Here is a 71,609-nt window from a genome sequence, read left to right on the forward strand (position 1 = left end):
ACAAACCCTGACATCAAACCATGCCACTGTGGCCTTCAAACTCTTCATCATGTCAAACCACATTCACTTCGAGGGTGGGGTGGGGAGGGGAGAGGGGGGGTGGAGGTCCCTGAGGCATATCAGGTGACTGTCTTCTAATCTTAACTGTTATTCATTACTTTCCTCTCACACAGTTATTATAAAAACTTGTGGTCTGTGAGATGAGCCGTGCAGGCATAATTTTATATGTGCTAATTTTTACCTGACATAAACAGTATTTGGAAATTTGATGGCAAGTGTATCTGCATATGAGTGACTGAAAAACAAGCCATTCAGCAGAATACACCAGAAATTGCACCTGACATCCATCAACTGTACTGCTATGCTTAAATGATGTCCCAAAATCTCCTATTTTGTTTTGTTTTTTGCATATTTTCCCAACATGAATGACATGAAGCACCTGGGCGTTTAGGAGCTTGGTGTCAGGTATATGACATATAACATGAGAATGTTATAGATGCATGTTTAGCACACGTTGCAAGACACTCAGGAATTTACCCTTTCACAGCTGGTGGGTGTATCATACAAAGTCAAGGCTCATCTTCCACGTCTAACAACCTCTCATACGTTTGGAAAGGGACAGTGGATTCAGTGCTACGACCACAAGTTTACTCCATGCTGTTAAACACTCTAACACTGCTCATGATTTGTATGTCTGACTGTCTGTATCGTGCATGGGATCATTTTCCAAGCGTCCAGAAATAGACACAAGCACACAAGCAGATGATCGAGTGGAACTGAAAACAATGCCAAGAGCCAGACTGTGTGCGTGAGCTTTCACTCACACGGGTTTGTGCCCTGGCATCCCCGGCTTTGGCCTTCTCCTCCAACTGCTCCAGGGTCAAATCTTCCTCTGGTTCTTCATCTGCAGAGGTGAGGAGAGGAGAGGAGAGGAGAGGAGAGGAGAGGAGAGGAGAGGAGAGGAAAGGAGAGGAGGGGAGGGGAGGGGAGAGGAGTCCTTTTGACATACTGTATATATTGTAACATGAGTCTAACAAGAGGTCAAGGGTTAAGCTGCTATGAGTGTCTGTGCATTCGTCTTTATATGAACTGTATGTCTCCCATGACAACACCTTAGAGCTCAGTCAGCACATAATGCTATGATACACTCATAATTGTCAATTGCATACATTTCACCACACTTGATCTCAGTGTCCTCACACACAACGCAAGGGGGCTTAAAGAGTTACACAGTGCAGAAGTTTGAAGAACTTTCTTACATGTTCTATTAATTTCATGCCTCTGCTTTAGGTTTCCAGTAATGTCTACTAATTGGCTAAATGTGACGAAAATTGAGCAGGGTTACTCCACACTTGGCAAGGTGCTGTCATAGTAAAAGTGTCATGACTTAGCACCGGGCTGGATATGTTCACTTTGGCTCTGGCCTCAGCTCCCAGTGTGATGTATCAATGTCTCATCCAACGTGTCATTTAATCTCTAAATATCTAAATGAAGGCACTCTTACCATCTTCTTCAGCATCGGCATCCTCCTCTGCTTTTCTGATTCTCTCCTGGATTATCACCCGCTTGGCCATGGCAGCAAACGTGCGTTTCATGGGGGTGGCGGAGGGAACCGTAGGGTCAGGAGAAGGGGGAGTATTGTTCAGTTCAGAAGATGTGGGAGTGAGAGAAACAGCAGCAGATACAGGTTGTGACCTGTCAGGTGGGAGTGCGTTTGTCTGATTAAACGATGGAGAGGAAGATGATAACTTCGTAGGATCTGTACTGTTTTGTGTGAAGGTTTCAGGGGGCTGAGCGGATGGGGCACAGGGGATGTTACTTGAAGCTGGAATCTGGGACAGAACGGGGGAGGGAAGTGAGGGCCCATCCAGGACTGGGCATGACCCCTCGGTGTTGACTGAGGTGTCCATCTCCATCTGTCCTGGAAGGGATGAGAGGATTTCATCATGTGACCAATAAGGAACCAAATAATGAATACAAATGACTTGTGATTAAATAATTAATCAAAGGCATGGAAACAGAGTGGAGGCAGTCTGTGAACTTGGAAATTTGTGGACCCGCGTCTCAAATATGACACCTTCCCCTTGGAAGGACAGGAGAATGAGTTCAGACAGGGAAGGAAGCATCAATAACCCCCCCTTGCTCTACATGGAGTATGTAGGTCAGCATCTTAAAGAGGTAATGTGGTGGTAATTGATGCAAAAACAGATGGAGAAACTGTTATTAAAGCCAAATACACCTCCAAATTCTCAGACAGAGTGCAGCTGATTAACACCTTAACATTTTAAGTTTAAAAAGGAGCGATGTTACATTAAATCACATTGTCAGTTTCCCCTTGAGTTTTAAGCGTGAATCAGCCGTGCATGTGAACTCTCTTGCACTTGCTTCGCCCTGCAGACGTTGAGTGCGCAAATCCACACGGATCTCTTTTCTCACGCCAAGTCTGCGCACACGCTCAACGCTGAACTCACGCACAGTCAACACTGAACACCCACAACATGCAGAAACCTTACTTAGATAAGACGTTTGGCAAAGTATAACTCCCTTCTTAAGTCAAAAGTTCGGACTGTTCCCCGTGTTCGGCTCCATTTCTCTCCCGTGAAACCAGAGACTCATAATGAGCTCCAGTCCATAAACAAACCCACAGCGTTACGCCCCGCCCCCTGAAGCACACGCTCACCCAATAGGCTAAGCTTAACGCCAATCAGATAATTGCCTTCTCTGATTGGTTGTGAGAGGATACGCGCGTGGTGAACCTGTGAAGTTTGATCACAGCCAGTGTCTAAGTGACGTAAAGCAGAGTAAAAGTGTTGAAAAGGAAATTAATGAATGGTTGAGCCGTGTTTATGTCAGCTTTTGATAAATAAATACAATTGATAAATGTGTCAAAAAGCTACATTCCAGTGCATAATCACGATGTGGTTGGAAGTTTGTCTCAATATGTCATCGACCAGAGTGTGATGTGTTCAAGAACCTAAGAACGTCAAGAATCACAACATGATCTCCTCTCATTTTACTCTCTGAAGTGTGTGTAATTTCAGTGATGAATGTACAATATCTATATAAACGAATAGATACAACATTCAATCATTCATCTATCCGAAAAGTGAAAGCCTAATCAACTTTAAAGATGCAAATACAATAAAAAATGTAAGTTAATTATTTGGTATTGTTGCCTTGGATGTCGGGTGTTTCTGTGTGTGTTTCAGAAGGTGTCTTTGTTCCCTGGGAGCTGTCCATTTGCACAGGTTCTGAAAGGATCTCTCTCTCTCTCTCTCTCTCTCTCCCCCCCCCCCCCCCCCCCCCCCCCCCCACCTCTAATCCGCCGATGCATTCAGGGATCACGCCATATTCCCCCATCACTATCACTTCATGCGTGGAGAGAGAGAGAGAGAGAGAGAGAGAGAGAGAGGGAGAGAGAGAGAGAGAGAGAGAAGGAGGGGGTAGAGAGGCAATGAAGAATAAAGAAAGGCAAAAACATAAACATAAACTGTCCATCCCTTTATACATCAAATCATCGATTGTTCACCGTCTTGCCAAAGCTTCACATTCAAAGTTAACTCATGACACACTCCTCCTCCTCCCGCTCACACGAATCTGGAGCACCGCATCACTGAATCGTCGTGTGTGTGTGTGTGTGTGAGGAGGCAGCATTCTGATCACAGCATCCGAGCGAGGCGAGACTGGCACACACAAGCGAGGCTGTCTCCGTTATTTTATTTCTGTCTGGAGGAAGTCTGTGGTGACCGGTGGACGTTACAATGTCCGACTGTAGAAGACAATGGAACCGGGAGGATGAGCTGCCGGTCTACCTGGCGGGGCCGATAACAACCGGAGCGAACCAGAGGAAATCCTACGGGATGTTCAGCTCCGTAGAGGGAGCGTTTGAGAGCAAGACCATTGACTTCGACAACTACGCGGTGGGGAGGAGAGGGAGTCGCACCCCGAGGAGCGGCAGCCGGGAGAGGGTGCTGGATGCTGCTGGGGAAGACAACAGCGCCAAGAACTCCGACGAGGCCCGGGGCGGATCGCAGACTGACTCGCCCGGCGGGAGGGATGATGGACGGGCTAGTGTGGAGGTCAAATATCCATCAGGGCAGGCGAGCCCGAAAGAGAAGGTATACGGTGTGGGTGTGTGTGTGGGTGTGTGTGTGTGTGTGCCTGAGCTTTCTCTCACTGCGCGTGGAGGCAGTAGCTCAGTTGGTAGAGCTTCTGTTTGGGAATAGGAGGGTCGCCGGTTCGAGTACCTGCCGAGGTGCCCCCGAGCAAGGCACCGAACCCCCAATTGCTCCCCCCTCTGCGAAGGGTGGTGATGTAATGTAAATCGCTTTGGATAAAAGCGTCTGCCAAATGATCGTAGTGTGTTTCTGAATGGCTGAGTCACAAGTGGATCATATCTCAACAGAACTATTGGAAAATTACTTGAAATCGGAATAACAAGATATGCGTACATGATGAACTCTTGTAGGCGCGTGCTGCATTGCAATTTGACCATCGAGCGGTTAACCTATATGCAAAACCCGAGACGGTTTACGGTGCTGAAGTGGACAGCGACAGACATTGTTTAGATCCCTGTACGTGACATGCGTGTGCACGTGCACGTGCGTTCTGTTTGTATCAGTGTATGTAAGTATGTGCGCGCGTGCGCGAGCGTGCGTGTGTGTCGCGCCTAGTCGTGTCCAGTCGACGCCATTGGGAAAACCTCTTGCTCACGCGCGCGCACAGTCTCGTCGTCAGCTTGTCACCCCGCGCGCTCCAAGCAGCCGTCGCGTGCTCCTGATAACACGCGGGGACAATAACACACAAACACACACACACAAACACACACGCACATACACCGAGGAGACAAAGAGCGCAGCGCGAGTCGCCGGTGGCATCACAAGCCGTTTTCTGAGTTGCCCGCCCCGGGGGAACAGAGCCGCGGAGAGAGAGAGAGAGAGAGAGAGAGGATGTGTGAGAGGAGCAGCATCCCCCATCTGACGGTAAGACACCCGGCCTGGCGTGCCGTGCTGGCCGGGGAGGCGCTCCGGTTATAGCCTGCAAATCCCTGCTGCCACAGCCCGGCAGAGGGGATTAAATTCTTAGTGAGGCTGCAGAGAGCCGTGAAGGCCCGAGACAGCAAACACACACCGCGAACAGCACGAACACCACTTTCATAGTTACACAGCGTGGAGTAAACAAACCGCCGATCGAGCGATTGACGCGTGTGAAGCGAGGATCGAATGTTGATTGGCCCAGCGGCACAAGAGCCACAGGAGACTTTAGCAAAGGGAAGCATCTCTTCTCAGTTCCATGCATTATGCAGAAGAATCTGTTTGAGTGACACATTAAAGGCAAAAGGCAACAAAATCACAACAAAATAAAAACTGCCTCCTCCAGCAAGTCAGCTACCTATCATCTCCAACCATGAATGATTTCTGGTTACCATGGAGACATAACATCTTCCTCTTGCTGTTACCAGGCACCCTCCACGGTGGTAGGGTGTGGATGAAGGGTGGTCTGCTAAAATGTGCTTATTCATTTGATCAGGAAGAGGTTTTAACCTTAGCTTGCTCTCTCTCCTCATCTCTCTCCACCCCTCTCTTCCTCACCCCTGCAGGTTGACAAGCTGTTGATCAAAGGAGGGCGAGTGGTCAACGATGACCACTCTCAGTATGCGGACGTCTTCATCGAGGACGGGCTCATCAAGTACGTATAAGACAAGACGCTCTCTCAGCAATTACAATTTGAAATATTCAGTCCCTGTCCTCGTCCCCTTTTATCTCAATATAAATCTCCTCCTTGGTAGGCAGGTGGGGGAGAATCTGTGTGTTCCAGAGGGTGTGAAGGTGATCCAGGCTGACGGCCATATGGTGATACCAGGGGGCATAGATGTCAACACCTCCCTGATGAAGCCCCACCTGGGCGCACAGCCAGTGGATGATTTCCTCCAGGGCACCAAGGCTGCGCTGGCCGGGGGAACCACCATGATCAGTGAGTGCGGACGCCTTAATTAATGTGTGCGGAACATGTCAACACAGCCAAACACACGCACGGACATATTGCAAGCGCCGCAAAGTCATAGCCATAATCTGCCCGTCTTACACTTTGACCCTTTGCTTTTGGCAGTTGATCACGTGACTCCGCAGCCTGAGGAGAGCCTGCTGGAAACGTTTGAGCGCTGGCAGGAGGCTGCAGATAAGAAAGCCTGCTGCGACTACTCCCTGCATGTAGACATCCCTCAGTGGAACGAAGCTGTGAAAGATGAGCTGGAGCTGCTCGTGCAAGACAAAGGTACCAGCAAGTCACAAGCTCAAATATGTTTCACAGCCCCGATGAAGATTGAAGTCAAGTTTAAACTATACTACTACTACATCTTGCCTTCAGAAGCTGACATAAACATGATCTCCATCTCAATTTACTCTCTAATCTGTGCTTGCATGCAGGTATCAACTCCTTCCAAGTGTACATGGCTTACAAGGATGTGTTCCAGATGTCAGATACTCAGGTTTGTGTCACATCATCACAGATCTTCTTCTATCCTATGCATCTCACATACATCACTCTCCCACTCTTGCCACTCTTCCCACAGTTGTATGAGGCGTTCTCCTTCCTGAAGGAGCTTGGTGCTGTGGCCCTGGTTCACGCAGAGAATGGAGACCTGATTGCCCAAGTAGGTGCCATCTAACATCCTGACTTTATAATGTGGCTGTTTGCTCTGCCATAAAGATATTAGTGTGACATAAAAGCCCGTCTGAGCCTTAGTGATGCTGCTGCTGCTGACAGATTGATTAGAGGCCATCATGGCTGCTGGCTATTATCATACTAATGAGGAAGATGATGTAATAATGATAAAGATGGCGAGGGTGACGGTGCTGATAGCAGTGACAGTAAAGATGACAGCTGTTATGGAGGTCATGGGTGTAATAAAGATAGAACTATCTATCATGAATGATAACGACAGAGGTGAAAGAGAAGAATGATAGTGAGCCTGTTAACCTTACAGAGGTAACAGCAACAAGAAGGGTCCGGAGGAAATGATGTAACCCATATCTGCCTTGCCAAGGGAATGGAAAGGTTTTCAAATGTGAGCTGTGATCAAGTTTGGAGACCTCTGCAATGGAGATCATCTGGATTGTTTTCATTTGTGATGTAGGAACAAAGAAATATCCTCAGCATGGGAATCACCGGACCTGAAGGTCATCCTCTGAGTCGCCCCGAAGAGGTGATGTGTTCCATCCATCAATCCATCCATCCATCCATCCATCCATCCATCCATCCATCCATCCATCCATCACAGAGGTTTTGACACTTTGACCTCACTGTTTCTGCACAGGTGGAGGCTGAGGCTGTGTTTCGGGCCATCACCATTGGCAACCAGGTGAACTGTCCCGTCTACATCACCAAGGTGATGAGCAAGAGTGCAGCCGACACCATCACCCAGGCCAGGAGGAAAGGTCAGACCTTCCTATGTCCTCTAGAAGGGTTCCTGTCAGTGTACAGAGGGATGAACTTCACTGTGCTTCTGTCTCTTTCCAGGTTGTGTCGTTTTTGGGGAGCCGATCACGGCGAGCCTGGTCACTGACGGTTCTCACTACTGGAGCAAGAACTGGGCCAAGGCAGCTGCTCACGTGACCTCTCCTCCTTTGAGTCCAGACCCCACAACCCCAGATCATCTCCACACACTGCTGGCCTGGTATGACTTCTATACTTTCAGCAAAGATGAAGATCTAATGAGAGCTTTGTTTCAGGCATGCAGGACATCTCATGGTTGAGTTAAGATAGCTGTGACCTCAGCACCGTGTTAAATGTTCCGCTGGGTGACAGCAAAGGAGAAACCTGCAAGGATGGCATTGTCACTGTGGGCACTAAATTCATAATTTGGTATTCATGCCACAAACACCTGCTTGTGTTGTGTTTAACATGCAGGCTAAAGCCACCTTCAGGCAGAGAGAGAGACAGAGGTGAAGAGAGGAGAAGGTGTGTGTGTGTGTGTGTGTGTGAGGAAGCTGGGGGTGGAAAGAGGGAGGCAGAGTAACACAAAAGAGCTGAGTCAGAAATGAAAAAGGGACACTTAAACCTTTCTGTGGTGACTTTAAATGTTTGCGAGGAGTCAGGTTGTAATTTATGAGCATCTTACTGCAGGAAGCAACGGATAAAGTACAACCAGAACTCACTTTCTCCTGACACACACACACACACACACACACACACACACACACACACACACACACACACACACACACACACACACACACACACACACACACACACACACACGCCCTGCTGTGCACCTCTGACTGTCCTGAATTCCATAAATAGCACAGGAACTAGAATAACTCATCATCTGTTGCCTTGGATACCAAGTGCTCCCCTGCACCTCCTCCTCCTCTTCACTCCTCCTCCAGCGTCTAAAGGCGTGTCGGCGACGTCATGCTGGCAGTGTGACACGGCTGTTTTCTTTGAGTCTGGGCCAAAGTGACAGGGTGCATTTTAAGGTTGCGTTCAGACAGGAACACACAAACACGAGTGGATCTTTGCAGCAAAGCCCATTATTTCCTTAATTGACTCTCTGGTGGCTCCGTGTCAAAGGTCCCACAGTGCAGAGTGACACAGCAATCACTGTGATTAACAAATGAATCAAAGAGCTTGGAGGAGAAATTATGTTAATGACACATCATTATCGATCAAATACAGTGTATTAGATAATGTGAGGTAATTGAGTGTATGTGTGTATGTGCAGCTTACTGAATGTGCAGTGTATCAGTGTGTGTGTGTGTGTGTGTGTGTGTGTGTGTGGCCCAGTTAAAGCTGGAGGACCCCTGTCACTGCAGCTGTGTCGCAGCACTCAGACCGGGTCAGCTGGCTTCTACTCCTGCCCTACAGGCCCTCACATGTCTGCAACTTTAACTCCCATTGTGCTGCTCAGTGGGGACACCTGGTGGTTAACTGCAGGAATGTATTTGTGTGCAGTATTATAGCTTAGGTGAAGACACTCAGGATCAAGTCTATAGATAAATAAATGTTGGATAAATGTCATGTTTAACAGCTGAATAATGAAAACATGTTGTTCCTTTGATGCAGTGGGGACCTCCATGTTGTGGGCAGCGCTCACTGTGCGTACAGCATTTCCCAGAAGGCAATTGGTAAAGATGACTTCACCATGATTCCAGAGGGAACCAATGGAGTGGAGGAGAGGATGGGCTTCGTCTGGGACAAGGCTGTGGTGAGTTTGAGTGTGTGTGTGTGTGTGTGTGTGTGTGTGTGTGTGTATGTGCGTGCGTGCGTGTGTGTGTGTCTGAGTAGCAGTGGGATATGTTAATATTTTTGATGGACCAGCCTTAATATCAACTTCTCTCTCTCTAAGGCCATGGGGAAGATGGATGAGAGCCAGTTTGTGGCAGTCACATCAACCAATGCTGCCAAAATCTTCAACTTATACCCACGTAAGGGCCGGATAGCTGTGGGCTCCGACGCCGACATCGTTATCTGGGACCCTGACAGAGTCAAAACCATCACTGCCAAACTCCAGCAGTCGGTGAGGACACACACATATGTTCTGCAGAAGGAGGTGGAGGTACAGAGAGGGTTGTGCAGGCAGGAGGGGGAGGGTCTAGTATGGATATAGGATATAGAGTGAGAAAGTGAAGGGTCAGTGAAGGGGGAGAGACATTTGGGTGATATTCAGTCAACCCTGTGATTACTGGGAACAGTTTGATACCAAACTACAGTAAAGGCAGCGAGTCAGACCTGAGCTCCACCTCCAATCCATCGGCTGTGAAGGTTATGCTTCACATGCATTATTGGAAAGGTAACTGATCTTTTTTTTAAATGTAAATGCAAAATGACTAAAGTGAAAATGAGCCTTTGGCCAAGTGTTTCACATATTCAGTCATAAAGCCTTGGATCCAGATGGGTTTTGGCTCTGGGTCACATCCCCCCTCCAGCCCTCTATCAGTCTGTGTTGCCATCAGAGGTGCAATTTAGCTTTGAGCAACGTGAGGCTATATGGAGAAGATGTAAGACAGTGGTTAATGTATTCAGTCTGCGCCTCCACTCTCAAAGGCCTTAATCCAGACGGGTTCTATAATCCCCCCCCCCCCCCCCCCCCCCCTTCCTCGCCCATCTCCATACCATCCCCCCGTGTTCAGACTGCCATTTCCTCCACAGCCCCGAGCCATTCTCCTACTTATTAATCCCCCATTTCTCAACTGCCTCAATTTTACTGCATGCAGTAATTCTTCTATCTACTTCTCTCCCCTCTCCTGCTGATACAAAGCTTGCTGAAATTGCACTTTTAGCCTATAAATTACATGAAATCACTGCTACCAAAACGGTTTGGAGAAAATGAAAGAACTGTCCTTTGCTCCTCTGCGCAATTCCCTTTTACTCACTCATTGTTTCTTTGTCTTGTGTCTCCTATCGTCTATCTCACCCCACACAGAATTTGGACTACAACATCTTTGAGGGCCTGGAGTGCCGCGGGGGTCCGGTCCTGGTGTTGAGCCAGGGTCAGGTGGTGTATGAGGAAGGCAAGGTGCTGGCTCGACAGGGAACCGGGCGCTTCATCCCCCGCAAGCCTTTCCCAGACTACGCCTACCAGCGTGTCAAGTTCAGGAACCAGGTAGAGTAGATAAACTGTAGACGGCTCCTGGGGTCTCCAACCTGAGCTCCAGAGAGCCTCGGCCCAGCAAGGACTTATATCCTGACATTTAAATAATTGCCTTTGCTTGATATTTCACATTGGCTGTCTAGAATCTGGGGGTGCAGGGTGAGTGGAACTAGTTAAAGGAGCAGGATAGAGACGCTGCTGGACTGGAGCTCTCAGAGAAGCGGGTTGGGAGAGCCTCGCTTTAAAGACCCACATTTTTAAGGTGGTAATAGAAATGTCAGGTTTAAAAATAGTTGGACTAAAAATAATTCGGTGGGCAGAGGCTTTCAAACATTTGCTGACGCTGACGTTACTGCCGTCAGAGAGACATAAAGAGCCAGACTCCAACGTCACACAGACAATATATGTAGATAATAATTATTAGATTGTGTGGAGATCAAATTTGGCCAGAACACATTAAGCGTGTTGATGGTGATTGATCAAGATTGAACAGTGAATCTTGTATTATGGCTTTAGATCATTTTGTTTCTGGAGAATGACTGGCAGGTTTGTGTGTGTGTGTGTGTGTGTGTGTGTGTGTGTGTGTGTGTGTGTGTGTGTGTGTGTGTGTGTGTGTTCTCCAGATGAAGGCCCAGCAGGGTGTAACTCGTGGGATGTACGATGGCCCCGTTCAGGATGTGGTTCCAACCCCCTCCAAGTACATCACTCCTTCACCCTCAGCCAGATCATCACCCACTTCTCACCAACCACCACCCATACGCAACCTTCACCAATCCAACTTCAGCCTGTCAGGTAACAGCAATAAGAATATATGCGATCTGTCAAAGTACAAGGCAGAACAAATATAAGGAAGAACAAATCTCAGTAGAATCAATTAACTAAATCATTTATTAACTGTTCATCGACCCAATGAAACATCTTGTCACCCGTTTCTCAGGGGCTCAGACTGATGACTACATCCCACGCCGCTCGGGACACCGCATTGTAGCCCCCCCTGGTGGTCGCTCCAACATCAACAACCTCCTTGGTTGAGCACCCAGATGCGCAGTGTGTGGCTGGAGCGTCACCCGATGAGTGTGTGTGTGTGTGTGTATGACTAAAATGTGAGCACATGGATGAATATCTTTGTATTTTTTGGTACGAGTTTCACTGCAAGGCCACCAAATGACACCAAACTCCTTTAGATCGTTCTGATTTCTTTTTAAAGTTTGCCTTGACACCAACAAGCATCAGCAGCACTATTATCCTTACAGTATGCGGAGAAGCTCACGGTCGGAGCGCTCAGATACTTAAAGAACCTTTCAGCGACCCTGGTGTTGCATAATGTTATTTCCTTTTCCATGAGCATGACTTCCTCCTCCTCCTCCTCCTCTCTCACTCGGCACATCTCACGGGTCTGCTCACACACGGTGCTCCCATCCACCCATCCAGTGGACGGCTGAAGCTTTCTACGCGTTTGCAGTATCTGTTTTCAGTGTGGCTCAAGTGGATTGTGTTGCATGGACGTTTATGATTCTCTACCTGCTTATGGTTACGACTGAAGGCACATTCCACACTGTATTCAAAGGCACAACAAATAAGACTTATCTGTGAACACTCGCCGTTGCCGTTCGGAGGCACAGTTAAGCAATGCGACCATCACATATCACACACTGCACTGTATATGCAAACGTATTAACAATCCTAGAAAATGTGAATCCAAATGTAGATGAGTAGATGAAGCAAATGCAAAAAACTGTGACCTGCACGTTGAATTTCTACTTGAGTAGTTTGCTGTGCTTAACTTACAAAGCTCGACAGTGAAGAATTGATAATGTGTGTGTTGTAGTTATGTTGTCTGCCAATCATGCCAGAAGTAGATCTTTGCCATGATGATGTTCACTAAACCTCCATGGCGACTCCATTGAAGCCGTTTCCACTTGATGCGATGAAGTCTTGGTGTTTTTTTTCCTTGATGGTGCATTTAGTGTTTTTATGCCGCTCTGTTGGTTAGTCTATTGCTGTTGTCCGGTCCAATGCAAGCACTGATGATCAATAAAGACTTGACTGTTGTGAAATATGATCAAATATGCGTTCTTTTGTAGAATTCATACAATAGAGAAGACAATAAGTTGACGAATGCAAACCTTATCTGTCCTGTGTCCAGTCCAACGCCTTATGAAATACCAGTCTGAGTGAGATACTACTCTAATTTAAATGACACAATCTGTAAAAACCAAAAAAAAAGCTTCAGCAGCATCAGAAACCGCTTAATCCGCAAAATTTCCCATCTGAAAAAAAGAGCAGAGGAATAATTTACAGCCTGAAGAGACTTCCGAATAGATCCACTGTAAATAGACTCCCCGAGGTGTGAATGTGAGTTGTGAGCTCTCCAGAGACGCTGCAAATTGCCCCCAGGTGTGAGGAAACCCACAAACCCACTCCAGGGCGCTTTGATGCAAACCCACAACCTTTAGCTGAGGTAAACCACAGTAAGCTGCTAAATTGGCACTGACGCTGAAGTGTGATTGCAGACAGTGGGAGAGACAAAACACTACAAATCAAGTACTGCAGGTTTTGCAGAGAGAAACTGCCTACAGCATCAAACTCCATCTTGTACACGAGCAAGAGTCCATGTTGGCAACTGCAGGCTGGCAAAGTGACACAGAGGTAAATGGATGGACCTGAGTTTATCCATTTAAACCTGTTAAAGTAGTAATGTTAGAGCTTGGCTGTATTTTCCGCTTGTTTTTTCTGCTTATAACTCTTCATAAACACATGATAGAAACACAGCAAAGCTCACAATTATTGTAGACACCTTCGCCCTGAGATTCCATGTGTTGAATCAGAACAATTATCATTAAAGATTATTTAAGAAAATTAAAATACAGGTAAAACAATAAACTAACATGAGATCGTTGTGCTTTTATATTTATATGAATTACTTTCCACAGGAGTCATATTTCACCTTAGAAACAATGCATTTGTGCTCTAGATGCTCGTGTCTAAATTGGTATCAAATTTGAGCAAAATAAGCCAATTGGAAGCTATGTTAGATTTTGTTTTACTACAGTGTGGCCATCTTCAGAGAGTGTGTGGTGAACACTTTTCAGGAAGGCAAAAATGTGTTCAATTGCGTCAAAATTGGGTTAAAAAATTGATCAATCGCATTATTGATCCGATTGTCGGGCTGGAGACAGTACAGACCCACCAGCTGGGGGCGCTGCCTGACACAAACACGCACAACTATCCCAAACTATCAACAACCTTCATCCAAAACTTGCAGAATGTCTTCTGGCCAGATTGCCGTGACATTTGGTGCAGATGTTCCCGGTTCCCAGTGGATGAGGATCTAATCTAATCTTAATAACCCCCTGACCTTTAGTCGGGCTTTACCGTCGGCTCCAAACTGTCATATTAAGCAACACTTTGGTACCTGATGAGATGTCTCGAAAACTAATGAGTGATATTTGGTACGGCTATGCACGGAGTATGATGCTTGTGTAACTAATCTGAAATGTGAAATTGAACCGTGTGTATGATAAGAGCTGCTCTTGATGCTCATTGTGAACCTTTAGGGATATTAGGAAAACGTGTACGATTCCACACACTTAGAAGATTTGTGATCATTGAACTGCTCAGGTAAAGGTTGCATCTAACTTCATGCATACAGATTCTGGTGAGAGCATCTTTGCTTCTGGCACGGATGAGTTTATACCAGGCTACGTCACCTTCACAGCGACCGACAGAGGCTGTGCATCTCTGTGCCTCCGCCATCTGCTCTGGGAATAAACCAATGAGACGCAACGCTGAACTGAATTGGTGAAATGGGGAGACTTTTGCCTTTTGTTGCAGCAGGTTATGAAATCGCAGAAATGCAAAACAGCAAGCTGTGCATATGTTTGTTTGTGTGTGTAGGTGTGTTTCCATATTCCTATAGTGCTTGGTAAAGGCTGGGAATGATGAATTTGCAGACTCTGCATCCTTAAAAGGAACAGCTATATAGAACTAATGGCTGTACGGGATAAACTCCATCCAGAAGAATTAATGAGCCAACTGTGCTGCTTTTCTATGGCTGCTGGTCCCTCAGGTCCCTCCTTTCCATATCCAAGCTGGGCTGAGCTTCTATCTATGGCCATGAAATATGGCCGGGTTTATATCCGGCCTAGTCTGTCAGAGAGGAGCTATTTTCCAGGAACATGAAGCATTTTATTATGCAATATTTATTTTATGAATGCCACAATGTTGTTAAAGATATGCTTTATGAAACGTTTAGTAGATGTAGTTATTTCTAACGAGCAATAGCCTACTATGGACATTAGATTGGCAGCAGAATAACAATGTCCAATGAAATAAAGACGTTGCCAGAAAGCGCAAACAGCCCACTTCACTATAAACTGATCTCTCTAACTCAGTTCACCTAATACATGAAACTAAACTCAAAGCGGTCATCATCACCATTTAACATTTCATCAGCACCTAAATGTGTCGCTGTAGAATTCACTGCTTTATTCCTACATTCTCCTTTTTCCTATCTTTAATTATTCACATTCACAATTTCAATTACCACAAAGCCACATTAATTAATAAGGCAGTGAAGCCAACAAACAAAAGCAGCCCAGTCAGCACAGAGAGCTCCATATGTGGCCGTCCTTCACATTAAGGTTGCAATGTGCAGTTTGGTCCACTTGGTGTCCATCTTGAGCCTCAACAATAACGGCTCTTGCTTAATCTTGTTAACATGGTTGAACGTCCCCTGAGAAGTTGACAGTATTTAGAGAATAAAGAACCAGTTTTTATAACAAATTAAATGTAAGGCCTGGAGATGTATTTTGTCTGGCGTAAAGTGAACTTGTAGCCAGCAGCAAAGCTTTCGACATCAGAGAATCCCAGTGCAGATACAAACTGAATTTTATCCCGACAGAAATAGAAATAGACTCATATAAACTAATTTGGTCTGGATCTATAAGACATCCTGTCAGCCGGAACACAGAAGAGTAGGGTTTGTTTAAAAGCCTAACAAACTATGACGACTTCTTGTCATGTTAATTTATCAGTTTCCTAATAAGCATAAAAAGCTCTGATTCTGCCTATAAAGTAACACAATTCTTCTGTTAGCGATTTAACGATGGTGCCATTTCACTTACGACTCCGAGAGCATTTTGCACGGCACTTAAACTAATGTTTCGTTCCGACTGCGATGTTTTACTTGACCTGCATTTACACAAATTACACACACATACACACACTCATCATCTGACCCGCAGGTGGTGCTCAGTCAGCAATCAGCATGAGACACACACCTGTTTCTACCTTCTTACTACTATTTCAGAGGACGTGGCAACTATTTGTTTCCATACAGCCTGAGTAGTAAATTGTGGTTATGAAGTATCAAATGCAAAGGTCATTACTGAGAGAGAATCACTCAAGTAAGAGAATTCTGTCCCCGTACGAGGACGTGTTAATACCCACGACAAATCTGTGAATGTTATTATTTGATATCAGTGTTAAACAGCAGCTAAAGGGCAGCTCAGTTTGCTTTAATGGATTTTTTTTCTTTACAGCAAATGATAATATCTATATTTCTGGAGCCGCAGACTTCGAGTATGTACACACACACACACACATTTAAAAATACATTATGTGTCTCCCCCCATGAAAGCAGCTTGTATTTGTCCTTTCTTCTCTCTGCCTGTCTGTGAATACTGATGGCTTGATGAGTTGCAGGCTGATCATGACCATGAAAAGCTTAGGACGCAAACGACAGCCAACTGAGGAAAAACGGGGAGGATCAAATCTCACACATCAGCGGCCTGAGAGAATGTTCCGGCTCCGTGCGCCGATTTCCAAACACAGGAACACGGCGCTGACAGAAGTGATCAGATGTGTGACTCTTTATCCGCCACTGCAGGGATGTGGAGAGTCTCTTTGGGGCTTTATGCTTGTCGCACCCCGCTGTGCCTCTATGTGTGTGTGTGTGTGTGTGTGAGATGAATGGGCATCTGTGGATATTTGAATACCATATGCACAAACATGCAAGATATGCGATTATGTTTGTTCACTTTGAGGCTGTGTGAGTGAGATCAAGGTTCACCTCAGCTCATTTCTCTCTCCAAACTGACTCCTGAAAGCGTCTGACATCCTGAAATGCTGTTAAACTAAACCGTATGTGAGGAGGGTTAACATCTAAATCAATAAAAAACACATCCATAGGGTATCTGCTGAGGATTTAATTAAAAATATAAGGAAGCATCTTCTTCTTTTGCACACTCCTTCACGGTCATTCATCCTGTGAGCCCACATGATTTATTCACAGAGACTTTTACGGTCGCCACTTCCTACAGTATGACTGATGACGACACCTTGACTGATCTGATACTTTGATGCGTATGATGTTTCAAACCGGGTTGCTAATTCCTGTTGCTGTGCGGTTTAACGATTTTCTTTTATGTGTTTTTTTTTTACGACTTAGTTGCAGTGCTGTGGAGTCATTTCTCCCCCGGGGGTCTGGAACGTCCGCACACTGCAAGATCTTAAACCACAGACAGGTGATTTTTTAACTTTAGTTGGAAAATAGATTCTTAGAGGATGTGGAAAGATATTGGCATTTAACCCTGATTAATTATGCTAATTGTGAATCGTGGGATGGAGGCATGGAGGCTGTAGAATCCATAAACGGAAGTTTCAGCAAAAGCTTCTTGAAATGTCACATAGGAGATGTGAATGTTTAAAAACAAACTGTTTACCATTCTTATCCAATTGAATTGCATTAGTGTTATTCTATATTAGCACACTGACGAGAGTGCATACCTCCATAAAAGCTGAACAAGCCTAGGCAGAGTTTGCCTCATTCATGTGGCTTAAAGAGAATAAATTATTATAATATTGTCATAAGAAACAGTGGATCTACAAATGTAGAACAGACTCCGACTGTGAATGTTAATGTTTTCACTCAGATTGGTGCTTTAATATAGCGAAAATATCTGAAAATGTCTTCGTGAAGAATTGAAAGGAGTCTTCTCTTCCATGCTTCATCAAATTAATATCAGCTTCTAACCAAAGATACAAACACAGGCAAATCTGCACAATACTATATGATGAAGGGCAAAGTGATCCCTCTCTTCTTCCTTTTGTATTTTCCACCTGACAGGTCAAGGGTCAAACCTACGCGAACATGAAGTTGTGTTTGTTTTTGTTGAGATGAATGACTTCGTCCTGTCACACAGAGGAATTGGCAAGGATGAAATGTGTTTGTTTTCAGTTTCACTTTATTTAGACGGGGACAAAAGAAAAGAAAAGTTAACAGAGCGAGAGATAAGAAGATAGAGAAGAAAATTGGAAAAAAAAGACGATACAAAGTACAGGAAGAAATGAAAAGGAAACTGAAATAGGATGAAGAAAGAAGAACAAAAACAGAATCCGGACATAAAGAGGAAATTGGGGAGGGGAAGATGTGTAGGGTATGTGTGTGTGTCAGTGTGTGGTTTAGATTAGATTTTGGGATTATTCTGTCGGCTTCTATTGGACCAAACATCAGCAAACCCCTCTCTCTTTGAAGGAGGTGTGGTTTAAATACAGTTGTTGAAAGTTTTGCAGTGGAAACGGTTCAAACTCTGACCCGAGGTTGGGGAGGGGGGGGGAGGAGTGGAAACAAGTCACCAAGATAATAGACGGCAAAAATGCTTGCGCTCTAGTTTACAATGTAGTACCATGCTAGCGCTGCTCGCCTTGTCCTAATGGTTTATTAGCAATGGAGAATCAGTGCAGTTGTCCTCGCAGCAAGACTCTGTGATTTAATCCTGTATTATCCACCTATTATAGCCTTTTATACGACGTGATCTCTCATAACATGTGAAATATGAACAGCCCTCTTATCATAAACGATGACTTTTTAGATTGTGTCACATTTGACTTCATTACTTTCCATTATGAGTCCAGGGCTATAAACCATCCTGGCAGCCTTTCTTCCTGCTACAGGCGTCTATGAAACGGCTGTCACATTTAACATGCAAGTTTAAGTATTTATCGCTGGCAGTAAAGGTAGTATTTCAAACTGTTGCACCACTGCTGGCGCTCAGGCGGAGCCCCGGGTGGTGCGGCCGACCGGCTACACAAGAAGACAAACAATACAGATGTCATTATTATTGGAGTGTGTTACCATGTGTACTAAGGTGTGTATCGCAAAGTTTACAAGTTCAATTTCAGCACCGTGCGCACACACACACGCACGCACGCACGCACGCACGCACACACACACACACACACACACACACACACACACACACACACACACACACACACACACACACACACACACACACACACACACACACACACACACACAGTTTTCCTGCTATGTTTTTCTTTGCTCAGACGAGGTTCTTGGGTCGAAAGGTTTGAGAACCATGGAATTCAACCTCAAACTCTACGGATCCTTCGCACCCCTGTAGCAATGCTGCTTCCTGCCCACATGGTGTCAGTGTGACATCCAGGCGAGGTGAAATAAACACAGCTTGACATTTGAAGTCCTTCAAACTAATCTTTACAACGTTTAATACCTCGGTAACATTTGGCGATAAGTGCAAATGGTCTCCAACGCTTCCGTAAGATTTCCTAACACAGGATCCCATTAAAATACCTTTAGAAGATAAAAATGAGAAATTGTTTGGCATTTTTTGACGTGAAAATGTGAACAGAAGGTCACGGGGGTGAAATATCAAAATATTTATAATGGATGGAAAGGTTTTGGTTCTGTGGGTTCATTTTAATACGAACGCTTCAGTTTGTTGGTTCTGTTCTTACTTGAGGATGCGTTTGGTCCACCCACACACACACACACACACACACAGACTGTATGTTTGAAGTTTTTAATGTCAAAGTCAAACTTTTACATGATTCATCTTCATACCAAACCATTCGTCGACGACTCCTCTTCCTCCTTGTCATAGCAAATGCAATTAGTTTGTTATGTAATTACAGGAAGGGAGCAGCAAAAACACAGCCAGCCCCGTAAGAAAAAGGAAAGAAAGAAGAGAAATTAAAAGTCAGTTCTGTTTTCTTTGTTTTTTCTTTTTTTTTTCTTCGTTTTGTTCTCGAGTGCAGAATCGAACACCTTAAGCATGCCTTTGTCTGTTTATGGTTTCCAGTTGTCTGATCTACAGTGTAGTTTTATCTGTACATGGCTATAAGGGGGGGAGAGCACGAGGGGGGGAGAGCGGGGGAGGCGGGGGAGAGCGGGGGTGAGGGGTCCATGGTGTCCGTTGAAGTGTCTTGATTAGTGTGTGAAAGAGCTCAGGCGTGGCGCTCCTCTTCCTCCGTCTCCCCTCTCTGTCCTCGGTCGACCTCCACATATCCGTGTTTAAAACGTGCAGTATAAAAAAAAAAACCCAAAACGATACACACCCCGACACACACACAGATTCATGTACAGCGGGTCTGTCCTCTTAGTCCGTCTGAGGGGGTTTCTCAAAAGGTGCCTTCACGGAACTGAACTGCCATAAAACAGCAGCTTGACTAAGAAATATCGGCCATTTTGAAGAGGCGAGCGCCCGTTTCACGAGTCTCTTTCAAGGACAAGACACACACACACACACAACAGACATAAAGTGTGTGTGTGTATGTGTGATCGCACAAGACCCCTGAGGATGTTCGTGATTGTTTGACCCAAGAGTCCAAGTTGTTTGGATCACCACACATCGGGGCCTCGTCCTCGCGAGTCCTGGCCGGGAGGGGAGGGGAGGGGGGCGGGGCCATGAGGGTCTGCGGAGGGAGCATGGCGGCGTCGGCGGGTCACACCGAGCGGAGGGCTGTTTATGCAGATAGACAAAGTAGACTCCCCACCCCCGCCCCTCCATCCTCTACAACTTATCAGCTAGCACCTAATTACCATGATTAGCCACCGGAGCCACGTTTGCTTCCTTTACCGCTCCCCACTCGTCCTGTAATCTTCCAGCGTTTAAGTTAAACACAGTGGCCGATCACACCTGAAGCTCACTGCGCTCTGGTTTCTCTGACACTGTCCTCTTCCTCCTCCTCCTCCTCTTCCTCCTCCGATCTGAATAAGAAGGCAGGAAAGATGAAGACACACTTCACCGGCATTTTCCAGCAGTGTAACGTTGCTCTGCCCACGCATTAATGAGATCAGAGCAGATCGAGGGGAGGAAGAGAGGAGGAAGGAAGGAAACTCATTAAGACTACTGGGACGACCTTAACCCTGTTATCCCTATCACACTGCTTGAACCACACGCTGATGATGGGAATTAAGACGTGCTTGGCCTGGATCCACACACACACGCACGCACGCACGCACGCACGCACGCACGCACGCACGCACGCACACACGCACACACGCACACACGCACACACGCACACACACACACACACACACACACACAGACACAGACACAGGCACAGACACACACACACACACACACACACACACACACACACACACACACACCCCCCTTGTGTGTGTCGAGTCGTGCTCTAGCTTCTGGGAAGGACGAGCGTGAAGGAGGCTGTTATCTGCCCGGGCACAGCGAAGCACTTTCGGGGGTGCGTTCAGGGTCAGCGCCGGGAACTCGGTGCTCCCAGCTCGCTACTTTGTGTGTTCAGTCCCCCCCTCACCTCCCTTCCTCCCCTCCTTTCCTCCCTTCCTCCCTCAGCCCACCGCAGCAGCAGCATTAGCTCTTGTGCTGGCCTCCAGGACTTTGAAACGAGGAGAAAGACCCAAACATTCACCCTCTCCTCCTTACTCCAAAACTTTGACAAAGCAGGAACAGACTGATCCGCTCAAACCGCCTCCATCCCTCCTGTTGCCGCCGCCATTGGCTCCCACCGCTCCCCCCTTCAAGCGCACACATACATTATTGTACACATGTATCCAAATAGGCGTGGTATCCAAAAAAAAGGCGTGTGGTTGTTATTTTTTTTTCTCTTTTAAAGTTATCTTTCTTTCATGCAAAGTCCTTTTTTTCTCTTTTTGTTTCTTACAGAAATTTGGTTTCTCTATGAGTCCTACTTACAGCATGTGGAATATCTCATACTCCAGCATTGTCTATCATTACATACGGTGGATGTCGTTGATATTTCCTTTAATGTGACCCCACGTAGCAGTCAGAAAGATGAGTAATCGTTTAAATACACTTTATGTTTAAATACTGGCTGGCAGGGAGCAGGCAAAAATGCTACAGCTAGTTCAATGAGAGGAAATATGTTAAATTATGATTAAGAGCACATATACACACAGTGCATATGGATTTGCACATATCCTAATGCGTCTTTGTGTTTCTACTTGTATGCCTGTGTGTGTGTGCGCGTGTGTGTGTGTGTGTGTGGATATGTTTCTGTACGTAAGGTGACACAACCTCATCATATACTTAACGTTACACGGCCACACTGATCATCATGTCATAAACTGTGGCCCCTATGCATGTTCACCATCTGCAAATGTATACATGCTCAGGTCTGTGTGGAAGTGCGTGCAGGCGTGCAGGTGTGTACATATATGTGTGTGTGTGTGTGTGTGTGTGTATGTGTGAGAGAGAGGACGTGTATGATACATGAAAACTGGGCCGCCTTTGTCAGAGTGGCGTCATCGTCGTGTGTGTGTGTGTTTCTGTATGTGTGTGTGTGTGTGTGTGTGTGTGTGTGTGTGTGTGTGTGTGTGTGCGCGCTATGCGATGGGCAGCAGTGCAGCGAAAAAGTTGCCATTTTTTCAAATACTCACATATATACATACAGACTGGGTGAGGAGGCAAAATGATAAACAGGTCGTATCTAAACACACACGCTGGAATACGGTGGCACTACTGACGCACTATGAGGACCTTGTATTCCGAATGGTTCCGTTAGATTCCTGTAAGAAGTCTTTTTGTTCTTGATCCTTGGTGATTTTTTTTTTTTTCTTTTTTTTAAGGAACAACTGATTTTTGATATCAGCGTTTTTGTTTTTTTGTGTGTGTGTGTGTGTTTCCTTCTTGTTACTGTACAACCGGCCGTGCTCCTCATTAGTTTCATGTCCTATTCACAATTTTTGTTCAGGATTCTCACGGGATTTTGCTCTTTTCCCGTTGCAGTCTGAGTGATTCCTATCTCCCCCATTTGGTGTTAGGATGGTTGATTAGAGCGTTAGAAAGTTTGATTGGTTTGAATTAGATCCAAAATAGATCAACTTTCAGCTGTTCTCAGTAGAATAAGACCTCGGTTGGTTTTTTCTCATCTGCTTCTGGTTTCAGCTGAGTTCAAATCTCGCTCGGTGAAAGTTCTCATTTGCACCGAGGTATTTATAGCAACGGGATTTACTCAGTTTTCAATCCCTCTTTTCTTCACGCAGAATCGCCTATGGCAGAGGGTCAGGCATGCATTGGATTCGAGTAAAAAAAAAGGAAAAAAGAGGAATCTGAAGTTGTCCTCCTGCGCGCGGACATAATAGGATCTTTTCCCCCGTAGGCAACCTTCAAAAGTAGTTTTTAAAAAGACTTGGGTTTAGAAAGTACTCCTGGTACTCCGCAGAGCTGATCCGTCCCTTCCTTAATGTTTCGTTTTCCTATAAATATCAGTCAGAATCCAAAAGTTTTCAATTTAGCGTATATGACTTCTGGGAGAAAAAACTACACTTTCACATCTTCACAGGTTTAAAAGGCCTTCTGAAATGATGTCCACACCCTTTTGCCGATAAAGTCTTAACCCAGCGTGGACTGATTCCTTCCTTCGCCTCTGGAAAGGGGGCGCTGTGGTGATCACGCCACGGGCCGGCCTGTCACAGGTAGACCTCGCGTCTGGACAGAGTGAGGCAGGACGTGGTCTTGTAGTCTCCTCCTGTCCGCGTCAGTGGTATGACCTCGGGTGGGTTCTGGCCTTCTCCTCCTTCCTCCTCTCCTTGGCGCCTCCCGAAGCCGGCGCTGCTAAACGTGTCGTAGGATGCAGACGTCATCTTGCGGTTCAGGAGGTTACGGTTGTGGTCGCCCATGTTTCTGTTCCGGTCTCCGCTGCCCAGGGTTCCGAGAGGATCCCCGTTGGCTAAAGGTAACCTTTGGCCTTCAACGCCGCCACCAACCGCAGGTTCGGAGCTTCCCGCGCTGCCGGCGCTCTCGCTGTCGCTCTCCTGGTCGTTGCCACGCAGGTTGTTGTTGTCGTCTCCCGGCGCAAAGGTAGAAAGCCGCGGGGGGTCGCTGCCGTGCCGCTGGCGCTGGCGGGGTGACGGACGAACGGGCATCCAGCAAGTGTCAGAGTGGCCGAACTCGTCACACTCCCTCGTACACTTTCCTGTCAGAGCCACGTCTGGCAGCTGTCTGGCATCTGGATAAAGAAAGAGGAAAGAAGGGATTGAAGGATGGATAACAAGATGGAGTCTCTCTATCTATCTATCTATCCATCTATCTATCTATCTATCTATCTACCTACCTACCTACCTACCTACCTACCTACCTACCTACCTACCTACCTACCTACCTACCTACCTATCTCTCTATCTAGAAGCAGAGACAGGAACACGTTGTTTAGGCAGAAAGCATAATAAATCGCTGACTTTAAAAGGAGGCAGAATGTCCCCGAGGTGCTTGACGTTACATGAAAGATGACGCCCGAGGTCAAAGAGGAAGATGACGAACGGAATTTTAATCGTTCTCACTGGACGTCTCCACATGCAAAGCAAAGTTTCACGCTAGCCTGATCATTTGGGTAGCAAAGGTTAGTGAGGCCACTGGGGACCACATGCTAATGTGTTACAGGGGCCGGTGTCAAAGGTCAGCCATGTAAACCAATCGGATACAAGTCAATATCGGCACATTGACGAATGGACTGAACATTTGTAATGATAGATGAGGTGCATGTGACCATTCAGCCAATTATAAAAAAACAAAATAAATCCTGAAACTTGGCAAAAATTTCTACTTTAAACGACGTTCCTCTTGAATTAATTGTAAGGATTCTGAAGCCGCGTCCATAAATCCACATACATTCACCATTAATTCTTCCTCTGTTCACTTCTGCTCTGTTTGACCGTGACAAACACTAATTAAAAAACCCTCCAGATTTTTCACGAGTCAGCGCATAAACTGGCCCTTTTGAATTGAAGCCACAGAGCTACAATGCGTCACCAAGGTTGCGGTGACCTTGGCGCTGATGCTTTGATGCGGCTGTTTCAGCTCTGGCGTGGTGGTTAAGAGGGTAAAGAGAAAAGCCAGAAAGAAGAAAACCCTATGTGTGTGTGTGTTCCTCCGTTGTTCTCCGGCCTTGGAAGGTGAATAACAAAGGCGGCGGTAGCGAAGAGTAAAAACTCAATTTCTTTGGTGAAAGGGAAGATTTGGGCTTCAGAGCCATGACGAGAGGCCGCACACGAGGCTGCGGCACAATAGCCTGTCACACAACTGCAGTGACGGGAAAAAAGCGTTTCATAGGACAAACAAACACACACGCACACACACAGTTTCTATAAAACGTACTCCTGCCACATTATGAGAGAAAGGGCTCTTGTGTTCAAGGTCTCTGTGAATACCTCCTATATATGCGTGTGTGTGTGTGTGTGTGTGAGAGTGTGTGTGTGTCTTTCACTGAAAGTAGACAGCCTTGAGGAATAACATGAAATACATCTGAGAGCCTCTTGAGATTTAACTTTTCTGCATTGAATGAATCTGTTTACCGAATGATTTGTGTGTGTGTGTGTGTGTGTGTGTGTCCTGACCGTTCTCCACATGCTCCTCCTCCCCCACGCTGCCCTCCGGCGTTGTTCGCTCATAGCCTTCCTCCGGTAATGGCAGGGCCCCCAACCGTGGGCCTGATGAACTCTTGCTGCTGGGCGTCTCTGAGTCCTCCATGCCGCTGTCGTAGCAACCGCCGTCCTGTGGCTGGCTCACCACCGAGAAGGTCACCCGGCGAAGTGTCCCCTGCAGCAAGCAAACACACACAATATGGGATTAATCATCCAGGATCGCTAATCCGTAGATCCTCAATCTGTGTATCAGGCCGGCGGCGGCAGCGTTTGTGAAGACATATTGAGATTATCTGCCCGTGTTCGCCGTGATTATGGGTTTACGGTAATAACCATCAACCACTCACAGATGTCTCTTAAAAACTTTGGGTTGGGGTTTAATCCCAGTTTAGATTAATCCTGCTGGATGTTGCCGGTGTTTACCTCTGACCTGCCTGGAGACGTTTATCTCTCAGCTTGGATCGGCTCCCAGGAGTAACAGCTGGGATCATACAGTCAACTCCAAATGTATTCTGTGGTCTATTTCAGTTAATGCAGGGTGTCAAACATCACATTCTGAAACCCAAGTGCTGTGGAAATGTGTTCAGAAGGACGGGCGCTGGAACAAATGAGGGGGTAGCCAGGTAGGGAGGGACGTTATGAGCTCGCACGGAGACACACTGACTCGACTATGGAGGCTAATGAGCTGTCTGTGATACTGGACGCCGTGCCAGTAGTAAACAATGTGTCACAGGGGCGTATTTCAACTGTAGACGTGACTTCTCTCGATGTGTTAACAGCAGCCGCCTCTCTAACCTACTTTAAGCCTGCAGCTCTGAGCTCTAAAACACTGTGCGGGTGTAAAGGAAGGGTCACGGAAATGAAATGGGAAAGGCGCGTCACCGTGTGGACCTCATATAAATGTACTGCTCATCCTCCAAACACAACTAAAGCCATAAAACACCTTCATTGCCTTCCAGCAAGAAGGTTCTGGGTTCAAATCCCAATGCCAGCCCCGGTTCTGTTCCGCGTGGCGTTTTGTCCCCACCGTGAAAACATGTTAGATTAATACCCCTGCAAGTGCCCTTGACCAAGGCACTAGGCAGGATGTGGATTGGTCCCCCAGGTGCTGCACTGTGGCAGCCCAGCGCTCCTAATAGTGAAGATGGATTAAATGCAGAGAACGAATTTCCCCCCTGCGGCCATCGAGAAACTTTAACTAACCGACTAACATGAGAGCAGGTTGTGTTAGGGTTGATGTCTGTTTGTGGCGCTTTACAGTTACAGTTGGAGTCGCCGCAGACCGACATTTTCTGTCAAGCTCCGTCACAGCACGAAGGAAGTCGACGTTCAGCTGTTTGCACTTCTGCCTCCTTCTCCATGAAAGTTGCTATTTTTTGCCAAACCTCTCAATGACTTTACCCTAAACATTTTGAGACACCGCTGTCTCGCAGTTGTTAAACAAAGGCGCGACTTTGTCAGCAGGTGGTCCAGCAAACAGTTACCAAGTGGAACTCTCCAAGGCGTCATCTCTGTTGCTCTGGCTCAGGATGGAGACCTGTCGGAGGTTTCCTCAATCGAATCGCCACGGCGTTATCACCACGGTGACGGAGAGACTTTAATAAATCCAGAGAACATCAGAGAGAGTTTAATGACTCCGCCGAGGCCTGAAGGGATCGCGCTGCACCAGGAAGCCCCTCCCTTCACCATGACCCTCCTTATCTCTGCTCACTCTCATTTATCTGCTCCAAAATTACAACCCTGTCCAATTTAGATCCCCTTTGACAGGAACAGGAAGTGAGGGAACAGAGGGAAAGTGCCAGATTAGGGCGGAGAACCTTGGCGCCTTGGGGATAATCTGACGGGCGACCGGGAATAAAAGCTTTAACTGTGGCCCCGCAAGAAGGAATATTGGATGAACGAGCGCAACAAGAACGGAGTGAGAATTAATTAAGCGGAGGGGGGAAACTTCACACGGCGTTCGTGTGCTCTTCCACCATTTCCTAGCAACGCTCAGATGAAGGATAAGAGAAAGTGGATCCTACTCCACTGATGTCGAGTACAAAACGAGCGAGGAGGAGACAGAGATGTTACACAGAGAACTTCTCTGAATCTCAGCGCCCTGAACTGTGCAGAGGGAGCCATATATTTTTTAGAGCGTTCCATGACACGCTGACCGCTCACCCTCTCCTGCAGCCACGAGAGAGAGAGAGAGAGAGAGACAGAGAGAGAGACAGAGAGTGAGAGAGCGAAGAAGGCGAGAGCGAGGGAGAGAGAGAAAGAGAGAGAGCGAGGGAGGAAGTGGGAGTGCAGCAGAAGTTCAGAAGGACGTGGAAACATGATTTTCTAATGCGCTTGTGTGTGTGTGTGTGTGTCCGTTTGGTATCAAGTCGAAACACGCTTGGTACCAGATCACAGGAAGTAACGACGCGAGTGGTAATAATACTCTTTTGAAGTAACCGAAGTACTAAAAGACTTATGCGGTCGCAGCAAACACGTGAAAACCCTAAAGCGGCACAACGATTTCCCTCTACGCAGAGAAACAAGACGACACACAGCACGGATGAGATTCTGTGTGAGCGTGCATGTGTGTGTCTGTGTGTGTGTGTGTGGGCCAAGTAGGTTTAGGATTACCATATGAATGAAATCCTCGGACGGACTTGACTTGAGTGACACACGGTGAGAGAGTTATTAGGACGGCAGCGGCGGTGTGTGTTGCCCTCTGTGTTGCATTACAGAATTCATCTGTTCGGGGGCCTCCATTCCATCTAATTCAATTTCCCACCGTAACCCGATTTCGGCCAGCGCTGCCCCCTCTTTCATTCCCTCATTCGGGTAATTTTATTTTCTATTTCTATTTTCTCCACTGCCTCTCGCCTAAGCCCTGCGACTCTTCCTCCTCCTCCTCCTCCTTCTCCCCCTCCTCCTCCTCGGCTTGTCTTTGCGAGTCAGCTGTATGATGTGGCGATCGATGACGTGTCCTTGACCTCCTTATGAGTCCCTTTCCTCTTCCTCCCCGCAGGCTTTATTGACCCGTCACTCCTCGGCTCTCTCCTCCCTCCTTCACCTTCCCATTCACAAACTTCTCTCCGCTTCCATTTCCCAAAAACATTCTCTTTTTTAAACACTTACTGCTGCTAATTATACATTCTCCGCTCCCTCCTGTCGCTCTCTCTCTTTCTTCCTTCCCCCAAAATTGCTCCCTCGGGATTTTAAAATATCTTTGTCAATACCATCTTTTGTGTTTTAAATCATTTGCTGGTGGCTTAAATATACCTCTTTGCTTTACGCCTTTCATCAAAAAACATTGTGAAAAAAAATCAAAACAACAACACTGTGTACCCGAGCGCGCTTGATGTTCCCCAACCTGCGTCTCAAAGCTCTAATTATGTTTGTGTGCGTCTGTTGGAACAACTCGCAGGCCTCTAAAGGACAGATTACACATATCAACGGAGCGTCAGAACACATGTATGCGTGCAACCCACACACACACTTTCATGCAGACGCGCACCCACACATAGCCGACTTGGCCGTGATCCAGTGTGGCCTATGAATTCATGCCTGATGGAATATTAATTGAGTTTGACGGAGGACATAAAAACCTTCGCCTTAATCTGACACAGGCCATTACAGTTCAATACTGACATGGGAGCTTCGGTCGTGTGCGTGTGTGTTGATGTGTGACTAAGTGCACGTGCGTATGTGTGTGTGTGTGTGTGTGTGTGTAGGGACTTTACTGTACAAGCATAAGCATGTGTTGCGACTGTAAGCGAGCTGAAATGATTTCTGTCCGATCGGTATGAATTAAACAGAGACGTGATGAGTCTGAGCTCAGAATAGATGAAACCACCTGAATCTGGCGGCGGCGGCGAAGCAGAGAAAAATGTTCCTAATATAGATTCCGTTTCAAGAGATTACTGTGTGTATGCGTATGTGTGTGTTTACGTGTGAAGAAGACTCCCAGAAGCGACTTCACACCTTTATGTTTGTCTTCTACGATTGTGTGAGACTTTCAAAGGCCTGCAGAATGTGTTTTGTCAGCCTGGTTGTAGATGTGCGCGTGTGTGTGCGTGCGTGTGTGTGCGCGCAGGTTGGCTCAGTCATCATGGTAATTAGTGTGTAAACCTCTTCGCTGTCGGTTCAAAGGGAATTAACGAGCTCTAGTTAAGTAACAGTCGCCCGTCTCTCTCTCTCTCTGCCCGTCTGCAAATTCAACACACGTGTGTTTGCGCGCGAACATACGTGCAACATCTGCACAACAGTGGAGCGTGCGGGTCCTTCACACTTGCATTTGTATGTGTGTGTGTGTGTGTTTGTGGATGTCTTGCCACACTCTTGTATGCATAATGAATCGTCAGGAAGCATCGCATGCATAAACCAAAACTACAAACGCAGTTGTGAGGCTGCAGCCACATTTCCCTTTGGCTCTTTGCTCCTCATTTATGTTTGACAACATCCAGGTACAGAGGGGAGCGTTACACTGGAAAGCCTGATTCTATTATTTATTGGTGCGTTCCATAAACATAATGTTGTTTAGCTCTTATTTTCAGACGGATCGGGGGGGGGTTTGTCGATAGCAGAGCTCAGAGCCGGAGCCCCGTTCGCCCCCCTGTGGCCTCACATTTGTGCGTTCAGCCGCTTAACCTCGCGTCTCTTTGCATGCTGAGGAGCTTCTCATACATAATCCATACCCCAAGTCCAGCGTACAGACTTAACTTAACCTACAGACTACAGTTAGCAGAGGGGAAATATAAGGTTTTGGGGCCGTTATCAATATTTTATGGTCGATATCCGCTAACGGCAGTTGATGATATTTGGCAAAATTCAGTGACAGCTGTTATTGGGTAATTATATTTGGATGGAGACGCCGTTTGTTTCTCATTACTAAAAAAAATTCTCTTTCTAACTCGCTCGCTTTTTGTTTGCTCGCCGTCGTTTTAATGAGGAAGAATTAGGGAATTTTTCTAAAGCTTTCACAAATGTTTATCTGTAAACGCTGCGGCGAGACGGATTGTTGTCGTCTTAATCCGTCCATGTGCTCGGACAAACGCGCCTCGTAAGGGACTGCGGGCGGAGCGGGATTGACGTGGGTGTGTTTCTGTGATGCATTCAGGAGCAGACGTGTTTTTTTCAGACGAGCGGATCTCCACACTCGTCCGCACATCTGTTCAGATAAATGAAGGCGTGTACAACTCCAGTGAAGTCGGTGTTTAATTTACCGTGAAAACGAAAATCCTCTATTTCTGTATTTTTTATTCAGACGCTGCACGTTTTAATCGACACATTATAACTTCTATTAAACACAAATCACACAAATCTGACCGGGATGAGAATATTAATAAATGAAAAGGGATTCCACAGTTTCGCAAAGTGTTTTGATGCGACTCGTCCTCTCTCAGCGGACGATGCCAGCAGCCAAAATGTTATCTAACGCAGGTCAATGTTGCTCTATTTGTCACTAAATCAGCCCATTTCCTCTATTTACATCATCAAATTCTGTTAGATCATGGGGTTTCTGTTCAGCTGATAGCTTGTTTACTAGTCAAGACTGATGAGGGTGAGACCGTAACTATGCCGACTACGCGCGCAAGACGATCCCTTCTTCCTCTGCGGTATCACAACACGCCATGAAAAACAATACGCTGGTGTTGACACCACATGGACACAGATGAGACTTCAGATCTGGAATGCTGATGAGTCGGATTGACCTTTGCTTCCGCTCTCTTGTTCTGCCTGCGTTTAGAAATCATGTCCAGGCTAATGCAGCCAGCAAACGGACGCGTGTGTGTGTGTGTGCGCGTGTGATCATGTTTGCGAGAGCAGCATGAATCAGTGGAGTCAATACGTATGATAGCTGACCGCTCTCTCTATAGCGAATATTGATTTGCAGAGATGCTTTTGGCTTTGCTCGATGGCGACGTCAAGCCGCTTTGTGCGACGTCTTTAAATCACAAATCAGCTCTGTGACCTCATACATGTAGATTTATGATTCGTTTTTTCATTATCACGCTGTTTGAATGACTGGATACCACTTGTCACTTTGAGTTTGTGTGTGTCGTGAAGGTGAAACTGGTATTTTAAGCTTCTCTCATCTGAACTGAACGACTTCTCTGCTCCACTTTTGTCACGTTCTTCATCTGGGTTCCGCTGAGGCCAAAGAACGACACAAAGCTTCCACTAAGCGCTGGAGTCAAGCGGACAAATTTCTCCATTCCTCTCTCTTCTTTTCCTCTCTCTCTCTCTCTCGGCTGTTAAGTAAAGCATCAAAGGCGGCGGCGGAGGAGAATCGCTGTGAAACAAAGCGTCTGACAGAAAGCAGGACAGACGTGTAAGTCGCCCGGCTGACAGCCATAAATTCACACGGGTCATTTAAATATAGAACATCATCTCAAACTGGCCGTCCAGAGCGGTGAGATGTCGGGGGAGTGAGGCCGAGCAGAGCGACCCTGAGGCTCCCCAGAGACACGAGCTGACATCCTGTTTACACCCCGAGCCTGTGAGGTCACACAGGCAGGTAGAGACGAGTGGCGAGGGATCGGAAACCAGAGAGGAAGAACAGAGAAGGACCGATGACAGACAGCGGGGGAGGGGAGGGGTCACCTGAAGGTCACGGGTTCAAAGCCCGAGCTGACCCTAAACCCTCGTCAAAGCGTGTTAGGTTAATGCTCCTGCCATTGCCCTTGGCCAAGGCACTAGGGTGTAGACCAGGAGCTCCTCACGCTGCTATGAATTGTGGGTCAAGTGCGAAGGAAACACAATTTCATGATTTTCAGGGATATGACTCACAAACTGGGTCGCTGACATCCATTATTGTGTGAGCCGGAGCTTTTTGTTGATCACACTGGCTGCTGGTTTACCGGGGGAATCACTCAATTCGGCGAAATTGCCCGGAGAATCATTGTAACGCTGTCGGACTCATGAGTGACGACAGACGAGCAGCCGGAAGAACAACAGAGGAAGACAAAGAGCAGGTGAAGGTGACGCTGCCGTCCTAAACATGACTGATCTGGCGAATCGCCGTGCCGACCGCAGACGAGTCCCGGGACGCAGACAAAGAGGTGTGAGACGGGAGGAAGTGTGTGGCTCCTCTGGTATCTGTAGAATGCAGAGGAATGGTTTGGAAAGGAGAAGCAGGCAGGTTGAGACTCGGGCTGGAGAGCGGCGAAGCGATGTGAGCGGCATCTTTCAAACACATGACTGACGGCCGGTGATGAGCCGAGGCGCCTGGTAACCACACACACACACACACACACACACACACACAGGAGCGTATATAGGCACACACACACAGCTCTCACACAGATACAGTAAACGCTCGGTTCACCTTACTTACTGGTACTCGCTCCTACACACATGCACACACACGCGCGCACACACACACAAACAGGCGTTCATAACTCTGCAGCGTGAGAGAGCGCATGTGTGTGTGTGTGTGTGTGTGTGTGTGTTGCAGTGGGACCACCTCTGCAGTAAAAGCAATTCTCCCAACTCTCTTCCTCTCTCTCTCTCTTTCCTGTTTTCACCCTTCACTCACTGTCCCCCCCCCCCCCCACACACACACACACACACCCTCCCCCCCTCGGCTCTTATTTCCCCCTTTCTCTGCATTCCTCTTCTCATTCACCTCTCATCCCCCTCTCCATTCATACCATCACCTCCCTCCCATCCTCCCGTTCTCTCTACCTCTCTCTCCTCTCTCTCTCTCTCTCTCTCTCTGTGTCTTAGCCCCCCCCCTCCCCCCTCTCTATTGCTCCCTGTAGAAGCAGGTGATGTAGAAGGGTGCTCAGCAGTATCTGACTATCAGGCCCGACTCTGTGAGAGGAATGATAATCACTGTGCTGCACTGCAGAGAGAGAGAGAGAGAGAGAGAGAGAGAGAGAGAAGAGAGAGAGAGAAAAGAGGAAGTGAGGAAGAGCGAGAGCGAGAGAGAGAGAGAGGGAGGGAGGGAGAGGGGGCATGAGGTAAAGGGAAAGGGGGGAGGCAGTTGCGGCAGAAATAGGGGGCAGAATAACGGGGTGGAGAGAGAGAGAGAGAGAGAGAGAGAGAGAGAGGGGTGATGGAGTGAGACAAAGAGAAAAGAGAGACAAAGCGAAAGAAGGAGAGGATCACACAAACTCAGCTCTCTCTCTCCCTCTCCCACAAACACCCCCCCCCACACACACACACACACACCCTCACACACTCCGCCAGCACCACCCTGGCCAGCGCAGCATCTTGTAGTACAGCAGCGAGCGAGCGAGAGTCTGAGCCTCGTGTCTGAGCGCCAGAGAACATTAACTGCAGCAGCGAGGTCATCTGATCGGCATGCTGCGGTCCCTCTCTCTCTCTCTCTCCCCTCCCTCTCTCTCTCTCCTCCTCACTCTGCTGCAGTCTTCCACGCCGGCCCCCCTGTGGTCGGCGTTGGAAGTGCCGGCCCCGCGCTCGCCGCTCTCACGTCCGGTCTCTCCGCGCAAACGGCCCATAAATCACTTTTCTCTCACCGGGAGAAATTGAAATCCTAACTCTGCAGCCGCCGCTCATGATCGTAACGCTAACTAGTTATTGTGCGGGGAGTGTTTGTGTGTGTGTGTGTATGTGTGCGTGTGTCTGTGTGTGTGCGCGGGAGCAGGAGAATGCCTCGCTGATTGCAGGTCTGCTGCATTACCATCCACCGCAGCTTTGTTATCATCAAGCTGTCCACTTTGGCATTGAGCGTTCTCCCTTCTTGCCCGTCTCCATCTGGGCTCTCCACCCTGCAGATATATATACGCTGAAAATTACCCACAATTCACGGGCCTTTGAAACGTTTATCCTTTTGTGTGAGGGAGGCGCAGTATAGGGGGACAAACACGCTGAAACAAAGGCTGATGGGGTGAAATGTAAAGCCAGGCTTACCAGACAAACGCCCGCGACTCAGATTAGCTCCTTTGTTTGTTTGTCAGTATGTGTGAAAGTGTGTGTGTGTGTGTGCTCGTGATGTTCATTGCTTTCCACTGATAGCCACTAAAACAGTCATCTCTTCTAACAGGCATGACAGCGGTCATTGTTGAGAGAGACGCAAACAGGATGGCGGCCGCACAAGCGAGCTTCTGTGTGTGTGTGTGCGTGAGTAAGAGAGAGACCATACATATGGATGCCTGCTATTTAGATGCCATTTACTGTGTGTGTGTGTGTGTGTGGACCATTACACTAATTGTATGCGTGTTATGAACGGGCTTTTCCCACCCACTGCTATTGTCCATTAAGGTTGACCAGAGGAGAGGGAACACTGGACTCACTGTGGAGGCCAGAGTGGAAAAGGAGTAAAAGTAATGATGAGGCTGGAGACTCTTCCTCTCTCACACACAACGTGGACAGACAGACAGGAAGGCGCACACATACACGCACACACACCTCCCTGTTGAGAGTGATTAGCAGTGCTGCTGTGAACAATAGACAGAGTCAATAAAAGACCTCAGAGACATCCGGATACACGAGCAAAGTCTCTATCCCCCATCCCTGCCCCTCTCCACCCACACACGCGCACACGCACGCACACACACACACACACACACACACACACACACACACACACACACACACACACTTTCTCTCCTCTCCTCTCCTCTCTCTCTTGTTGTCACCTTCTCGGCCTTTCTCCTTCAATTTTTCCACACATTTTATTCTCTGCGCCGCCGCGCCGGTTCGGTTTCTCTCATTTTCTCGCCGTATCACGTCTCCCCCCCCCTCGGCCCCCCCGCCACCTCCTCTTCCTCCCTCTCTCATGTCGACCTGTCTCTTGGTCTTCGCGCTCCTGTCTTTTGTACGAGCGAGGACGACGGAGGCGAGATGACAGCGGCTGACACGGCGGCGCAAACTGAAATCCATCCCGTCAGTTTAGAATGAGTGTCACTCATTCGCCGAGGTTAAAGATAGCTTTGCCTAATGCGCCACACTCCTCCTCCCCCCCTCCTCTCCCCCCGTCCCCCCACCCTTACACACACACCTAACACACACACACACACACACAAGCTTATAAAGTACAGAAGAGTAGATCACGGCGAAGAAGTACCCTAGACTCACACCCACACACTGCATTAGCTCGCCCTCTTCCGCGGACTGCGTTGCGTATTTCGGAACATACAAGTGTGTGTGCGTGTGTGCGTGGGTGTGTGTGAACCCCCCATCTCAGCCCTATCACCCCCTGTGACAGACACAGTGCCACTGAAATGTCTCGGGGCACCTCGGCCAACGTCTTGACAATAGTCTCAGTGTGTGTGAGTGACAGAGAGTGGGTCCGGGGACACAGAGGGGGCGTTATACTGAGTAGACGACACGCACGCACACACACACGCACACACTCTCACACACACGCACACACACCACGGACGGAAGGACAGTGCACTCTTTCTCTCCCTCTGCGCTAGTTCTCATTCCCTCTCTCTCTCTCTCTCCCTGACGCAGAGAAGCTCAATCATCCTCACACACTCTTGTCTCCTTTTGACGCAGAGGAAAAAACACAAAACAGCCGCTCCCCTCACTCAGAGTGTGTGTGTGTGTGTGTGTGTGAGCGTGAACACAGGCTGTATAATTAATACAGCTTTCATTTTCTGTGAGCTATGAAGTCTGCTTTTGGTATGCAAACAGACGTCTTGCATGTGTGCGAGCCGCGCGTACGTGTGTGTGTGTGTGTGTGTCTGTATGTGTGCCGTTCGATACACCAGAGAGCGAGTGCAGCGTCAGGCCATTGAACACAAAGGAAGGCGAGTTAATGAGAAGAGCAGAGGAAGATCTAACCCTTTCCCCATCCATAACCTCTCATCACACTTCCAGGCGGTTGCATCTTTCCGGTCGCTCTCTGAGAGTCACGGGGCGGGGGGGGGCGGAGTTACAGCTCCGCAAGAAACGACTTCAGAGTGGATCGCTCCCTGAGGATGCCGGTCTGATTATTATGCGACTCCTGGCATTAAAAGAAATGTTTAAAAATGCAAATGATTCCACAGCGACCGCGGTCAAATAAGGATCCCAGAGCTCAAAGCAGAAATGTTTGTCGCTTACGTAAACAAGTTGGAGACGGCGTGGAAACACCGAAACTGCTGCTACGCTTCAATCCGATCTTGTTTTGTCGAATTTGGTAAAAACCTAACCTAATCGGAATCCGTAAAAATCATCTGAGACCCCAAAAACACCACAAGTCACCACAAGGAGGCGTCGCATCTCAGCTGTCCATCATGTACTGTGTCCCCTAGGTGGGAGGAGTTATGGAGGCAGAAACTCCCCAGGTCGCTGTGCAATTTTTCTCTACATTCTGTCTGTCAGGCTGTTACGAAGACAGGCAAAAGGCAAAGACCTCAATTTTTTCTGAAGGTCACGTGGGATTTGCTTCTCTTGTGTATTACACACTGTGCTACTTGTACAGTGTGTGTGTGTGCACGTGTGTGTAACTTTGTACTGTAGATACTGACAAGCTCCTGCGTTTGATCGAGGCGCTTTGAAGATGCACGCCGCCGCCGCCCCTGCGATCGTCTACGCACCCGACGCGTTCTGTGCAAAACGGTCTTGTAGCAGCAGCAGCCCAGATTTGCATCCTTCATAGTTCACACATGAATTATTAACGGCGTCTTGATGATGGCGGCGCTCGCGTGAGAGTGACGGCGCTTTGTAAGTCAACACACACGCGGTAGAAGAACACCGGAGCCTTTTGCTTCTCCATTAATGATTTAGTCAATAAGTTCAAATTTGACGTTTGAGCCCGTGTCTGCTTTTCACACTTTTTGCCTTTTTTAGAATTCATGAAAACGAGACGGGGGGGAGAGCGGGAACATGTGGAGGTGAAAGCGCCGATTCAACACGTTTTCCTTTTCTCTTTTTTTTGACAGGAAGCCTCCCTGTGTCGGCTCAGCTTGGATTAGAAAAAAAAAGGGCCGGCGTCAGCAAAGAAACACACACTGGCACATCAAATCCCAATCAAAGCCCGCCGCTCGGTTTTAAAGCGCCGTCAGAGCTTTCATGTTAACACGACACCGCGACCCAAAGCTTTATTCACGCTTTTAAAAAGGGACTGACCGCTCAATGAGTGTGAGTGTGTGTGTGTGTGTGACAATACGCCATATCTATGTACACACACTCTATCCTCCCTTCTCATCTTACTGGTGATACTGTGTTTGACTCCCCCAGCCGTGGATGAATTGTGTGTGTGTGTGTGTGTGTGTGTGTGTGTGTGTGATCCCCACTTACTTACAACACGTGTGCGGGGGTGTGTGTGTGTGTGTGTGTGTGTGTGTTTTTCCAAACCATCTCAGGTGGTCGGCTCAGATGTGAGTGTTCTTTTATCCGCCCAATTAAAGGTTGCCATTTCATCCCCATGGAAACCAGTTTTGGGCCTTAATTGGCAGATAGATTTCCATGGCTTTGATTAAATTTTTTCTTTGTGCACTTGTATTTCATTTGGTGTCTCCTCCTTTCAATCCAATGTTCTCCTTTCCTCAAGTGCTCTTATTCTCCTCGTCATTTCATCTCCATACTTCCTCTAACAACGCACCTCTGACTCGTACCTGTGCAGTGTGTGTGTGTGTGTGTGTGTGTGTGTCTGTGTGTGTGTGAGAGACATTATGTAGGACGTAATCTTATATCATATGGATGATAGCAGTGGTTGAGCAAATGTATAATTTCATTTATAGACGTGGTTGCAGCTTTTATGTGTGTGCGATTGTGTAGTTGTGTCGGTGTTTACGTCCAGCAGGTCAAACTATTTATGGCCTCAACCTGAAAGCTCCCGGGGAATTTCTCTGCGCTGACTTGACCGGCAAATTGTTATATCTAGTTCAGCTCTACCTGTATGTGTGTGTGTGTGTGTGTGTGTGTGTGTGTGTGTGTGTGAGTGAGCATAGATGGGACTCATACACGCACACAGAATTATGTACACACATTTACACGCACACAGAGAGAGACTTGGGTCAGTGGGATAATATGGAGCAGCGCTGCAGGCAGAGTCCTGCCCACTCAGATTTATGTAACTTCGATAGAGCAGGTAGAAAGCTCTTCTCTCACACACACACACACTTACACACACACACGCACAAACACACATACACAAAAATAGCCCGGAGAGTGTGAGCTGGCTTTACCCGCTGAGTGGAGCACCCTCCCTCCCTCCCTCCCTCCCATGTTGTCTTCCTCTAACCCCAGACCCACATACCTCATTCCTTCCCTCCCTCCTTCCCTCGCTCCCTCCCTCCCTTCTCTGCGCTCCGGCGTCTGTCCCCCAGGCGATACCTACCAACGCATTTTCATTTTCCGGCCTCGCATCTCCCAACACGACTCAATGAGGCGTCCTCTTCCCTCTCCCATTCTTCCTCCATCTCCCTTCCCTTAACCCCAGCCTCACCTCCTACAGCCGTCTCCTTTCCAACTCCACTGCGCTCTCTCTTGTTTCTGATCTGTTTGTAGTTGCTAGCGTCGTTCCCCTGCGCCGCCTCACACCGCCCCGCCTCTTTTTCCTATCTATCTCCCTCTCTGGCGCTCTCCTTCCTCTATCTCCATCTAGATCTTCAGATTTATGTATCCTTTCTTTACTAGCAATTCTCAAACAGATGGCTACAGTCGGCCCGGGGCGAAAACACAGGCTTAGGACTGCAGAGCTACCAGGGCCAGTCTTTAGAGATTGTTCACTATCTAATGATCTGATATCCAAAGAGAACTCTGCTCGGATTTGCCAATAGCAAAAAAAAAAGAACCTCATTGCAGTGTGTGTGTGTGTGTGTGTGGTTGTGTGTGTGTGTGTGTGTGTGGGTATTCACACCTTAGGCCTGTTCATAGGTGAGCGAGCGTTAGTTGCACGGCTGTTTTAAATGAAAAGCCAAGAGGGAGTGCAGGCAAACGTGAAAAACACAAAGAGGCAGGAAGTGAGTGCTTACGTTAAGAGCCATTTGTAAAAAAAAAAAATTCAAAGCGGCGATTAGGCGTTGTTAAGCAGAAAGAAGTTTGGAGCCATTTAAAAACACATTTTAGGAGGAGGGATCCAGATGGAGAGTGATGAAAAGAGATGAAGCCACTTAGGGAGAACAGAGAGATCAATCAGAGGGAAGACAGGCTGAGAGGGGACGGGAGAGGGGGGGGGGGGGGAGGGGGCACGCACAGACATGTGGGACGCCGGGGTGAGAGGAGGATGTTTGTTATGGGATGCGTAACACGGCAACAAGCCGGGGCTCAGAGGCCAGAGCCGCGTTCGTTCAGCCTCAACGCAACTTTGTTTCAATTCAATTTGCGACGGCTCGGCTCGACGGCATGAGACTCAATTCCGCCGATCTGAGTTCAATTCAAATTCCATTCAAGTCAATTCGATTCAACCCACCTCAATGCCACTTAGCGCATTGAAGATTCCTTTGTGTGGGCGGATAAAACCACTCGCCGGGCTTCTAAGCTGTCTAGGAGCGCCGTCTCGTGCTGCTAACAAAGCTTTTGTTTAGCGATATTGGGCAGAATTGCTCAACCCACAGCCGCAGCCGTAAAGGTAAAGCTGGGAGGCAGACGGGGCTGAATGCAGAGCGGCAACAATGCAGAGCAGCCAGAGTCTTCAAGAAGGGGCATAAAAGGAAGCGTCTCAGCGAGGGGGGGGGGGTTGCTGTGTGGGCCTTTATGCGTGCTCCGGTGTGACTCTGTGTGTGTGTGTGTGTATGTGTGTGTCACGAAGTCAGGAGCGAGCGTGTTTCACAGCAGATGTGCGCGATGGTAGGAGACAGAATGTGCCCGGGCCTGTGCGAGCGCCTGGATCCACGGGGGACGAGAGACGACAAAACTGATGTAAGAGCCAGAAAACTTTGCTGCTCTCTGGCGTGTCATCATATTCTTATCAGAGTTAGTTTGCTTGCGGTTGGGGAAGTGTGTGCATAAGGATCTGTGAGCGTGTGTAATTATGTGCCATTATGTACACACACCGGCTGACAGTGTGTGCTGTGCGTCCGTGCCTCGGCTTGTCAGAGTGTGTGTGTGTGTGTGTGTGTGTGTGGGGATGACATTCCAGCATTCCTGCCATTTCACGCCGAGCTTGAAACAAAAGGCTGAAGGGAGGAGTTGTTAACACAGCAACACTATCAGCCGCGCTGCCTGTGTGTGTGTGTGTGTGTCGGTGTGTGTGTCTGTGTGTTATCTGGTGTGGTAAACAGCCAAGACTGACGGGGGACTTCCAATCACATCCCCGGCACTGCATGACCTTGATGTGTGAGGGAACAAATAACTCTCTCCCTCTCCCACACTGTCTCCCGCTGCACTTTGTCTCTTTGTCTCCAGACCACACCAGGTTACACCACGACACACACACGCGCACACATGCACAGCCACACACACATACACACAAAGCCTTTGATGAAATGAAATTGTCAGGATGCTTTTTATACCCCGGTGAGGTCATTTGGACTCAAACGCAGCATATTTACGAGCAGCGTATCCGTACGACGCCGCTGAACTGTAAAATCAATATTTACAGCGTGGAAACGTAGCGAGCATGTGTTCCACCTCCACACTCCTGCATCCACCGCAGACCTGTCTCCATCTGCCCCTGGTGCCGTGCCGAAGCCTCTCTCTCTTCCTCTCCTCTCCTCTCCTCTCTCCGGCTCATGTTCCCCTGTACGATGCCCACTGACTCTCATCCACTCCGCCTGCCCTCCCCTCCTCCCTCGTTGTCTCCGGGTCAGTAGATCAGTTTTCAGTCTGGCTCGTCGGGTGATCCCCACTCTGGATACCTTGTCCCTCTCACCTCTCGTTTACCTTCACCTCCTCACCTCCCCCCCCCCCCCCCCCCCCCACCCCCCCCACTCAGCCCACCGGCATATGGCTCAGCCGCGCTGCCCCGAAATCAACCTGGCTTTGATAAAGATATCGACGTGCCGGTATCATGGTGACAGGGGTCGCGGGTCGGTTACAGTGTGCACGAGCATGTGCGGGCGTACATGTGTGTGTGTGTGTTTGTGTGTACCAGAGGGAGAGAGAGACAGAGTGGGGAGTGTGTGTGCACATCTGTTTGTGTGCAGATGACAGCCTCATCTTTCCAAACAGGCAGTGTAGGTGTGTGTGTATGTGTGTGTGTGTGTGTGTGTGTGTGTGTGTGTGTGTGTGTGTGTGTATGTGTGTGTGTTGACGTGGTGAGTGTGAGCCTGTGACAGACGCTCATCGTATTAAATCCCGGGGAGATTTTGTTGAAATGAAAAGCGGATTTTCAATTTCTATAATCCAGGCGACCTAATCTCTGCGCCGGTCTCATCCATACAGTCCAATTAGATGAAGAAGCCCGATTTGCCGCAATCCCACCTCCATCCATCCGCCGCACCGGCTGCTGGAGTGCCCACTGCTGACCTTCACAGCGCTTTGAGGAGCTGTGCAATGCAGGGAAAGAAAATGCACCGTCAACCCGCCGCCTCCCACTGCAGTCTTGGCCTTGTTAACAGGGCATTGATTAGACTTAGGAGATGTGTGTGTGTGTGTGTGTGTGTGTGTGTGTGTGTGTGTGTGTGTGTGTGTGTGTGTGTGTGTGTGCGGGGGAGGGGGTTAGGGGGTTGGGTGTGTGTCCGGTTCGATTCCGCCTTTGTGGCACCGCAAGCTCCTGCCCACCCACACATCCAACACCGGGTCCAGAGAGAGAAAGTGCACACTCCGGTAAAAGAAGAAGTAGTCGCACTAGTGAGAACGCTGAGTCGATACTTTCTCGGTGGGGTGCGGGTGGGTGGGTGGTGGTGCGGGGGCTTGGGAAGGGGGGTGCGGTCAGTGCGGTGCATGGAAGACGCAGAGGTAGCAGCAGTGGGGAACATAAATTTATGCCCACGCATATGGCGAAAGAAAGTGGGAGTGACAGCAAGGAACAAAGGGTGAAAGTCAGACGGAGAGGAAAGAAGAAGAACATAATACAGAGCAAAGGGCTCATCACAACATCGTGACAACAGTATCCAGACAGGAGAGATGTGTGTGTGTGTGTGTGTGTGTGTGAGTGTGTGTGTGTGTGTGTGTGTGTGTGTGTGTGTGTGTGAGTGAGGGGGTGGTCCGGGTGTGGAACCAGGCCACTTTGCCCATATTGACTGCAGTGCCATGTGACTGCTGTGATCATTAATGTGTCGCGATGCCAACGGGTATCCTGATGACCCACATCTCAGCAGTCCACTCGCTCGCTCTGGCTGCCACCCAAACCAGACCTCGCTCGCTCCCTCGCTCTCTCTCTGCCTCCCTCCCTCCCTCCCTCCCTCCCTCCTTCCCTCCTTCCCTCCTTTACACTTTCTCCATCGACATATTGTGCACATTCTGTCTCTGACTTCTCACTCACAGACACTCCGGTTCATTCTGCACACATTCAATCAGCACCCGGCCTCCCTGTCTGTCGGCCCTTTCTTCCTTCTCTCGTTTGTACATATTCTCCAGCTTTACCCCTCTCTCTCCCCCTCTCGCTCCTTCCTGTCACGTCTCTCTGTCGATTCCTCTTCTCATTTGGCTGTTGGCTCCCTCTTTCACCTCCTCCTCTCCCATCCATTTTGCTCTTATTCATAGCCGTACTCCGGCGAACAGTTTGTTTTAAAAAACGATCCCCTTCTCCGCTGACCGAGCTGATTTATCATCTTGATCAAATCCCTCTCCAGCCGAGCTGTCATCGCTTGGTTTTTACCGCCGCTGAGGAGGTTGTGTGTTTGTTGTGGTGGTGTTTTGTCTGTTAGCAGGATATCTCCAAAAAAGTTACTGGCAGATTAAAACGTGGTGGCCAGGTTGGATACAATCAAGGAGAGAAGACATTGGATTCCGGTGCTGATGGTGGCGCTGTAAGAAACGAAGATATTCCTCATTGCTTTGCTACAAATGGCTAACAAAGTTGACCGGGTGGCTCATTCTTCAAAAAGTGCCGCATCTCATGAATAAATAGGTGTTGTGTAACCAAAGCTGGTGAAGATGTGCACTAGCTACTCCTGCAAAAAAGAAAGAAACACCAATCGACCTGATGGCGGCGCTGTAACAACAACAGTTAGGGTTTCATGGTGGAATCAAAAGTTTCTCGGTCATCACGTAGAGGTGGAATCACTGTTAACGGACTGCTCGGCCTTGGCGGAGGTATGCGCTCTTTAGTGCTTTCTAATAGTTTTTTTTTTTGGGTTGCATTTGGGTTTTTCCATTAGGAGCACCCTAGTTAGTTGGATGATGTGCTGACTTTACACCAACACTTCTTGGGAGTTTTCTCTGACCTAATAAAGTAGCTTTGAAATTCAAAATTACACCCCCCTCCCCTCCCTCCCCACACACACACACACACTTTTTTCTACAGCTTCCCTTCCAGCCCTGTAAGTCTCTCCCACTCTTTGCCTGATCTGAAGCTACTCCAAATTCTGCCAGCATCCCAGTTCCCACCTTGGGCATGTACTCTCCACATATTACCACAGTCTATCTCGCCTCTGCACTCAAATAGAAAATGCATGCGTCTTCATGCGGTAAGCGGCGCCTGGAGCGCACGACTATGCACCTACCGTAAACACAAACCTGCCTGTGTCACCGCAGCCTTACAGTTAACAAACGCTGACACAAATGCAAACCAGACCATGAGCACGTGTACGCACACACACACGCACGCACACAGTGCTGCGTATGATGTTATGATGGGGAGACATGCTTTGCTGCAGTACAGGAGTTAATTACCCCATGCGATCAATAATTCATTAGGCTGTCAGGTTGTGTGTGTGCGCGTATCCCTCTGTGTGTGTGTGTCGACATGTTTTGAGTGCACGTAAGCATGAACGCCAAACTCTCCCAGTAAGCATTTTCTTTCCTTGGGAACGGCAGATTAAGAGGATTGACTCCGTAATGGATTAACCTCTGGAATGTGTGTGCACGCGCCCGTGTGTGAGTGTGAGTGTGAGTGTGTGTGTAGAGCAGGATCAGAGAGAACGTATATGAATTGATTAGCCGAAGAAGCTCCTCTCCGTCCCGTTTAATGACCACATCAGCACTTTTTCACCGCGGGGAGGATAAATGCGGAGCTGTCCATCAAGGAAATGAGACGCCGCCCCTTTAAGAAGGGTAAGCTGTCACTCAGGAATCACTCTGGGGAGCACTCCCCGCTGACTGGGGAGACCCTGCTGTGTCAGTGTGTGTATGATGACGCACGGTACTTGTGTGTGCGTGTGTGTGTGTGCATTAGTGTGTGAGTGACCGTCTGTGCAGTATTCATTGCCAGCAGGACTTCAGCTTTTAACTGCAGCTTCCTGACCAAACACCAAAGTCGCTGCAGTCATTATCTAAGCAGCTGATATGATTTATGGAATAAATGTGGCGAAAAAGAGGCCAACAAAGCAAACAGAGGCCCAAAATGACCAATTTCCCAGTTGGATTTGCGAATGTCCATCTCTGGATGCATTCTTACCCCGACTGAAATCCACAGGAGTTTGCACACACTACTACACACAGAGACACACACATGTATAGACAAACAACAAATCCCAATGTTGTTCAACTTCAGTGGGGGGTTGACTCATGTCCCCAGCAGTAAACCTTGTTAACTGAGGGCTGATGTTTGACATAGAGCTCACACACACGCACACACACAGTAGGGTACCATCACACTGCTCACACGCTTAGGAGTCTAACATAGACATACCGGTGTGTGTGTGCGTGAAAACGTACTGACAGCCTTTCTGGGGAGATAAAATGGTGTTTCCGACATTAGCGGCAGGGTGTGTGTGGCGCGGCGCGGCGCAGTGCACGGCATCAATCAGTGTGTGTGTGTGTGTGAAAGGAAGGAGGTGAGAGCGAGAAGAAACTCTGTTATCTGGAGTCCAGGGAGTGGACAGAGACAGAGAGAGAGACAGAGAGGGAGAGAGAGGGAGAGGGAGAGGGAGAGGGAGAGGGATAGGGAGAGGGAGAGGGAGAGGGATAGGGATAGGGATAGGGAGAGGGAGAGATAGAGAGAGAGAGAGAGGGAGAGGGAGAGAGAGAGGGAGAGAGAGAGAGGTGACTCAAATCTAACTAGAACACAAACTCCTGTTCCCCCTACCTGTTTGCTGTACTTGTTCCCAGTTTGGCAGCCGTACTCTGAGCACTGGTCAGATCCCAGCGACATGGCGTCTGCATTGCCGCTGCCCCCACTGCTGCTGCTGCTGGAGCCGGCACTCCCCACACAGCCCCCGCTGCCCACAAAGGTGTTGGAAGGAGGCAGCTCCTGGACGGCCTGGTGCTTCTTGCCCTCCGCCGGCGGGGAATGTGGCTGCAGATGCACGGCGGGCAGAGGGGAGCTGGATTTGTAGTGCCTGGCCAGATCTGGACTCGACTGGTGTCTCCTGCCGCCGCTCATCCGTGGGCTGCCGGGGTCACCGTCTACTGCACAGTAGCGCGCTGCCAGGCGCTCACTAGCGCTGCTTATATCCTCCTCATCGTCATCATTGGCGTGACGCCGCAGCCCATTGACAGTAACGATGCTGCTGTAGAGCGACCTGTCTGACTTCCCTCCTCCTGCAGCCGCACCGCTTCCACTTCCGCTGCGTTTGTCCCGGCGGGGCTTCCGTCCTCTGTCCGATCCCCCTCCGCAGCTAGCTTGCGGCTGAGCACCTTGGGGAGTGAAGAAGTCTTCTTCTGGTTCTTTCTTGCCGGCCTCATAGCCATTCTTGCCCTGAGCGCCGCATTGCCGTGCTGTGACCACAAGGAGAATAACCAAGATGACCGCCGCCGCTCCCGCTAGGACACCGATGGCCACGCTGAGGCGCTGTTTCCCCAGTGCGCGCTCACTGTCTGGGTCGCCAGCAATGTCCAGGGACAAGGGAGCCATCAAGCTGCGAGCCACCTGGAGAGCGACAGAGAGAACAACAAAGAAGAGACACTATTAAGTATAAAATAACATCTGCATGAGATGACAGGATGGGTGCGAGTCACAGGGAGACGTCACATTACATCTTTGACTTAATTAAACACATCGCTCTGTTTTAATGGGGCAGCCTCTCCATAATCCCCAGACACACTGTGTCACTAAATATATAATTACTATTGCTTCCCTGATGCAGCACAAGTTGTTTCTGTAATGATCAACTTGTGATATGACTTCATTGGAAACGTCCTCGTGGCTGTTTAATGAAATCTTTGAAGAAGTAAGAGATGGAAAGACATTGGCACCGGACCGGGAAACGTGTCAAAGTTCTCCGCTTTGGGTTGATTGAAAGAACGAGGGGAAGAGGCTGAGGTCAGAAAACGGCAACGCGAGGGAAATGAAGGAGGATTGGCAAATAAAGGTGCAAATAAAGAGCTCGGAACACAAACACATCCAGTCTCATCAATGAACAATATCCCTATTGTGCTGCAGGCGTAGGTGTTGGATTTGTTAAAGGATTTTGCTATCAACATTGTTTTATTACAGCGAGATGGGGAACGGACGCTCTGACTAAGATACTGTAACTATGGGAGCTCTCAGGAATTCTCTCTTTGTCTCGTTGTGGTTCTTCAGTTTGTTGTTCCGTCGCTTACTTTGGATTTTCCGCGTTTGAATGTGTTTTGATCAATCTGTCTTACTTTTACGTAACGTTATGTATTTAGGTATGGGATAGTGGAGGCAGCGAACAAAAGGCACCACGACACACACACACACACACACACACTGAGCTGCCATGCTAATAAAAAGATCATTAGAGACAAAGTGGGTGATGTTGAAGCACAAACAAACACAGCCATTACCGAATATGGAGCCTTGCTTAGCAGGAGGCAAAGAGGTTATGGGGTTCTGGTCTGGAGACTCATGCTGGAAATATGGAGCAGTGTCATGCATCTGAATATCGTTAATCAATACGCAGCAGCTGTGTTGGAGGAGTCATTACACAGAAGCACAACACACACACACACACACGCGCGCAGATGTACAGACACACACGCATACACCTACGCGGGCTCACGTGGCATGTAAGCTGTCCATTCGTCAGAAAGCTCATTCTGCGGCCCTGACACCTCGTCTCGGAGCTCACACCGCATCTCTCTCTCTCTCTGCCTGTCAAGACTAGAAATTATATACTGCTATAATCTCTGCTGCCTTATGAATGGCGGGTAATAAGGCTTCCAGGAATAAATGGAAGAGAGACGGGAGGAGAGGGAACTTATATTTGAAACACCTATGGGTTACAATAACCAAATGAAATAACTTTGCCAGCCCTGCACTACTGGGAATACTGCAGGAAATGTTGCTCAGGCAATAGCATTGTATAACTTTGCTTATTACATTATCCGAGACACATTAGGCTTACTCATACACAGCCACATTATTCACTCTCACTTAGCTTTACCCCCAAGCTAAGACTGGAACTGTGTTATATTTCATTGTTTCATCATCATGTATGGCTTAAGTTGCATTGTTTTGAGTGCGTTGTGTGCGTTTTTATCCATTATTCTGTTTTCACTGCATATGGCCTCTCCTGCAGCATCCTCTGTTCCTCTGTTCTCGCCATTGTTCTCTGTTTGCCTGCAGTATTCCCTTCCATTCTCATTCTGCTGGGCATCTCTCTGGCTTTGTGCATCCCTGCTCTGTTTTCTCTATTGTGTGTGTGCAAAACAGAAAGAAAATAGTGACGCATTGCTATACATAAATACATATATGCTGTATATATATATGACGGTCTAACTGCCAGCTGTGCATCTAAAACGGACGGAATCAACGACCAGTCTTTTGAACTTGCTTCTATGTGTGTGTGTGTGAGAGAAGTGGAGCATGCAGAGCGGTGCAGGCTTGTATGCACGTCTACATGCACACACGCTGGGCGGTTAAGTGTTCTACAGGATAAATGCTACAGTGCATCCTTCTCAAACTCCCAGCAGGAATCTTGCACTGTGCTGCAGGAGCTTTGTCCTTCCCGGGTTTTAACACCTCCTATCTATTTGTTCCATTCTTCACGGACTGTATCTGTACGTCTACTTTGAACGAGCCAAGAAGTCTTCCCTTGACCGCATTATTGACCTGTGCTTAGAAAGTGGCGGATCGTGTTTGTAGCCCAATGTATTTAAAGCACACCACAAGATCGGATGTAGGCATTAGTGCCATTAATACAAAACTGAATGTAGTATAGAGTACATTCACAAATATGGGCTACTAAATAATTTCCCATTTTAAGTGAGAGAGTGTCTTGAGCTCCATCTTGAATGAATCCTCTGTGGACAAAGTCAATTGTATCTTAACTGCATTTCTGCTGCATAAAGCGCCTTAAACTTTCCAAAACAACAACCGGTGATCTAAATCAAGCATACAACATCCTCCTTCCGCTTTGTCAACCAATGCAGCATGATACTGAAGCTAATTAACCAACATGTGGTTCACCCAGTCCTGTTGGAAAGGAAAGAGAGTCATTTGCTGCAGCAGTAGCAGCAGTTTTCTTTTCCTAATTACATCTGGCATCCATCCACCACTCGGTTTGACTTCATTATGCGATGGAGGTATTCTCTCTTCAATGACTTCTACTCAATTACTCCTCAAGTTCCTCCTTACAATTGCACCAAACTATGCATATTGTAATCAGAGAGGGCTTTTACTCTGGGTTGGACATATTACACCCTATTGTTCAAGTCAATGGCCCCGGTCGTTTAGGCACATTGCAGTTAATTCCAGCTGTCAACACCATTGTTCCACTGCTTACCAGGTGTTATGTTCTGATTTTTAACACCTTGATTGTTCAATTTGTACCTTTCTGCTCTTAAGTGACAGTGTTCCATTTACTCTCCGGTCCCACACTTCCCTCTTGCACTCAATTGTTCCAAAAAAAATGTCACAAAGCAAAATTAAGTGGAAACCAAGCTGACTCCATTTGCTCCGAGTAAAACCGCTTCCCTCTATGTTCTGGATTATTTTGCCATTTGATGTATTGTGTCAAACCAAGTCCAATTCATTTGTATAGACCAATATCACATAAAATGTCTCAAAGGGCTTTACGGGCTCACAACGACAAACGTTTCCAAACCCAGCCCCGAGCTCTCTCTCTCTCTCTCTCTCTCTCTCTCTCTCTCAAGGAAGATGAGGAAAAAGTGAATGTGTAAGGGAAAAGGAAGAAACCTTTGCTATTCAGAGTATCTCTCTCCTCTGGAATGCCCAGGTGTGCAATAGCAATGGCAGGGAATGAATTGCAAAGAAAAGATGTAATAACACAGCAAAAGATGACACACATGCCCCCATAGAGAGGGGGAGAAAGGGAGAGAGAGTGAGAGTGAGAGTGTGAGAGAGAGAGAGAGAGAGAGAGAGAGAGAGAGAGAGAGAGAGAGAGAGAGAGAGAGAGAATAGAATAGAATGCATGTAAGAGATTCTACAATCAGAACCATCAGAACTTCTTTCTTGAGTATTTTTACACATAAATGGCGTCCTAAAGTATACAGGTTCAAAGGGATGGGGGGGGGGGGGCTTTACATGACTTTACAAGTCATGTAAAGTTTTTTAAGTGTAAGACACTTCATGATGATCCGTGGGGTTTACCTATATTTTTGTGTTGCCGCACAGCAAACTAAACTTCCAAGTTGTCTAGGAAACATAATGAAGAGTCCCTGCACACACGTACACACGTACACGTACACGTACACGTACACACACACAGACACGGCTTATGCTTTCATCTCTGAATTCAATGTGGCGTAAAAGACAAACCAGTTGAGTAATACGTGTTGGTTTTTTGTTCTTAGGATTCATGTCGGTCAAAGAAAACACTTGACATTGCCGACACTGCCAATCGCCTTCAAAGGAGAAACAGGGGTTCTTTATCCAGGACAAATATGGGCACAATTATCTCTCTAGAAATGGGCAGAAAATTGCAACACCCCAACGACCACGGAAATTGTGCGGTTATCTCACTCCTCTCAGAAAATAATCTTCTCCAGTTTTGATCAAACAGCTGTAATCAGCTGTCATTGCCAACATCATTCATTGAAATGTTTTATCAATGTGTCCATGATTTAAAAGGAACAAAAGACACTATCATCACTATCATTATTGTCAATCAGTGCCAACGTTCAGGAAAAATAGAGGCCTATAGCCAGATGTCTCTCATTAAATCTACCTGTCTGATTAGATCTTTCTCTTCATTTCAGCTGAAGCATAAATCTAAACCAGCCGTTCAACTTGCAGAAACAAAAGTCAACACTTAAACGTTACCTGTGCATCCACTAGCGTTGCATTGGCCAGACTCTCGTTGATGAAGACGTGAACCAGAGCAGTGGCGCAGAGCGAGGGGATCCCGCTGTCGTTGACCTGCACCACCAGGCGATGTAACCCTCTGTGGCGTCGCTCCAGAGGTTCTGCGAGGGTGATCACCCCATTGGCGTGGCCGATCTCAAACAACCTGAAGGGGTTTCCTCCCACCAGAGCGTAGTGAAGGTCTGCATTTTGCCCGGTGTCTGAGTCCATGGCCGTTACCGTCCGGACGATGGTGCGGGCACTGCTGGCCGGTGGAAGGAGGGTGTAGGACTCGTTTGCCGGTGAGGAGATTGCGGGGGCGTTGTCGTTTTCATCTGTCACAAAGAGGGAAACGGTGGCAGTGGCGGTTTTGCGGGGCTCTCCTCCGTCCACAGCTCGGACACGGAAGGTGTAGGTGGAAAGTTTTTCCCGATCAAACGATGCTGAAGAGAAGATAGTTCCGGTGTTGTTCTCAATGGAAAACACCTCTTCTCGCTCTTTCTCTCCAGGTTGTCCATCTGTCTTCTCTGCCCCCTTCTTCTCATTATCTCCGTCCATCTCTACAAACAGACTAAGCTCAGCGTTCTCACCTTCATCCGCGTCGGTCACGGTTACCATGCCAACTGGACTGTTGGCAAGCAGGTTCTCCTTGACGTAGAATGTAAAGATTTCCTGAACAAACTTTGGTGCATTGTCATTGCGGTCGGTCACCTGGACAACAACAGTTGCAGAGCCCTGCAGAGGGGGGGTGCCCTTGTCTTTGGCGATGACCCGGAGTTCATACCTCTCTCGCAGCTCACGATCCAGAACTCCGGTCGCACGTATATCTCCGTTATCTGCATCTATATAAAACGGACCACCAGCGGGGTCCAGCGAATATGCTATCTCAGCGTTTTTGCCACTATCTGCATCAGTGGCTACCACGGTGATGACCCTCTCGCCAGGTGAGTTGTTCTCAGCAAAGTGGACCTCCACAACACTCTGGGCAAAGATCGGAGGATGGTCATTGATATCTACCACTCGCACCATCAGAGAGCTGTTACTGGACAGACTGGGGCTTCCTGAATCTACTGCCACAATGGTAACGCTGTACTCTTTGGTGGCCTCGTAGTCCAACAAGGCCGACGTGTGTAAGAAGTACTTTTTCTTGTTCCTGGGAAATTGGTAGAAAGAAACATGCATGTAGTTGCGCTTGAGTTTCAGCACTAAAGTAAATAAAACTAAAGTCATGACTGCTGTAAGGTAATGGAGTCAGTTTAGCAAAAAGTCAAAGAAATTGTAAGCATTCCACTACAGCTGCTCTCTCACAGTTACTTTATCAACTAATAAGTCCCCAGAGTCTCATTCTGTGAAACGTCAATGATAATGTAATCTTTTATAGGGAATAAGCTGCTTTGGTCTTTAATAAGAACAAGATGTTTTCATTAATCTACAGAGGGAGCGTAATACATAAGAAGAAAGACAGATTTTTAAAAAAATTAATCAGCTAATTGATGATTCAAAGTAATTATGTGACAATTACTACACTAGTCAAGGACAAGGATTCAGGACAAGAACCAGTGTTATTGAACAGCGCTGAAGGTTAAATAGCATAGTTAACATGCTAAAACTGCCTGCACCTGCTTCCACCGTTACACAGCTTATTTTTACAGTTCACTTAGAACCATTTGTCATTTCTACACTGATGGAATATTCCAAACTAGTCTCAAAGCCTTGGTTTGCACAACTCCTTGTACTTCAAAAGTTTGCAGAGCGCATACAAATATCTGCGTTGCTAAGTGGCACCCTTGAACCAATGCACTGCAATTAATAAAGATTCAATTGAACTAAGATTCAAAGAAATGTACACACAAAACACTTGAAACCACTCGTCACTGACAATTCAGTGGAAATAGAAATGACTTTGTGGTGCGGTGATGTGGGTGTGGCCTGCAGGGACGGTTTCATTGCTGAATGTGTGGTTGTCAAGGTAGAGTGTTATCTGTTGAGATGAGAGTGTAGAGAAGAGTAGAGTGGAGTGCTCTTTGTGGACTCTGTCTTACCTGTCGAAGGCTTCATCTGCAGGCAGGGGCGGGAGAACTGTCTCTCCGGCTGGCTTCAGAGTGAATGGGACATCTCCGACCACTGTACACGTCACAGCTCCATTCTCTCCCTGGTCCCTGTCGGACACTTGCACCAGAGCGACCGGCGTGTCCACCAGAACGTTCTCCGGAACCAAAGCTGCTCCGTCACGAACTGGGATCCGTCCAATCTTTCGTATATCTACAACGGGGACATTGTCATTTTCGTCTCTGACAGCCAAAACCACGGTGGTTCTGTCGGTGCGTGGCGGCTGACCCCGGTCTCTTGCCGTTACTGTGAATCTCAGCTGAGCAACTTCTTCCCTGTCGATCCTGTGGAGAACGCTCAGCCACCCGGTTGCCTCATCGAGCCGCAAGAGTCGCCTGACAGATTCAGTGGCAGCTCCAAAGACGTACTCCACTTGCCCGTTGACCCCAATGTCACGGTCTGATGCTCTGACTTGGAGCACGGGGGTACCTGGAGGAGTGTTCTCTGCCATTTCGGCCTCGTACACTGCCCTCTCAAAGCGCGGGCTGTTGTCGTTCACATCAGTGATGGACACACGAAGCAGGGCTTGGGAGGAACGTGGTGGGTTGCCTCCATCTCGAACCCGAAGAACGAGCTCGTAAGAGTCTCTCTGCTCGCGATCTAATGGGCCTTTCACAATGAGCTGAGGTTGTTTTTCACCATCCGGTGTATCTGCCACTTGTAGTTCAAACACACTGCTCCTTGGTCCTCCTCCACTATCTCCACTTCTGCCCCTCCTGTCTCCAGTTCCACCATCTGCTCTGGTAACAGGGCTCCCCCCAGTTGCACGTCTTGCTGAACTTGACCCTGACCCGCCATCTTGGATCAACTCGTATCGGTCAATACCATTACGGCCAAAGTCACGGTCTGTGGCTGTGGGCAGAAGGTAAAGGGTCCCAATTGGCCGATTCTCCTCAACTGAGAGTTGCAGAACTGGAGAGGGGAAGGACGGGGTGTTGTCATTGATGTCTGTGATGACCACACGGCCTTCAAACAGGTCAACCCAGCTCTGCAGAGGCCCAATCACTGACACCTCAAAGTCCAAGAAGCACTCGTTCTCATCAAAGATCATCTGGCACTGTGGCAGCTTCTCCCGGTCGATCCTCCTCGGCCCTGTAGTCAGCTCCCCGGTCACGTTGTCGATCTTGAAATACTCCGAGCCGCTCTCCAGGGCGAAAGTGACGTCACCGGTGCCCGTACCTGCCGTGAGCCCCAGGTCAGCGGCCACGTTGCCGATCTTCACGTCAGGTGGGCCCTCCTCCGCCACCCGGTACCGGAGCGCTGAGTCGGCACCCGGCAGCTGAGTCAGCAACTGCAGCAGTACGACCACGAGGCTGAGAGCCTGCGCGGCGGCGGCGGAGGAGCAGTGCACTGCGCCAAGCCTCTGCATGGCTCCAGAGTCCTCTCCGCTCTCTCCCTCTCCGGCTCTGGCTCTTCTTTATCGGCGTGTGTGCGGTTTCTGCAGCTCTCTCCCTCTGTGTGTGTGTGTGTGTGTGTGTGTCACCTCCTGCGCTCTGCGGTGAGCTCCAGAGGTCCGGGTAGAAGCTTTTCCTCTGCACTCGCACTGTAGTTCACTTCGGGCGGCGCAGTGGGGTCGAGTCTTCTGCGTCGGATGCCGTCTTCTCCTCCGCGGGGGGTTTCAACTTCTACGGTAACATCCCCGCCGTCTCACCGGGCACGATAACGTCAAACAAATCCATCACGCTACGGCACAACGAAGAGAAACTAATTCACCCGCCTTTGATTAATCCACTTCACTCCTCTAGGACGCGAATCAGTTAATAACGCCGTCTCTAAGTTCTTTGCTTTTATTCCACTTGCATTCGGGACAGCGGCTTTTCTCGCGTTTCCCCACAGTTTGGAAACTGCAATGCAGCACTACTACACAAAAGAAAGCAAACAGCCCCGCTCCGCTCTCCGGACGCCGAGGAGGAAGATCCGCTCACATCCCAGCAGAGGAATGAGAGGATCAGTTCGGGATCAAGTCTCTGCTGGTCGGGTCTCGCCTCTTCTTACCTTCGGTCGAGTTCAGCTGTGGTGCTTTTCCTCCTTTTTTTTCCCGCAGTGGAGCAACGTGCCAAGCCGTCAGATTCCTTCACGCAAGTTGTGTTGGGAGACGGCGAGGAGCTGCGAGTTTCTGCGCAATATTTCTGCCAGGAAAAGACGCAAAGAAACCGGTCAGGACGGAGCTGTGCAGCCCGGACAGAGCGGAGTAATCCTGCGGTGCGGAGGGAGGAAGGACGTGTCTCACTGATGGACCGAGTGTAGATGCGTCTTTTTCCAAGAGTCCCGCATTCTCTCTCTCTCTCTCTCTCTCTCTCTCTCTCTCCTCCACACGCGCCTCCTCCTCCTCCTCTTTTTTTCCCTCCTCTCACCTGCACTGCTTGGGACTGCTGCTGCTGCTGCTGCTGCCGGTCTCCAGCGATGCTGCAGTCTCTCGCTCTCTCTCTCTCTCCCTCTTACACGCACACTCTCTCTCTCTCTCTGTCTCTCTTCCTCGCTACTGCAACATTTTTCCCGGGCGCGTAACTCGATCGTTGAGCTGTAACGGGAGAGGCAGCGGAGGCGGTGTAGGGTCGCTGAGTGTGTGTGTGTGTGTGTGTATGTGTGTGTCGGTTACCGGGGGACAGACCCCCCCCCCCCCCCCCCCCCCCCCCACACACACCTCCTGTCATATAGGAAGATGAACTGGCTTGGTGTCTCGGCCCCTGACAGCTCCTGGTGGAAAATATCTTTATTCATGTATTCATACAAAGAAGAGAGAGGGAGAGAGTGATCCTGCTTTCATATGAGTCAGTCCAGCACTAAGTCATATTTCTGCTGCTGCAGCTGTTTTGCCGGGCCTCGTGCACAAGGCTTCATTTATTCTCATTTCACAAAGTTGTCAAACGCTCTCACACAACCCCATCTAATGGAAAATCACTTTAATATTCATTGTTCATGAACTTGTAGTGTATCTGTGACACACCTGATAACAGCCTGTGGCCCTAATAGGTGAATGGCAGCACAGTACTATGACCACCTCTGATACTGTATACCGTCACTATACTGCTGCTCCTTCACACACACACACCCCCACACACACACCCCCCGCTGCTGCCACCCTCATGTTTCTGCAGCCTCAGCAGGTCCAATATCCTATGGGAGATTAAAAAAATTGTCACTCTCATATTTTCTCTGTGGGTCCAATATGTGATGTTGAAGATTAGATTCAGCTGCGATGGCAAACAGTCCGCAGGACGGAACAAACACATACAGGTTATTTAAGGGTCAGCGTTTAGATTCACGTTCTCGGACCTTGAATCACTTCTGACTCTCGTTCTTGCGGGTACAGTAGTGCTATAGGTTAGACACACTTATGCACTGTTACTTCTTCTGCTGATATTCCCCCCCCCCCACACACACACACTTCTTCCAACAGCTATAGGTGGGCGACCGTTCATCCACAATATAGACGGCAAACGCTTTAAGGGTTGGTGTTAATTCAAGGGAGTCTAATAGCCTATTTAGTCATCATATTCCTGCTGCTTCAGCAAAGCATGGAGGGCTGAGAGAACACACACACACACACACACACACACACACACACACACACACACACACACACACACACACACACACACACACAGAGCCTTTACTTTAGACAGCATCTCTATAACACAATCCCTATGGAAACAACAACAACAATCAATAGATAGATAGATAGATAGATAGATAGATAGATAGATAGATAGATAGATAGATAGATAGATAGATAGATAGATAGGAAGATAGGTAGATAGATAGATAGTGTTTATTTTCCAGTTTCTTCTCTCTGGAATATTCAAGCAGCCTCTTTGTCTCTGTCAGATCTGGCACCAGCATCACACACACACAAGTAGCTACACACAAGCGCGCGCGCGCGCACACACACACACACACACACACACACACACACACACACACACACACACAGCCGACCTGCTCGCTGAGGAGCGCAATGCAGCATCGGTCTGCTGCTATTGAACACAGCCGGGGCTTCCACGCTGCCGCTCTGTCTGCATTTCTATAATGTAACCAAGCCGGTCTGGCCGATTTATGGCTGCACTATACTTTCCCTGCTCGATCAATCGGGCTGCCCGGACCGGCTGGAGAGCCGGGTTTCACCAGCTTTCCGGCAGCACGTAACGGGGAGAAGTATCAGTGGTACAAGCTATTAGGGAAGTTTTTGCCAAGTACGCATAGGAACGTGAATATGAAAGAGACAAACTGGAGGTTGTCTTTGTGTCTGGTTCCATCACTTTGCTTGAGCGCTCTTCCTCTTTCCTCCCTCTGTCTCTTTCCCAGACTCATTCTTTACGCCACTTTCTCAGCGTGTGTGTGTGTGTGCGTGTAGTTAAAATTCCAGTGGCATCGGCACGCGCTCGCTCCAAGCGCACCCACGCCCTCTGTCGTTCGACCCGCGCGCGCTTTGATTTCCCTCGAAATCAATCGCAGAATTCGTCCCGGTGCACGCGCGCGCACGAGACTGATGCCCGCGAATGAGGAGGGAGTGAGAGAGGGAGAGGTAGAAAGGGAGCAGAGTTTGAGATCTCTCTGTCTCTCTCTCTCCCTCCCCTCTACTTCTGTCTCTCTCACTCTCTCACTCTCTCTCACTCCCTCCCCCCATCCTCTCTCTCTCCCTCTTTCTCTCTCTCACTCTACCTCTCACTCACTCTCCCTCCCCTCTATCGCTCTGTCTCTCTCAGACAGTTTGTTGTTCAGGTCAAATCAGTTCATGTTCAGTTCAATAGGAAATTATAGTCAAGTGGCTCAGGGGTTGACACGGTGAGAAAAAACACATAAACAAAACATGCAAATCATTATAATATAGTCCAGCATAAATCCTCTTTTATCAGCAAATGAACCGCAGCTTCCCTTGAAATTTTGGATCAAAATGGAGCTACCAGGGCCGAGCTCTCTGCCTGCTTTATAGAGACATAAGCTGGATGGACGTAGCCTTAAGGCTTTACACTGCACGCTGAGTGTATACCACATGGCACAACTATGGAGAAAGTGAAGACACATACATATTTGATAGCACTTGGCAAAGGCAACCGATATCAAAGTGAAGGGTGGAGGATCAGGTTTTCCACATAACCTGAATATATTCATTGCCAGAAGTGTCTCTATTTCTGCGGCGCAGTAGGTACGTATATAGATACTGTATCTGAGACATCTGAGATAATATATGAATATGAGACTATTTTCCCATTCCCAGCCATTTGTTTACTATTTTAGGAATATGTATGCAGGGGTTCTCAAACTGTGGTATATGTACTACTAGTTGTACCTGGAGTCCCCCCCCCCCCCCCATGCCACCAGGGGGCAATCTACTGCAATCAAAGTAGCTCAAACGTGTTGATTTTTGCTTATCATGGCAAAGCACTGATCAATAAGATGGGTTTCATTCGGCAAATTCTTCTTTTTTGCTTAATTGCAGTTGTCAGTTTTTGTAAGTCGTCCCGTTTGCACATTACGCGCATTCAAAAGTCCATCTCCATCCATACCTCCATCGTGGCAGGGCTCCATTGGCAAACAGAAAGCAGCACAAGAGTCGGATTTCAAACCGCTGCAGTAAAGGAAACGCACTCCCTGAAGGAAAGTGAGTTTTAAATTGCTATAGATATTCATTTCAAAACTCAGTCCACTTAATAGCATTTGTCACTTAGCAACAATCATTTGCGTTGCCGTCAGTTTCCAGGCGGAATCCCAGCAGTGCCGTAAAAAGCTTCCCTTCGCAAGACTTCAAACTGTTTGAAGCTACAGTCCACAGTGTACATGGGCACATGTCGAGGCGTCCTTGTGTTTTCAACAAATTCCAGTCGCCACCTTTCACAAATTCCTTCACTTCGTTACCTGCCTTGCGCCGCACACCCGATCTGCCAACGACCCCGGCACTCCAGATCTGTGAAGAGGATGTCTGCTGACTCCTTGAGAGACTGAAAAAAAAGCAGGTAAGCACCAGAGCCCAGTCGGAGTCTCATCCTCTCGTCTGAGAGTCTGCGCTGACCTACTGTCCCCCATCTTCACTTAATTTTCCACAGGTCACAAGTGCCACATTGAAGGAGCTCCCCTCCTGTTTCAATCCACAATAACCTTTAGTGGGTAGAATACTAAGCCCTGCTACTTGGGCACACGCTAATGCTACTCATGCGGAGGCGTGATGTCTCAGAATCCATGCCGTTCCAAAGTTTGCTCTAGGAATAAGAGTCAAGAGCTGCTAAAATATTTAACATGTTCGTAGGGAACAGTCTGGAAAAAGAATGACAGCATGTGTCAAACGTAGACAGATACAGCAACAAAGAAGAACAGGCGCTCTGTCCTCTTCCGTCTTTGACCGCCGGGACTATTTTTAACCCAGTTCTGTTGTGTTATCAAATGCGTCTGCAGTGTAGTTGTCGCCTCAAACCTGGATCATAATCACCTATTGCGTATTTCACACTTGAATTAGTGTGCGCTGAGGTAAATGTGACTGTGAAGCGTTTGAAGGCCGAGGGTTTAGGGTTCGCGACATCATCGGCGTGTACGGCAGCCACACTGACAAACCGCCCGGCTCATTATTTTTAATTAGCCACACCTCTTTAGTCTCTTAAAGCCGCTTCCACCGCCGTGCTAACAGCTGTCTGGACGGCAGACGACTCGCTCCCGCGCCATACCTCTCCTCTCCCAATGCGAGTGAGACGCTGCGTCGTGTTTGTAGCTTAATTAAAAGGTGAGAAGAGCTGGATTGTGTATCTGTGTAACAGGAAGGAGCCACAGCGACCGGAGGGGGGAGGGGGGCTAATCACACCGTCAGGGTGGGTGCGGAATGGAGAAAACCAGGCTAAGCGGTAATAAATTATAACTTTGATTAACAGCATCCTGTCTCAGAAACAACCCTCGTTATTGTTATAACACACGCTTATGACTCAAGGTAATTATTACAAATGTTTATGGCAAACACACTGAGCAGACATGGTCCTGGTGAGGCAGCGAGCGGCGGCGGCGGTGGCAGAGCCTTGTGATGCTGCTTAATGGGCCTGGAAACAGACTGTCATGTTGCAGAGGATAAATCTTAGAAGTGGTGTGGGCTCCACTTTCCTCTCTCTTTCTCTCTCTTACACGCACACAGAATCACAAAGCAAGTGGTGGAAAGTCTCCATGTCAGTTCACATGCATATACAACAAACCTGGTCTGAAATATGGATCCACAACATACATAATTTCACATGGGCTCACGCTTCTCTTGCTGGGTTCTCTCTGGCTCTCTCCAACACACACACACACACACACACACACACTTATTACCACTTTTTCTGTCAGGTCTGGAGCTCAGTGTGAGATTGGATGGTACTTGACACACACACACACACACCCGAACACACACACACACACACCACACACACACACATTCACACTGCTTTATTCCCAATGCTCTATGTCCTTGTGATCCTTCATCTTTCCAGAATCCCTCTCCCAAGGATTCCTACTTCTCCCGATGAAGACCTCTCTCCATCTTTTACCCCCCCACTCTATCCAACGACACACGGGGGAGAGAGGGAGAGAGAGAGAGACAGATATAGAGAGAGAGGCTTCAAGTTTCTCGCCAACACTGGTCTTCAAGCGTTCACGTATTTATCTTGGCTCTTGCTCCTCTTTGAAATGAATACGTAAACACAAAGGGATCATTTTTCGATACACTGCGACACCCATTTGGTTTGTTAATGCGCTGCAATTCAGCTACATTTGCTGCAGCGGAAAGCAAAAAAGAGAGAAGAAAAGTATCTGGAATGCTAAGCAAAAACATCAGCATTAATATAAAAATACAGTCTGTGTCAGTGTTTGTATACCTGCCACAGAGGCGGGGTTCAAACTTTTCTATAGGTTTAAAACTGCAAAGTCACAGAAAGAGTGTGAGGGCGGCGATAATCAACACTTTGAATAACTGTCATTGATACAGCAAGAGAGGAATGAAGAATAATCGCTATACTTGCTTCATTAGTTTAGGTACAAACAGCAGCTCAAGTCATTTACAAATTAACAACACACACACACACCCACACGAGTCGCTCACACTTGCCAATATGAGGCTAACTCGGGCTCTTGGAAGCCTTCTAGTCTGCTCTCCCCGGCAGCATCCCCCTTTAACGTCATCAGCTTCGGTAAATGCTGACGCCTGGAAAAAGCCGCTGAGTCATTCCTAATGAAGATCAGGAAGCTTTTCCTGACTTCGCCTCCTTTCCCTCCATCATCAGAATAACAAGCACGCTGGCACAGACGGCGTCGGCTTCGACCCGCTGGAGATGTGCCGCAGTGGCAACTCAATGTCAAAAAGTGACGTCCAGAACAAACTCTTCCTCGATTGCGTAAGAGGATTCCCTCCTTCGTCGATATCGACCGGCTTGATTCGCTTTGCACAAAACCAGGCTAACTCTAGCAGAGAAACAGCATGAGGGAGAGTTTCTGTAGTAGAAGAAGACGAGTTTGGTGATCCTCCCTTCCATCCCTCTGTCCTTCCTACTTTCCTCATCCCTTCATCATCTACACACTCTTCTCTTCTTCACTGACATACACGGTGGCCAGAGGACTAAAGGTTCTTCCGTTACCCGAGTAGTAACAGATCATCGTCGTATTTTTCGGCCCACCATATTGCAACTTTTACTCAGATGAAAGGACTTGAGTGCCTCTGCCTGTTCAGTATGCAGACGGTGTTCCAGTAAAGAGATCTGAAAAGAGAGCGGAACTGTTTGATATCGAGAGTGTGATGGAATTTATGCCTCCTGTTGATCCATCAAGGCTGAGGATGCTTTATTTTAGTTTTTGAAGTTAATTTCAATTGGTTGTGCATGGGAAGGAGTCACTCTACACTTAGGCTCAACCAGGCTGGATCACATGTTTGTGAGCCTCTCTGATGCCAACTTTTGTGCTTCCGGGTCAAGTGCAGCCTGCCAAAAAAGGAGGGAAAAATGGGCGGGAAAATGATTTACCTGTGTGAAAGTGTCGTCTGCGTGGTCTGAGGGGAGGGAAGCGTTTTGGTTACAGGAGTGGGTAAGTGCTGTAATGAATGTGCTGCTGTCTGGCCGGCGTTTGATCCCATTATTTGTTTATTTCTCCCCACACCTGCCCGAACACGCCGCCACAGTGTTTACCCCTCTTCATTAGTACGGAGCTACTGCTGTGCACTAATGCCTGTTCTCTGCTGAAGTTCATGTTCTGGGAGGGTTTGTGCGTGTTTGTTGACGTGTGTGCCGTTCAGTGACTGTGTGTGTGTGTGTGTGTGTGTGTGTGTGTGTGTGTGTGTGTGTGTGTGTGTGTGTACGGACGCGGCTGAATATTTTTTCTCCATCTGATTAAAGTCCAGCGGTGCAGAGATGCCTCCTGTGTCTCTGCTAACTCCTCCTGTTTTTGACCTTTCTGACCAACATGTAAACACACACACACAGACACACACGCGCATGCATCACACGCACACACACGCCCCCACGTTCCCGCTCACACACGAGCTGGTGATGGATGGTGTTATTACCTGAAGCTTTTAAGGGGCTGAGAGGTGCTTCAGAGAACAAACACACCTGACCGTTTGTGCTTTATCATCACATATTAAAGCTCACACACACACACACACACACACATGCGGTCAACATATTGCAACATCCTTCCAAATGATTAGCAGTTAACAAGAGAAGATGGCGTGTTCTCCACTAATTTTGTTTCCAGCGTTTCCTCGCTCAAATTCACTGACCTGTGAAAATTATTCATTAATGATTTATTGAGACGCACACGAGTGCAGTGGAGAAGGCCGAAGAGCAGAATTAAGCTTTGGCATTTCACACACAGCAGTAAGTACAGATAATAACACACACACACACGCTGCTTGGGTGGATCCTCTGCATTGGATCATGTGAGCCCTGTGTGACCTTGCTTTGCTGCTTTGTTGTTCCGTGAAGTAAATACAGCAGCGGCCAGGAAGGGAACACCTTCATTCTGGAGGTAAAAGTGATGATTCTCCACACTGATGCCTTTCCTGTGAGCCTGCGTGTCACATGAAGGCATCCTGCTCTTTTTATACCTCTCTCTCTCTCTCACCTCCTCTCTCTCTCTCTTTCTCTCTCTCTCTCTGTCTCCCTCATCTCCATTTTTGCTGATTGCTTTGCACCATTAATATTTCATGTGTAATGTGGCTCTTTTGGATCCTGTGAGCATGTGAACGTGCCTCCGCGAGCTTGTGTTTGTGCCACACACACACACACACACACACACACACACACACACACACACACACACACACACACACACACACACACACACACACACACACAGGGGCTGCATATGTGTGCGCACGTCCGTGTTTGTGTGTCGGTGCCGCAGTATCAAATTCTGCTCTGGCAGCTGTCGGCCGGCCTCAGCGTGGTTGTGATCTGTCTGTCTACCTCTCAACCTTCAACCTCTCCTTCTGTTTCACTCTCTTTCCTCCTCTTCATCCCTCCACCTCCCGTCTTTATCTCTTCCTCCCCCCCCCCCTGCTTTCTTCCTCTCTCCCCTGATGCTCTCTCATTCCTCCCTTCCAGCTATTCCACCCCTTTTTTTTCTTCTCCCTCCTCAGTTGCATTACTTTAAATCTTGCGGTTTCACTCTGGCTGTTTTCACCTTTCAACCATTTTCTCTTAAAATACTTGCATGAATTTTTAACAAAGCTTCACTTCTAAGCGCGGAAAACAAAACAACTAAAAGACAAAGGGAGAAAAGTTCAGTTGATGGATGATTATTGTTATGATCCTTATGCTTTTCTCAGAGGGCTTTCTGATGATGTTTCTCACTCTTAAAGCTATAAACCACATCGCAGCGTGATGGGAGGATACAGGGGGAGAAGTTTATAAATAGTCTGAAGCTGTCGATCACGCGATAAGAAAAAGCCTTTGCTCTTCTGTTGTCCAAATCATGATGGATTTCGGGAAAGTTAAGCGACAGCAGAGGCAGCGAGGAGTTGACAGCCTCATATTGAACGGGAACAATATGCTCAGAAGACAGGAAGATGGGGATGATCGGGTTTGACCTCCCCAGAGAAGGGAAAGGAGGACGGGATTTTTCGCACAGCGTGGGAGTGACACAGATGTCACGGTGGTCAAGTTGTTATGCAAAGTTCTCCTCCCTAAAACATTCCCACAGCTCGGGATAGTTCAGAGGTCGGAACATCTTTTTTATTGCCGGTCGTAAAGCATCTTTAAACGTCTCTTTAGGTGGACAAGCTGGTGTGTGCGTCAATGTGTGTGTGTGTGTGTGTGTGTGTGTGTGTGTGCGAACATATTAGCTCCTCCTGCTGATCCAAGCGCTCTCTGTTCCCAGCACCTTAATGAACTAAATCATCGTTGACACACACACTTCTCATTAGAACTCTCGTCTCTCATTATGGAATTTCTGCGAACGCGCGTATGTGTGTGTGTGTGTGTGTGTGTGTGTGTGTGTGCGCGTGTGATAGAGCGAGCACGCGGCGGTCGTGTGTTTGTGTGTCCGCACCTACTCTGTTCCGTCTCGGGTCCAGGAGTGTGATTGGCTGCGGATGAGAGCTAAAGGTTGGCACGGCAACATTTCCGCAGAAGGCCGTAAAGCAGTAGGCCCGGAGCGCGGGCAGCATCTGCCCCTCGCTCGCTGCCAAGACAGACACACAACCCACACACACAAATACACTCTGCATAGACACGCGTGCAAATAGACAATCATATACCGACACACACTCCATCGTTCATAATCTCCGGTTGAGCCTGGGTCCCCTGTCTCTCGTGCTAATTTATCCCTTTTCCTGGCAATTGTCCGGCATTTTATCACTCTGCTGACCTCCTCTCCCTCTTCCCTCGCCACAGCTTTGTCCCTCAAACGATGCATCCCTCTCTTTCTTTGGTGCACTCTCAGTCCTCCAGCCCACCGCTCTCAGTCTCTCACCGCTTTCCCTCTCTACCATCCACTCTAGCCGCTCCCACATAACCCTCATCTGTCCCTGGTGCTCATCCGCTCCCTTTTCCTCTTTTCCCCGGGCCTGCAACAGCACCAGACACCCTCACAGATCTGCACCCTGCTCTCACACATATGGACACATTCGCCCGACACATACACACACACAGACGCACACACACACTATGCCACCACCCACGCTTAGGTTGTTGTGGCCAGGAGATTTTGTCATAACTCAAAGGCTGACCTTTCATAAGCCACTGCTCCAGACAGATGAATAGTTCTAAAGCTTTGTGTGTGTGCGTGTGTGTGAGCGTGTGTGTGAGCATGTGTGAAGTGACTCTGTCAGTGAGAAAGTGCTTGCTTTTGTTCGTGTACATGGCTGTATTTGATGTGTGTATGGGGGAGTTTTAATGTATCACAGAATTGTATGTGTGTGCCTGTGTTTGCCACGTGTGTGTGTGTGTGTGTGTGTGTGTGTGTGTGTGTGTGTGTGTGTGTGTGAGTGTGTGTGCCAGAAATAAGGGCTGTGGCCTGAGAGGAGGTGGACAAACAGACAAATGCTCAGTGTGGATAAGAAATCCTTAAATTAACCCTCACATGTTTTTCTGCAGTTCTCGTGTTTCTTGCAGGCTTCTGTTATAAATAAATGATTAGATGAATAAAATGTGTTTATGTTAAGTGAGGGGCGACCGAAGCCCCCGGACATGTTAGCTGCTATTGGTAATCAATACAGCTTCTGTCCCACTACTTCCACATCAAAGCACCTTTGGATTCTCTATGTGTGTGTGTGTGTGTGTGTGCACGCCACCTAAACAAAGAGATGCAGGAACGTGTCATCCTTTTCACGCACGCACACACACACACACGACTAAATTATAGACTAAAGCTTTCACTCACACCACCGGTTTTTCCATTTTTCTAAAGAAATGAAATTGCAGGTTGGATCACCTCTCGCACATGAAAATGTCATTATGTGGCTACCTAAGAGACATTTTTCTCACAATTGCGATCGGTCCAGGGAGTATTTCAGTGTAAACGTTTGCACCTGCAAGTTGTTTCTTGCCGTTAGGCGGACAAAGCCACACACAGTTTGTATGATTCTTAAGTCACCTCAATTTTAAAAGAAATACGCAACACGATCCGTTCAGGTCTATCTCTTTCTGTCTCCACCATATCTTCAAAAGCCATGGTAACAACGTTGCCATGACCACCCTTAAGCCACTGGCAACACAGTTTATATTAGGAAACTAATGTCACAAGATGATAATCAAGACTTTTCTGTGATGACTCAATGTTGTAAGGTTGGATTTACTAATGGCTCATTTTAAGTTACAATCAGAGATACAAATGTAAACAACCACCTCAACCAAACAATGACAACATTAAGGAAGAAGGGAGGAGGACAAAGAGGAGGCAGGTGGACTGAGTGATCCATGCACACAGGAAAATCCATAACCGGTCATTTTGGACCGGTCCAAATTGTTCAGCGTCAACTCCATAGATCGTCTTCTGAGGACAAACTCTGAGGACAAACTCCAGGCCAGAATTTGACTTTATGATTAGTCGACAACACACAAAATGCTGATTTTTCATCAAGACTCTTCAATGATGTATGCAAATGGTGCTCAGATTCACTGGGTTAAGGAAGGAAGGATTTTTTGTTGTATTTAGACAGAAACTTACCGATCCTGAACACACACACACACATATGCACAAACACACACATATGCACATCTTGACAGATTGTCTGAGCATAACTAGAGATAAATTATAGATTGTGTTCCCACTCAGAGTTTGTGCCTGAGCCAAGCAGAGTTTCAGGCTAAAATGCTGAGACTGAGCGTTTCACCTTCTCATCTCGGTCAGAAGAAGAAAAAGAGGAAGAAGAAATTACTGTCATAGGTGACGTACAAATATGAATTTAAACATTCACTCCTTACTGCCACTTCATTTTGAGCGCTGTAAGTAAAGTCACCTCTCAAACTATGTATGGAGATATTGCAAAAACTTCCTAAATTTTGTTTGCTTAGGCGATTCTTAAATTAAGCACATAGTTTCACCGTTCTATATTCTTAACGTATAAAAGACGGTACTCTTCCATCCATCGTGCTGGACTCCATGACACGTGGTTGAGGTGTGTGTGACAGCGCACATCTAACCTGTTGCAACATTTATTGTCCCACAGCGGCCTTTGATAGGTACTGTAGGTCCGCTGACATGTGGCATAATTCCAGCTGTACTTTGATCCATTCACCGTCCATATCGCCTGAGCTTTCGCCCCCATTGCACGATTAAACTTCTTGTTAAGAGAATTTGGGTTAGGAACCACTAATGTGTGGGCCGATGAAGCCCTTTAAGGCAGCCGGTAAGTTTACATGCACTCAATCCTTCCAAGTATTCGTCCTTACGCCGATGATTAACCGCACTCAGGCACAGAATCAAACAGGAGTCCGCCGCTGCTCTGGTTCATTTTCCTTCCATTTGTGCCGATTTCAGTCTCATTAAGGTAGAACCGTGGCATTCAGAGAAGCTGATTCATAGCCTTAATGGCCTTATGTTCAAAGTGCACCTAACCTTATTGATTGTGTGCGATATTATATCAGGCTATACAAGAATAAATAAGTTAAATATAAGAAGTAGTAAGAAGCTACAGGTTTGTGAACGTAACCGTCAAAAACAAAAAAGAATCTTGCAGGTGGTCAGCATGCTGCAGGAGTGTGTGCCGCTCCTAACACACTTCATTATACAGTACACTGGAAGAACATGGAGGCTGCAAGAGCAGCAAATGGATTCGCGTTGCCATGAGGACAGAAACCTTGTCTTTCTTTGTGCTCATCATCTATTATGAGCTTTTTTGCTTTTCCCATGTCTATCCTGCCTCACTAATCAGCCTTTTTCCTTCCTATTTCCGTCATCACCGCTGTTGGACTTACTCATATCAACAAGTACGACATCAACTGAATTGAAACTCACCACAAATTTGACAATTTGTATTATTGATTGATTAGTTTTCTCTCTATTAAGCTCAATTTGGTATTCATGACATATGGAACACAAAAACTGACATGATCTTATTTTTCTGCCTTAAAGTCTTTCTAGGACATTCTTACATGTGTGTTCAACAGGTTTTGGTCCTGAACACTATGGACTCCAGACAGAATTCACCTCAGTGTGATTCCCACGACATGAACATCATGATGTGTTTAATTTGTTTTTTTTTTGTATGTGGTAAACCAATCAAAATGGTTCCTTTAAATTTAGAAAGTTCTCCTGCTGTTAGTTATGACCTTGTGGGCGCCATCACGTGCCCTCACCTCCTAATTACAGCATTCCCAAAAAAACGATTGAAGGGAGGATTTTCTAATTTGGTCAAATCAAAGACATGTGAAATCATCCGTCTTTTCTTTATCGCTTCAATAATAAAGAACGACACAGTTTTAATCCATCTACAACTAAGACGCTAACAAACAACTCCAGTTAGGAAATGCTATTCACCAGGAAAACTAATAAATACACTAAGTTATCCTTTGTGGTCGTAATGTAAGTTTAGAAGAAAATGAACGTCCTCATCCATACCGTTTATTATTACACTGCTTAGTCACACACTTTTAATGAAATCCCACAATCTTCTGCCAAATGTCTCTATCCTTAGGGGCCGGAGCGCATTTGCTCTTAAAATAAGCGGCTTTCTGCATCTCCCACCGTCTTATTTATTAGCCGTGTAGGTTTTTGTAATAGGAGGGAAAAACCCTTCACCCTCCATCAGTGCTTTATTACCATCTGCTGCAGAAAGAAGACAAATCAATGAGAGGAAATTATTGTGTGCCATTATAGGCAGCAGTGGGCTGGAAACCCTCCAATGCCCGAGATTAGATTGAATTCATTTAAATGGGGGGAGAAAGAAAAAAGAAAAAGAAAAAAGCAAAAAAAAAGAAAAGCAGCGATGTCGTTAAAATACACGACGCAGAGATTTTTGGCTTGTTTACGGCTCGTTTCAACTTTTCGCCGAGCATCAGGTCGCGGCGCAGATGGCGGACAAAACACGTGGCGAGGATGAAAGAACACACAACGCGATGTGAGGAAGAGCTGGAGCAGAGAGAGAGAGAGAGACGGTGAGGGGTATTAGATTTGAAACATTAGACACATCAAACTGAAATATTGAGCGTCGTCTCTGGATTCTGCTGCCCACAATAGAAACCAGGCCGAGGTGTATCCACTTCTCTCACTTTGGAGCTGTTTCGGTGACACGGCGGCAGCAAATGGCTCCCTCTTTGCTTGTTGTCGTAAAGGCAAAGCGTCTGGAAGAAGGCAGAGGGGTCACATGATTGCAGCCTAATATGTCTATCTCTCTTTTCTTCTTCCACAGAGGAAATAACTGAGCGACGGGGAAGCCACATAAGCGCTGACTTGTGATGGGAACTTAATGGCTGCTCTGGTTCCCTACCTGTGTGTGTGTGTGTGTGTGTGTGTGTGTGTGTGTGTGTGTGTGTGCTGACTCTACAGAGTTTCACATTGACCAGTGTGACCATTCTAATTTTAAACACATGTGAATACAGTAGGTTTGATTAATGTGTGTGTGCATGTGTGTGTGTGCCTCTCTAGTCCTGCTTGCCTTTCTACTCTCCCGAAGGTGCAAAAACAAAAACGTGCGTGTGTGTGTGTGTGAGACCTTCATGCCTTAATATCTGCTCCTCTGTGAGTGTAACATGCTCTTTCCTCAACACACCACTGTGTTTGTGTGTGTTTGTCTGCACGGCGTGAACTCAGCTCGCATCCTGTGCGGCGTATTTACAAGCCAATCCCAGCTGCTCAAAAAGCGGCTTACGGGCTCCTGATCATATTTTGAAAAATCGTTCCCTGCTCCCCGACTAAATCTTTGCTTTTATTTCCTTTTTTTCTTCGGCCAGGCTAAAAATGCAGTAACAAAGCAAACACCAACTCCTCCTCTGACTGTTAGTGTACAAGCGCATCACACCCAACTTGCACCCTCAGCATGTGTGTGTGTGTGTATGTGTGTGTGTGTGTGGCTAAATGTCACTCGGTTACTTCTTTTCCATTCTCTGTTATAAAAACAGAGACAGAAACTTTTATATCCCCGGGACTTAGGGGACAGAGGAGAGGAGGGAGAAGTAGAGAGGGATGAAAGGACAGAAAGAGTTGTTGAGACTGAAGGCACCAGGGACAGAGGAGGTGGAGAAGGGATGAAGTGGAACTCTGGAGAGGAAGAGGGAGCGGAAGAAGAATGGAGAGCGCGGAGTGAGAGGGGGGACTGGTTTAAAGGCAAAGACGATCACGGTTAAAATGTTTGGAGGGAAAGAGAAGCACAAGTAGATCTCCTCACACTGCCATGGAAACAGCATTTGAGGCCAGTGAGCGCGGCCTGCAGTTGGAAAAAAAAGAAGAGGAAGAGAAGTTTTAAATAGTTGAGGGAGCAAAGAGGAGAATGGAGAGAATATGCGTGAGAGCAGAAAGAGATGGAGGAGTAAAAGGGGAGAGGGAGGGGAGAGAAGACGGGAGCCAAAGAGGCTGAAAGAGGGAACTAAACAAGACACAAAGTGGAGAGAAACAGAGGGGAGGGGTGAGAGAGTGAGAGTGAGTGAGATGGTGTAGAGAGAGAGAGAGGGAGGGGGGAGAGGGAGAGGGAGGAAGAGAGAGGGAGATACTGTAGAGAGAGAGTGAGAGAGAGGGAGAGGGAGAGAGAGAGGGAAGGAGAGAGAGAGAGAGAATCAGGCCATTCATCCATGCCTCTGGAGACGGACGCAGTCTGAATTCAGGATAACTCATTCAAAACGCCAACTCCACTTTGTCCCACAGCACCTCTGTCAGTCTCTGCTATAGTTACCAAGTGCCTGGGACACATCCACAATACCTCAACACCTTGACTGACAGCAATTTGCAGTATGTGACACCTCCACGTACATACACACACACACACACACACACACACACACACACACACACACACACACACACACACACACGCCACAGCTTAGTCATGGAAAAGTTTGCGTGGGGGGGTAATCCCGATCATAGGAACACTCTGGAAAACTAAATGTGATACATATCTGTGAGCTGAGGGGAGATCTGATCATAAATAGCATACACACAATAATAGAATAATAGAGAGCGTGCGCGCACACACACACAGTCACACGCTCAGCAGGCCTGAGGATACATGCTGGAGTGTTGTCGGAACCCTCGATTCTCCCCTCTGTGGAGTTTCCTTAACACTGTCAAATAATTGGTCTCGAGGGATGAAGTGATGCTTAAAGCTAAAAGTTAAACTCTAATAAGGCTGTAAACACATACACACGCACGCACACCCTCACACACACACACACACAAATCGAGCATGACGAGACTAAGATGAGCGAGACGTGCGAGGAGATACAAATGTGGATATGAACCATTTAAGAATTCTTTGCCTCGACTGAAATGAAAGACGATAATGGCGTTAAGGTACAAACGATCTAGTGACGCCGTCGTTTAGCGTCCCCGGACTGAAGCGTGAGTGTTTCCCTTCCTGCTACTCAATTTTTACTGTAGGTTTCACAAAACGCAGCATATCAGCATGCGCGTGTGTGTGTGTGTGTGTGTGTGTGTGTGTGTTACAGCCTCTGCCACCTTCGTCGACGCATTCCCGATTAATCATCTCTTGAATCAAATCTCGAACATTCCTTTAAAATTGAACATGAAAGGTAACCTATTTTTTTTTACTCTCACTCGTCTCCCCGCAGAGAACGGGGGAATTATCTCCCTCACTCAGCCTCTCGGAGCCGTGTGTGAATAGGAAGGAGAGAGAGGAGATGGAACATGAGAGCGAGAGAGAGAGAGAGAGAGAGAGAGAGAGAGAGAGAGAGAGAGAGAGAGAGAGAGAGAGAGAGAGAGAGAGAGAGAGGAAATGACACACAAAGGGAAGATCGGGGCACAGAAAGTGAGAGAGAGTGTGAGAGAGAATGACAGCGAGACAGGAATAAAGTGTGAGGGAGTGAGAGGGAAAGTGAGGTGCGAGGGAGAAAATAAGGTGACAGGAGGGAGAGAGGGAGAGAGGGGTGGGGGGCGAGCTCGACTGCAAGGTGGAAATATGATTTTGGTGTTTTGAAAAAGCTAAGTAAGACGTCTGTTTAACAAGCATGCTGATATGTCAGCTGCTGCAGCACCTCTGCCTCCAGTAGATGACAGCGAGTCTCTATGGCCCACAGATGGATCCCCCCCAC

At 47.7% G+C, this 71,609-nt stretch overlaps 3 protein-coding genes across 3 annotated transcripts in view; 1 reads left to right on the forward strand and 2 right to left on the reverse strand.

The window, feature by feature from the left end:
* The window catches only part of wfs1a (Wolfram syndrome 1a (wolframin)), a 6,059-nt gene extending 4,143 nt beyond the window's left edge, over nt 1–1,916 (reverse strand). Inside the window, 2 exon segments of the mRNA XM_076145727.1 lie at nt 825–904; nt 1,505–1,916. Of these exon segments, the coding sequence (XP_076001842.1) occupies nt 825–904; nt 1,505–1,916 (492 nt within the window).
* A 1,845-nt stretch (nt 1,917–3,761) lies between these two features.
* Nucleotides 3,762–11,623, forward strand: crmp1 (collapsin response mediator protein 1). Its single transcript, XM_076145729.1, has 14 exons — nt 3,762–4,118; nt 5,600–5,688; nt 5,789–5,973; nt 6,109–6,273; nt 6,426–6,487; nt 6,572–6,652; nt 7,136–7,204; nt 7,316–7,436; nt 7,519–7,675; nt 9,064–9,205; nt 9,347–9,517; nt 10,424–10,603; nt 11,215–11,383; nt 11,529–11,623. Exons 1-14 carry the CDS (start codon nt 3,762–3,764, stop codon nt 11,621–11,623), a joined length of 2,043 nt encoding a protein of 680 aa, XP_076001844.1.
* Nucleotides 11,624–20,434: 8,811 nt separating this feature from the next.
* Nucleotides 20,435–53,833, reverse strand: pcdh7a (protocadherin 7a). The gene is made up of 7 exons (XM_076145730.1): nt 52,398–53,833; nt 50,335–51,508; nt 45,360–46,014; nt 45,232–45,302; nt 25,254–25,455; nt 23,690–23,869; nt 20,435–23,554 (listed from the first exon to the last, which is right to left on the reverse strand). The coding sequence occupies exons 1-7, from the start codon at nt 53,831–53,833 to the stop codon at nt 23,331–23,333; spliced, it is 3,942 nt and encodes a 1,313-aa protein (XP_076001845.1). The 3' UTR covers nt 20,435–23,330.
* Between the last annotated feature and the right edge of the window lie 17,776 nt (nt 53,834–71,609).

The sequence above is a fragment of the Genypterus blacodes genome, unplaced genomic scaffold (assembly GCF_046128005.1).
Source record: "Genypterus blacodes isolate CSIRO-AG114 ecotype Tasmania unplaced genomic scaffold, CSIRO-AGI_Gbla_v1 ptg000030l_1, whole genome shotgun sequence".
NCBI lineage: Eukaryota > Metazoa > Chordata > Actinopteri > Ophidiiformes > Ophidiidae > Genypterus > Genypterus blacodes.

Excerpts from the sequence above, each read along its gene's own strand:
- crmp1 (XM_076145729.1), top strand. The coding sequence starts at position 3,762 with ATGTCCGACTGTAGAAGACAATGGAACCGGGAGGATGAGCTGCCGGTC. Across the intron at positions 4,119-5,599 it reads AGGCGAGCCCGAAAGAGAAG|GTTGACAAGCTGTTGATCAA; the intron begins GTATACGGTGTG and ends TCACCCCTGCAG. Across the intron at positions 10,604-11,214 it reads GTGTCAAGTTCAGGAACCAG|ATGAAGGCCCAGCAGGGTGT; the intron begins GTAGAGTAGATA and ends TGTGTTCTCCAG.
- pcdh7a (XM_076145730.1), bottom strand. The coding sequence starts at position 53,833 with ATGCAGAGGCTTGGCGCAGTGCACTGCTCCTCCGCCGCCGCCGCGCAG. Across the intron at positions 25,456-45,231 it reads GGAACAAGTACAGCAAACAG|GGGACACTTCGCCGGGTGAC; the intron begins GTAGGGGGAACA and ends TGCTTGCTGCAG. Across the intron at positions 23,870-25,253 it reads GGAGGAGCATGTGGAGAACG|ATGCCAGACAGCTGCCAGAC; the intron begins GTCAGGACACAC and ends TTCTTTATCCAG.